Source organism: Triticum aestivum, chromosome 3A (assembly GCF_018294505.1).
Source record: "Triticum aestivum cultivar Chinese Spring chromosome 3A, IWGSC CS RefSeq v2.1, whole genome shotgun sequence".
In the NCBI taxonomy this organism is placed as follows: domain Eukaryota; kingdom Viridiplantae; phylum Streptophyta; class Magnoliopsida; order Poales; family Poaceae; genus Triticum; species Triticum aestivum.
In genome coordinates, this window is record NC_057800.1 from 307540293 (window position 1) to 307612381 (window position 72089).

The 72089-nt window shown below is 46.2% G+C and overlaps 1 protein-coding gene across 3 annotated transcripts; it reads right to left on the reverse strand.

The window, feature by feature from the left end:
* Nucleotides 1-27080: 27080 nt before the first annotated feature.
* Nucleotides 27081-32056, reverse strand: LOC123061219 (uncharacterized). 3 transcript variants are annotated; one of them, XM_044484205.1, is made up of 6 exons: nucleotides 31387-32056; nucleotides 30675-30792; nucleotides 30398-30598; nucleotides 28780-28858; nucleotides 28014-28152; nucleotides 27081-27308 (listed from the first exon to the last, which is right to left on the reverse strand). In XM_044484205.1, the coding sequence occupies exons 1-4, from the start codon at nucleotides 31605-31607 to the stop codon at nucleotides 28808-28810; spliced, it is 591 nt and encodes a 196-aa protein (XP_044340140.1). In that variant the 5' UTR covers nucleotides 31608-32056; the 3' UTR covers nucleotides 27081-27308; nucleotides 28014-28152; nucleotides 28780-28807. The 3 variants fall into 3 exon arrangements, with proteins under 3 accessions (XP_044340140.1, XP_044340139.1, XP_044340141.1); XM_044484204.1 differs by having other exon boundaries at nucleotides 28075-28152; nucleotides 31387-32055; XM_044484206.1 differs by having other exon boundaries at nucleotides 28075-28152; nucleotides 30398-30589; nucleotides 31387-32053.
* Between the last annotated feature and the right edge of the window lie 40033 nt (nucleotides 32057-72089).

Genomic DNA, 72089 nt, shown 5'->3' on the forward strand with positions numbered 1-72089 from the left:
TGGCTTGGTAACTATTGTTGTAAGAGAACTCTGCGTAAGGCAAATTATAGCCCCAACTAGATCCATAATCTAGCGCACAAGCTCTCAACATGTCCTCCAGAATCTGATTGACTCTCTCAGTCTATCCATCCATCTGCGGGTGAAAAGTTGTACTGAACTCTAGCCTGGTTCCCAAAGTTTCATGTAACTGATTCCAAAAGTTTGAGGTAAACTGGGTTCCTCTATATGATACAATTGTCCTCGTAACTCCATGCAAACATACAATCCGGGTCATGTATATCTTTGCCAACTTAGCACTAGTGTAAGTGGTCTTCACTGGGATGAAATGAGCTACTTTCGTCAAACGATCGACTACAACCCATATCGAGTCATAGCCTGAATGAGTCTTGGGTAATCCCATGGTAAAATCCATGCCTAGATTATCCCACTTCCATTTGGGTATCGGCAATGGTTGCAGCAATCATGCTGGCTTCTGATGCTCTGCCTTCACTCTCTGACATACATCACAAACTGCTACATACTCTGAAATATCCTTCTTCATTCCGGTCCACCAAAATCTATCCTTCAGATCCAGGTACATCTTGGTATTTCCTGGGTGAATCGAATATGGTGAGTCATGGGACTCCTGCAAAATCAGCTTCCTGATCTCCTGATCATTTGGTACATATACGCGGTCCTCAAACCATAGGGTATCGTGCTCATCCTCACGAAATCCCTTGGCTTTTCCTTTGCTCATCCTTTCCTTTATCTTGGCCATCTCCTTGTCCGTCTTCTGCGCTTCCCTGATCTTATCCATCAAAGTAGACTGAATCTCCAAAGCTACTACATAACCTCTCGGAACTATCTCCAAACATAGCTCGCGAAGGTATTCTGCTAACCCTTGGGTAACTCTCCTATCATGAGTGTATTGACATGACTCTTGCGGCTCAACGCATCGTCTACTACGTTAGCCTTTCTGGGATGATAGTGCAACTTCATATCATAATCCTTGATGAGTTTCAACCATCTCCTCTGCCTGAGATTCAACTCCTTCTGCGTGAAGATATACTTCAAACTCTTGTGATCCGTGTATACCTCACAATGGTTTCCGATGAGAAAATGTCTCCAAGTCTTCAACGCATGCACTACGGATGCTAACTCCAAATAATGCGTAGCATAATTTAATTCATGGGTTTTAAGCTGTCGTGAGGCATATGAAACAACTCTTCCTTCCTGCATAAGCACTGCTCCAAGTCCTCGACGAGAGGCGTCGCAATACAATTCATAATCCTTGCGTTGATCTGGCAGAATCAACACTGGTGATGTAACCAAACGTTTCTTCAATTCCTGAAAACTAGCCTCACACTCCTTGGTCCATTTGAATTTGGTGTCCTTCTTTAATAACTCCATCATAGGCTTTGAAATCTTCGAGAAATTCTCAATGAACCTCCGGTAGTATCCTACGAGTTCTAGAAAACTCCAGATCACTCCAACGAACGTGGGTGCCTCAGAATTTGTCACAGTGACGACTTTGTTGGGGTCTACTACTATTCCTTCTCTGGATATAACATGTCCAAGGAATCCAACTTCCTTCAACCAAAACTCACACTTGCTGAACTTGGCGTATAGCTGATGTTCTCTGAGCTTCCCATGTACTAAACGCAAATGCTCCTTATGCTCCTCTTCATTCTTCGAGTAGACCAGAATATCATCAATGAACACCACAACGAGCTTATCCAAAAACTCCATAAACACCTTGTTCATCATGTTCATAAAATAAGCAGGTGCGTTAGTCAGGCCAAATGACATAAACGGTATACTCATATAGCACGTACCTTGTGGTAAAAGTTGTCTTAGGTATATCATGCTCTTGAATCTTCAACTGGTGGTACCCTGATCGCAGATCAATCTTGGAAAACACCTTAGCTCCTTGAAGCTGATCAAAGAAATCATTTATCATCTACAGTGGGTACTTGTTCTTGATCGTTACTTCATTCAATCCACGATAATCAACAACCATCCTTAAGGATCCATCATTCTTCTCCACTAGAAGTACTTGTGATCCCCAAGGTGACGAACTTGGGCGAATATATCCTTTATCTAGTAACTCCTTAATCTGCTTCTTAATTTCCTCTAAATCCTGTGCGGTAATCCTATACAGTCTCTTAGATATTGGCCATGTGCCTGGCAAAAGCTCAATCAAAAATTCAATGTCTCTATCCGGTGGCATGCCTGGCAACTCTTTTGGAAATACATCCGAGAAATCCTTCACCACTGGTACTTCCTCCTGTAGAACTCCTGTTAAGGAATTTACATGAGTCCTAATCGGCACATGCCGGGATACATACTTGATCCTTCTTCCTTCTGGGTTGGTGAGCAAAATCGACTTACTAGCGCAATCGATGTTTCATCCATACATCGATGGCCAATCCATACCCAGAATGACATCCAAACCTTGCAACTCTAGAATTATCAGATCTGAGGGGAAAACATGCCTACCTATGGCCAACGGTATCGGAAAACATCCTTGGCTTGCCATATACTCTGCTCCTAGCGAGCTCACTAACATAGGTGTACTAAGAACTTTGGTGGGCAGCTTATGCTTATCCACAAATCCCCTTGATATGTATGAATGCGATGCACCAGTATCGAAAAGTAAGACTGCAGTAAAAGACTTAACAAAAAACTTACTTATTACTGCATCTGGCTGGGCTTCAATCTCCTCCACGTTAACGTGGTTCACTTGTCCCCTGTTGAAAGGGTTGGGCTTCTTCCCAGAGCTTCCATTGCCATTTCCATTCTTAGCTTCAGGACATTCATTGGCGTAATGTCTGGTCTTCTGGCACTTGTAGCAAGTAACGTGGCTTAGATCTTTCTTGGCGGGCATTGCTGGGTTGGAACGGTTCTGTTCATTGCTTCCTCCATTACCATTCTTGGAGCCACTGTGGTTGTGAGAACTTCCTCCATTGTGAGTGTGGCCTCCATGGTTATGCACAAGTCCTCCCGAGTTCGGGGTGAAACGGGGCCTCCGCTGAGCTCCAGATTTATACTTCCCTTGTCCATACTTCCTCTTGCGGTTATCAATCTGCTGCCGGTTCCTTTCAATCATGAGATCTCTATCTACCAACTGTTGGTAGTTATTAAAGGTTGCTACCATCAATTGCATGCTCAGCTCATCATTCAGTCCTTCCAAAAACTTCTCCTGCTTAGCTGCATCCGTAGCAACGTCATCTGGGGCATAACATGCTAGCTTGCTAAAGTCATCCACATACTGGCTAATGGTGCGTCCTCCTGGGCGTAAGTTGCGAAACTCACGCTTCTTTACGGCCATAGCTCCTGCTGATACATGGGCAGTGCGAAAAGCCTTCTGGAACTGGTCCATGTAACAGTGGCTATATGATAGGTGACAGTGTAATTCTCCCACCATGAGGCTGCTGGTCCATCCAATTGGTGCGCGGCAAAACGCACACTCTCAGCATCTGTGCACCCTGCAGTGGTTAACTCTCTTCCAATCCTGTGGAGCCAATCATCTGCCACTATCGGCTCGGTGCTACTGGAAAACACCGGTGGCTACAACCTCAGAAAACGGGCGAAATTGTAAACTGGGGTGGTGGTGGGTTGTTGTTGTTGTTGTTGTTGTTGTTGTTGTTGTTGTTGTTGTTGCCTTGGTTCTGAACTAACAACTGCATTAGGGTATTCTGCTGCTGGATCAACTGAGTGAGCTCTGGTGGGAAGGTAAATCTGGGGTCACGTCTCGGCGGCATCTGAGGGTTTAGAGGGAAGAGAATAGAATAGAATGAGGTCTAGTGAGAAAACACTACCCATATGCACATGAGACAAACACAATCATATCACTCAATCAATCAAGCAAGGGCATTCAATCGGTCTAGAACTATCGTTACAAAGTGCTTGGACTATAATATTTACATGGTGGAGTACTACTACTGATATGGTGGTCGACTAGAAATATTGTTTGGTCGAAGACTCCATGATATCCGCTCCAGGTTCATCAACATAGTCATAATCACTATCGTTGGGGTCCGAGTCGGTGTCGTCGATGATGATGTAGTTCTCCGGGCAAGTGGAACCGTCATCTTCTCCTCCTGGCGCTGGGTCTCCCATGAATACCCCTAGCTTCCTTGTCATGTCGTCATTCTTCTCCACTAGTACGGCGATTTCTTCCTCATAATCTTCGCGACTTGCCTTGAGTTCTTCCTCAAGCCCCGTGATCCTTGTCATTGCCTTCTTCAGATCTGTCATGCCTGTGCACATCTGATTTTCCTGGCGGCGAATATGCTAGTTTAACTCCTGGATGAAAGCGGCAATTGATCTATCCTTCATGGTGCTGATCATCTCCCATTGCTCATCTCGGCTCCCACAAATCTGGTAGATAGTATCCTTGAGATCCTTGTGGTAAACTTCTCCAATGCGTCCCATGGTGATGTGGGCTGCCATACTCTTTCCTAGACTCCGGGTTGGTGAATCAAAGGAAAACTCTATGGGCTCAGTGACTGGCGTAAATGTCCTTCCTGGAACTTGAACTTGAATCATCCAGCGCTCCTCTTCTAGTAAAGTGGCATTGTAAGTCCCGGTGAAGCTTGGTATTCCGATGTTCAGGTACTTAGTGACTTCCTTCAAGTGGCGTCCAAAAGGCGTGTCTTCATCCAGTTGTGCAAACTTGTTCCTTGTGTCCACCATCCTAAAGAGTAGAAAATGGAGAGGAGTCAGAAATGAGAAGAGAGTAGTGATCTAGGGTTTTGGCTTAGTGGTCGTGTCCTACAGTCAGTGTGTTCTCTGATACCATCTTGTAGCGACCAGACCTCAAACTGTCTGATCTCTGTGCATTAGTGTCATCCCTGGATCGGTAATGCTGACATGCACAATACTTGAGGATTTATAACAGAGTAGCAATCACACACTTATTACATCGAATGTCTCAAAGAGAACTTATTATAATAAATATGGCTTAAGGCCATCTAATACGATAACAACGGGAGGCTTGGAAGATAAAGTGAGTCCATCAACTCCAATGGCATCACTGAGTGAAAGACCACGACCTAAGGCTCCTTACTCGTTGTCTGGAAATTCTGCAACATGATACGTTGCAGCCCGAAACCGGCCAGCACATGGAATATGCTGGCAGTGTAACACAAGAGAGTAATGAATAGAAGAATGCTATCACTACATGCATATATGGCTGGTGGAGGCTGTATGGTTAATAGGTTTTGCGAAAAGTCAATTTTTCCCTATTGCAAAGGAATACATTTTATTTAACTACAAAGTTGGTTGAAAACATTGAGAATGGTAAACCCCATCTCAATCCCAATTAAAACGTAATTAATAACCCAACAAAATTAATTTAGAGTGATGGGATCGACATGATAATCCAAAAACCAGATACTCAAGATGTCCATAACTAGGGACACGGCTAACCATGATTAGTTTGTACACTCTGTAGAGGTTTGTGCACTTTTCCCCACAGGACTCGATCTCCTCCGATCTATTTCTCGCACTGCATGGTGTTTGAGAAACGGATGACCGAGACACAGTCTTTCCGAAGAGGTCCCCTTAACTAAAAGATAGGCTGGTACACCTACAATCCCCTACATCTGCTAGCCCATCATGGAAAGGTTTCCCATAACTTACTCAACTATGCCAGAGCCCATACTGGCATGTGGCTGCACACGGAAGTTTCCAGCATGAATAATCATGTGATCCCTTTGAGCCTAGGTGGCGGTCCATAGGAAAATCACACGGTACCCCGGGATTTCCAATAATACAGGCAATCACTGGATACCCCAGGTGCCTCAATCCACCCATATGTGTATTAAAGTTGCCACCTTAAGTTGAACCATTAATTAACAATCTAACATCTGTCATGAATACACTCATACCCAATCCATGTCTACGAGCATAGCATAGTAGTATAAGCAACGTAGAAGTAACTCCCAGGGTTTGATAAAAAAACAGGTGAATAGGTACTACCTCTTCTACTTCCCAACCCACAATTTAATCAGATCGTAACCATGCAATTGTTTGAGGATTGATCTAACGCAATAAAACTGGGTAGTAAAGAGGTATGATCAAAGTGTTACTTGCCTTGCTGATGATCCGTGAAACCTAGAGACTCGATGTAGCACGCTTCGCACTCCGGGTACTCTATCGCAATCAAATAAGCATATAATAAGCAATCAAGCAAGGGGCACGGGTAAAACTCAAATAAGAGATCAAACCAGAAAGTACAACTTAAGAACTCCGGTTTGCAAAAAGAATCAAATCAAATGAAGCAACAAAATTCAAACGGCGAAAGAAACAAGCTTCATTTACTAATCTGGACTAAAGTCAAATTTTACAGAAGCAAAAACTTGTTTAATTTGGTTAAACAGAAAGAGGGTTTCGAGACGAAACTCTAGGCGCTTGAATCGCCTGATTCCGATAAATGAGCGATAAGTTATACTAAAACGAAAATCGGATGAGAAATCGCGATAAAAAATAATCGCGGAAAATCCGAGAAAAAGAAAAACTGACGAACAGGCTAACGAACGAACGTTCGCTGTCTGCGGCTAACGGATGAAAACCGTTCGTTAAAACAAACGTACGAATGAACGTCCTCTATTTAACTAAAACGAAAAAACTGAACCGGATCTAAAAAAACGGATCTAGGGTTTTCGTAAAAAAACGTTCGGTTTTCTCGCGAAAACCGAGGCGGCGGCAGCTACCTCCGGCGAAGTTCGGCGAGACGGCAGCGGCGGCTACCTCTGGCGAAGTCCGGTGAGACGGTGGCGGCAGCTACCTCCGGCGAAGTCCGGTGAGGCAGCGCGGGGAGGCGGGTGGCGGCGCGGGGCGCCAACGGCGGCGGCATGCGGCCACGGCGGTGGCGCGTGCAGGCGGCGGCGACGTACGGCAACGACAGCAGCGGCGCGCGGCGGTGCGGCGGGGTTAGGGTTTGCGTCGGGGCGCGGGTGGGGTGCGGGGCGGGGCGGGGCGGCGGCTTATAAAAGGGTCGGCCCGAAGTCGGTTTGACCTTTTTTTAAAATAATTCCGACATGCAGAAAAAGAAAGAAAAGAAATACTAAACGGACTCCAAAAATCAAGAAATAAATTTTCCCCGTCCTCTAAAAATAAGCCAGACAAGGTGAACATTTATTTGGGCCTAAAATGCAATTTTGGAAAACGCATATTTTTCCTAATTCAAATAAAATAGCGATAAAACTCCGAATAAAAATCTTATTTGATTTTAATATTAGATCTTCGATATTTCTTTATTTTGAGGAAGTCATTTTATCCTCTCTATTTTATTTTTATAAAAGAAATATTCAAAGAGAAAATAATTAAAACCAAACGATCCTCTTTTCAAAATACAAGAAAACTCGAATATGAAAATAATGAAATCCCCAACTCTCTCCGCAGGTCCTTGAGTTGCGTAGAATTTCTAGGATCAAGCCAAAATGCAATAGAGTATGATATGCAATGATGATCTAATGTATAACATTCCAAATTGAAAATTTGGGATGTTACACCGCAGCTGCACTAGAAGTTATACCCGTAGCAGCTGTCGAGTCAAGAACCGGCTGTGTGCCAACCATGAAGATCGCCACCCTGTTTGGCGGCTCACGGGGTTCCGAAATGTTGTCGCCACACTTTTAGCTGATGCATTGAATTGATCTCGCCCGTGGACTCATCATCAGAGCAGATCTCCGTCTCACCGCCAGAGACAGAGCCTTCCAACTCAGCCCCATGGGTGAACCCAATGAAGATGTGCCTTACGGCTGGCTGATTCGGGGCGGGTCGCGCACGCTGAGCCGTCTCGATGATGTCGATGCAGATGTCCGTCTCAGGGCCCGGCTCACCGATCTTGCCGATGAAGACGTGGATTCCGCCGAAGGGGGCCCGGTACCCGTACTCAATTGAGCCAGCCTTGGGGCCCCGGCTTGCATCATGGATGTAGAGCTTGCCGCGATGACTCTTGGTCATCCAGCCCATAGCGTATCCCTTGAGCCATTCGAAGCTGCCCTTTAAGAACTCGAAACAACTGTGCGCTGGCCCCACGGTGGGCGCCAACTCTCGTGTAAGTGTCACGGCAGTTGTCCTCATGGAAGGACTTAGTTGTGAAGCCATTGCGATGAGGTTAGCTTAAAGGGGTTAAACGGGACAAAGGACACGGAGAGTTTATACTGGTTCGGGCTGTTGCGGTGAAGGTGAAGGCCTACTCCAGTTGAGGTGGTATTGCTAGGGTTTCGATTACCAGGGAGCAAACACGCTTTTCCTGGCTCTCGATTTGATGTTTCTTGCCATAAGCCCCTGTCGGGTCATCCCCTTATATACACGGGTTGATGCCCAGCGGCCTACAGAGTCCCGGCCGGCTCATACAACGTGTCCGGCTCGGTGACGTATCTTACAAGCCTTATATTATTTGTCTACTCATACATGGCGGTTTACACTTACGGGCCTTAAGCCGTCTCTGGGCTTGGGCCTCTTACCGGCCTATCTATGAACCACCGTCTGGTATACTCTTGGGCTTCTAGGATGAACCGTCATTGTGGTTGACCCGGCCCCTCCTTGGCGGTTCATACCTGATTGTCATATCGCCAACAATATTGCTGTGATGAGAACATTGTTCTTGGTGCCTCCTGATATTTACGGGTTATGGCAGTGTCCCGGGGAGTTGAGCTCCAATGTGTTGTCGTCACAATTTTATCGTGCAGTTCCGGTATACCTGAGCTCGCCGACATCAAAAATCTCTTTTATGTAGTTAGTGGTGAGATAACCTCGACGCCACCTAGTACTTGGGAGGGAGTTCAGGAGTATTGCCACAGCTTGTATAACGGATGCTTTTCGAAGGTCGAGGTACACGATTTCCGGAGTTTTCTTGGTTATGTGTTGACGGATGGATACAGTTGGAGCGTAGGGCTTGTTAGTTGTGTGATATATATATATATATATATATATATATATATATATATATTGTGCCTCCCTGTATCCCCAACACCAGATTGCATAACCAGAAAGTTTCGGGAGTTACTAGGTGGGAATTCAAGTAGCTCTTAGTTATTCTTTCGGCAGATAATTGGTATGGGATTGGGGGAACCTTACCATTTATTTGTTCCAGTGGTACCTTGTTGTTTCATTCTTCAACCTTTGTCTAAGTTGCTTCTCACCTTAATGGTCGTGTAATGTTAGCTTTGGAATGCATCCATTCAATCTTTGTTCGAATGTTTATTATGAAGACTTCTTTCACATATCTATCAGTTGATTCATCTTGTCTTTCATAGTTCTAACAGATGTGACCTTCTTCAGGAAGGCTCCCCCAACGCGTCTGAATCCACAACATACCGATGGAGAGCAATCCAACCCTCCACCTCCTCCTCCGCCTCCGGAGGCATGGCAAGTTGTGATGTCAGCCACCAACACCAATACCCAGATGCTTTTCCAGCTCTTGCAAGAGCGCAACCAAGGCCAAGGCTACCAAGGAAATCAAGGGCAAGGGCAATTAAATAATCAGCCTCAGTTTCCTACCCTCAACCAGTTTCTTGCAAATGAGCCAAAGTCTATCAGCGCTTGTGTCGAGGCCATGGACGCTAATGATTGGCTCGTGGACATCAACAAGCATTTTGAATGCAGCAATGTTAGGCCTGAGGACTACGTCAAGTTCGCTTGTTTTCAGCTCAAGGACCAAGCAGCAGATTGGAATCAACAGTACAAAGATACGAGAGGGGTCGAGTGATTACCTGGAGTGACTTCTGTCGGGACTTTCGAGCTCATCATATTCCAACAAGTGTTGTCAAGACCAAGCGTGAGGAATTTGGCAATCTCAAGCAAGGAAGCATGTCCGTGTATCAATACAACATCCAGTTTCAGAAGCTTGCTCGCTTCGCAAGTGTAACACCCCGGATATGACTTACCCAATTTGTACTCCAACTCTTGCCGTTTCAAGCGTTAAGTTATTTTATTTTCTCGGGTTCGGGTTTTTGTCTCTGTGTGTTGTTGTCGTTGTCATGCTTCTCATATCTTGTCATCATGTGCATTGCATTTGCATACGTGTTCGTCTCATGCATCCGAGCATTTTCCCCGTTGTCCGTTTTGCATTCTGGCGCTTCGTTCTCCTCCGGTGGTCATTTCTAGCTTTCTTTCGTGTGTGGGGATTAAACATTTCCGGATTGGACCGAGACTTGCCAAGCAGCCTTGGTTTAATACCGCTAGACCGCCTGTCAAGTTTCGTATCATTTGGACTTCGTTTGATACTCCAACGGTTAACCGAGGGACCGAAAAGGCCTCGTGTGTGTTGCAGCCCAACACCCCTCCAATTTGGCCCAAAACCCACCTAAACCTGCTCCATCATCTAGAGCGTTCGATCACGATCGCGTGGCCGAAAACCGCACCTTATTTGGACTCTCCTAGCTCCTCCTATGCCTATATAAAGACCCCTCCCGAAATTCGAGGATCTCCTCTCTCCCTAACCCTAAAAAAATTGCCCGCCGCCACCGGACACGTCCACCCCACCGCTGGACGAATCCCGCCGCCACCTTCGGCCAATCAGCGGGCGCCAAGTGGCATCGCGCCCACTTCCCCGCTGCCGGCCCGGGAGGCCCAGGTCGGGCCCCCAAGGCCCGTCGCGCCCCGCCGCCATACTCCCTCCGCGCCGCCCGAGCCAGACGGCTCCTCTAGCCCGGCGCCGCCGCCGCCATCTCAGGCTGCCCGGAGCTCGCCGCTCCGCCACGCGCCTCGCCGCCGCAAGCTCCCGCCACCACGGGCCACCGCGAGCCGCCGACCCCGCCGGCCATCCTCTACCTCGCCGGCGTCACCCCGTCATCCTCTCCGGCCTCCTCCACGCAAGTCCGGTGTCCTCCCCGACGAACTCCGGCGAAACCCCGGCGGTCCTCGGCTTCCGCTCTCCGGATCTGAGATCTGGTTTTTTAGGGTTGACTTTTTCTCCGAAACCCTAATCCATGTGCTCCTGTTCATCGCATCATAACTTTGCATCCGTAGCTCCGTTTTTGGCATATAGCATATCAAAATGTTCATCTCAGAGAGTACATCATTTCATTCCATTGCATCATTTTCATTTGAGCTCATCTTGATGCACGAAATGCTGTTAGAAGAGGGCTACTTGAGATAATTGTCAGATCTGCTACTCCATTTGCATATTTGTCATTTTTGCCATGATTATTGTGTGTATGATATGTCCATGAGCTCTACATACGTTTTGTTATGGGTTTTGTCATCTTTTTAGAGGTGCAACCCATGTATTTTTGTGATGTGTGTGGTGACTAGTGCAAGCTTGCGAAGTGAGGCACTTGGTAGTGCTGATTTCAGGGACTTAGCAATTCCACAAAGTCCTTGGGCTATTTATTTCATATGGCCATATGTTCTTGTTGTTTCCGAGTGATCCGTGCCTCTTTTGAGGATGATCAGTAAGGATGTTTTGTTAATCTTGTAGTGATCTATCCATCCATGTCTTTGTTTGCAATTATGGAGCACCCTAGCTTGAGTCAATCGAGCTCTACTTTTGCTACTTTGTAAATCTGGGCAGATTGTCTACTTGTTAGCGATTTTGCCGATGATGTTATAGTTGATCCATGCATGCTATGTTATTGTTCTTCCAAGGTCTAGCTTTCATTTTGTGTATTCTTGATGGGTGTTTGCTTAGGTTGTCATGACTTGCTCCGTAGTGAGTGCATCGAGCTCGTAAACATGCCTACTTGATATCTGTTTTCAGCATGCTCCAGTTTTCACTAAGTCTGTGATCTGATTATGTTTTTTGCCATGTTCACATGCTTGCAATTGTATTTTCTGATCCCTTTTGGCTCAAGGTCACTAAGGGACTTTTATTAAGCTCTTTCTGATCCCTATCGGGATTTGTCGGCACATTCGGGCGGTGTTGCTGGTCTTGTTTTAACCTGTCGAAGTGTCTTGAAGAACCGAGGTACCGAGTCTGATCGGAACGTCTCGGGAGGAGGTCTATTCCTTCATTGACCATGAGAGCTTGTCATGGGCTAAGTTGGGACTCCCCTGCAGGGATTTGAACTTTCGAAAGCCATGCCCGCGGTTATGGGAAGATGGGAATTTGTTAATGTCTGGTTGTAGATAACATGAACCTTAACTTAATTAAAATGAATCAACTGAGTGTGTTACCGTGATGGCCTCTTCTCGGCGGAGTCCGGGAAGTGGACACGATGTTGGAGTAATGCTTGCGCAGGTTGTTCTCTAGTTTCTCGCTCGCGCTTTGCCTCCTCTTCTCGCTCTCTTTTGCGAACAGGTTAGCCACCATATTTTGCTAGTCGCTTGTTGCAGCTCCACATATACTTTTACCTTGCCTTACCTATAAGCTTAAATAGTCTTGATCGCGAGGGTGCGAGATTGCTGAGTCCCTGTGGCTCACAGATTACTATTACACCAGATGCAGGGCCTGATGATTCCGCTCCAGGTGACGCGCTCGAGCTCAAGTGGGAGTTCGACGAGGACTCTCAACGTTACTATGTTTCCTTTCATGATGATCAGTAGTGGTGCCCAGTTGAGGGTGATCGGGACCGTGTCGCATGTTGGGTTATCTTTTATTTTGGCACCGTAGTCGGGCCATGAGTGTTTGGATGATGTAATGTTATTTATGTACCTTGATTGACGTGGCGAGTGTAAGCCAACTATGTTATCTCCCCTTTATTATTATATTACATGGGATGTGTAAAGATTACCTTACTTGCGACATATGCCTTCAATGCGATTATGTCTCTAAGTCGTGCCTCACACGTGGGAGCTATAGTCGCATCGAGGGTGTTACAAGTTGGTATCAGAGCCTTCCCCGACCTTAGGAACCCCATTGCTTGATCGTTTTTAGCGGCCGAGTTGTGTCTAGAAAAATGTTTTGAGTCATTTAGGAATTATATATCAGAGAGTTAGGAATTATTTTTACTTCCCAGTCTCCTCATCGCTCTGGTAAGGCATCCTGACGTAGAGTTTTGACTCTTCTCTTCTCAAATTTCACTAAAAAAAATTTAGGATCATGCGGGTATCTTGGAATCGTTCCGATGGTTTTATGATGAGAACATTGTCTTAGTGCCTCCTGTCAGGGGTTTTGTGGAAGTGTCTCGGGGAGTTGAGCTCTAAGGTGTTGTCGTCATAATTTTATCGTTGCAGTTCTGGAATACCTGAGTTTAGTACGCCGACATCGAAAATCACTTTTATGCAGTTCGTTGGTGAGATAACCTCGACGCCACCCAGTACTGGAGTGGGAGTTCGGGAGTATCGCCATAACTTGTATAACGGATGCTTTTCGAAGGTTGAGGTAGATGGTTTCCGAAGTTTTTTCTCGGTTATGTGTTGAAGGATGGATGCAGCTGGATGTAGGATTTGCTAGATTTGGGTGAGATATTATGCTTCCCCTGTATCCCCAACACCTGATTGCATAACCGGAAAGGTTCGGGAGTTTCATAGGTGGGAATTCTAGTAGCTCTAGTTCTTCTTCCACGGATATTGGTTTGAGATTGGGATTTCTTACCGATTATTCGTTCTTGATCCGTACCTTGTTGATTTATTTCTCTACCTTAATTCTACGTGGCTTCTCAATTTATGGATATGTGACCATTTCAAGAGGAATGCATTCGTTCATTTTGTTCGGATGTGAAGACTATATGTTGCAATTTTCATTCCATTGGATTCAGCTTCAATAATTGTCTATCAATGTGCTAATGGATGTCAACCTCTTCAGGATGGCTCCTCCAACGTGCATGACTCCGAATCCTGATCCGCCACCACCTCCACCTCCTCCGGAGGCATGGCAAGTTGTGATGGCCGCAACCAATGCAAACACACAGCTGATCATGCAAATTCTCCAAGAGCGCAATCAAGGCAACCAAGGGAACCAAGGCAACAATCAGAATCACTCTGCTACACTCAACCAGTTCCTTCCTAACGGGCCAAAGACTTTCAGCAATTGTGTTGAGGCAACCAATGCTGACGATTGGCTTGTGGATCTGTGCAAGCATTTCGAGTGCAGAAACGTCAAGCCTGAGGACTTTGTCAAGTTCGCTTCCTTCCAACTCAAAGATCAAGCTGCAGAATGGTTCCAGCAGTACAAGGACTCCAGAGGTGGACGTGTTATCACTTGGGATGATTTTCGTCGAGATTTCAGAGCTCACCATATCCCTCAGAGCATGGTTGAAAGCAAGCGTGAGGAATTCCGCAACCTGAAGCAAGGCTCTTTGTCTGTCTATGACTACAACAAGTTGTTTTAGAAGCTCGCCCGCTTTGCCAAGCAGGACGTCCCTGATGAGAAGAGCATGATGTACCAGTTCAGGGGTGGTCTCAGAGAAGAAATCCAGCTAGCTCTTGTTCTCTTTGAGCCCTTGAGGTACGATGAGTTCTACAACATGGCATTGAAGCAAGAAGCTGCTCAATTGAGGTGTGATGCTTCCAAGAAGCGAGTTAGAGATGTTACTCCTTCTTCCTCTACTCAAGTGGCCAAGCAGCAGAAGTATTGGCTTCCTCCTCCTCCGTTCCGTTAGCCGTATCAGCAGAAGAGCAAAGGTGGCAGTGGATCTTCCCACCCACCCAACCCTGGCTTTCAGAACAAGACTTTGTCTCAAGCTCCAAGATCAAGTGCTCCGTACCACCGCCCGCTTTCAGAGGTCACGTGCAACAAGTGCCAACAGAAGGGTCACTATGCCAACAAGTGTTTCAACCAGAGGCGTCTTCCTCCTCCTCCTGTCAGATCGGCAAGTACAGTTGTGGTCAAGCATAACCCCAAGCACGCCAAGGTCAATTTGATGAATGCAGCTCGGGCAGAGGATTCGTCAGATGTCATCATGGGTAACCTTCCTGTTAATGATATTCCTGTAATAGTTCTTTTTGACACTGGTGCATCGCATTGTTTCATCTCGAGACCGTTTACATCCAGGCATGAATTGGTTTCGCAAGTTTTGCCTAGTCCATTAGCAGTTGTCTCTCCCGGTAAGCGCATGCATGCTAACTCCATTGTTCTGGATGTTACTATCACCTTGGGTGACTACAAGTTTCTGGCTTCTCCAACGGTTCTTGGTGACTCAGATATTGATCTTATTCTTGGAATGGATTGGCTTTCTAAGCACAAGGCTCAGCTTGATTGTGCAGCCAGGCAGATTCAATTGACTCATTCGTCTGAGGATGTAATTGTCTTTGCCGCTCGTGATGATACTATCCGTCTGTATTCTCTCAATGAGAAGGGTGAACTCGATGCCATCTCACAAATTCCAGTCGTTTGCGAATATCAAGACGTCTTTCCAGAAGAGCTTCCAGGAATGCCTCCGCACCGGCCAGTTGAATTCGTTATTGATCTTGAGCCCGGCACGGAACCTGTGTGCAAACGTCCTTACAAGCTCGGACCTGAAGAGTTGAAGGAGCTGAAGAAGCAACTCGATATTCAAGAGAAAATGGGTCTCATCCGGCCTAGTTCTTCTCCGTGGGGTTGTGGTGTTCTTTTTGTGAAGAAGAAGGATGGAACGGACCGACTTTGTGTTGATTACCATCCATTGAACAAGAAGACCATCAAGAACAAATACCCACTTCCCAACATCAATGAGCTGTTCGAACAACTCAAAGGTGCCCAAGTATTCTCCAAGCTTGATCTCCGTATGGGTTATCATCAGATTCGAATCCGTGAGCAAGATATTCCCAAGACGGCTTTCAGGACAAGCTATGGTTCATATGAATACACTGTCATGTCTTTTGGCCTCGTCAACGCTCCTCCGACTTTCTCTCGCATGATGAACTTCATCTTCAACGCCTACACCAATGACTTCGTTTTGGTCTATCTCGACGACATTCTGGTTTTCTCGAAGAACAAGGAAGATCATGCCAAGCACTTGCGTTTGGTACTCGATAAGCTCAGAGAACATCAGTTCTATGCCAAGTTCTCCAAGTGTGAATTTTGGCTCGATGAGGTTCTTTATCTTGGTCATATCATCTCTGTCAAGGGCATTGCCGTGAATCCTGAGAAGGTGTCTGCAATTGTGAATTGGGAACCTCCTCAGAACGTGAAGCAACTCCGTAGCTTCCTCGGTCTCGCAAGCTACTGTCGAAGATTCGTTGAAAACTTTTCTAAGATCGCGAAGCCTCTCTCAAATCTTCTCCAGAAGCACGTCAAGTACGTTTGGTCTCCGGAGTGTGACATTGCTTTCAACACTTTGAAAGAGAAATTGATCACTGCTCCAGTTCTGACTCCGCCTGATGAATCCAAACCGTACGAGGTCTTTTGTGATGCCTCTCTCCAAGGTCTTGGGCAGTATTGATGCAAGAGAAGAAAGTTGTTGCTTATACCTCTCGCCACTTGAAGCCTAATGAGAAGAACTACCCCACTCATGATCTCGAGTTGGCGGCAGTTGTGCATGCTCTTTTGACTTGGAGACATCTTTATTGGGAAGAAAAGTGGACATTTTCACTGATCACAAGAGTCTCAAGTACATCTTCACTCAACCTAATCTCAACCTCAGGCAAACTCGATGGGTCGAAATGATTCAAGAGTATAATCCGAGTATCGAGTATACTCCAGGCAAGGCCAATGTGATTGCTGACGCATTGAGCAGAAAGGCTTACTGTAACAGTCTGATTCTCAAGCCTTATCAACCCGAGCTTTGTGAAGCCTTCCGCAAACTTAATCTGCAAGTTGTTCCTCAAGGTTTCCTCGCCAACCTTCAAGTCTCTCCTACCTTGGAAGACCAGATTCGCCAAGCCCAGCTTCTTGATGCTATGGTGAAAAAGGTGAAGATTGGGATTGCCAAGAGTCAACCCAAGTACAAGTGCTACCGCCTTGATGACAAGGATACTCTCTTCTTTGAGGATCGTATTGTTGTACCCAAAGGTGACCTTCGTAAAGTGATCATGAACGAGGCTCACAATTCTCTCCTCTCCATCCACCCTAGGAGTACGAAGATGTATCAGGACCTCAAGCAAGCTTATTGGTGGACTCGAATGAAGCGCGAGATTGCTCAGTTCGTGAATGAGTGTGATGTCTGCAGAAGAGTGAAGGCAGAACACCAAAGGCCAGCTGGTCTCCTCCAACCTCTTGCCATTCCAGAATGGAAGTTTGACCACATTGAAATGGACTTCGTGACTGGGTTTCCAAAGTCCAAGCGTGGCAATGATGCTATATTCGTTGTCATCGACAAACTCACCAAAGTGGCTCACTTTCTGCCTATCAAAGAGTCAATCACTGCAGCTCAATTGGCGGAACTCTATACCTCTCGGATTGTCTCTCTGCACGGTATTCCACAAGTGATCTCTTCAGACCGTGGCAGCATCTTTACCTCCAAGTTTTGGGATTCTTTTCAGAAGGCCATGGGCACCAACATCCGCTTCAGCACAGCTTTCCATCCTCAAACTAGCGGTCAAGTCGAGCGTGTCAACCAGATTCTTGAAGATATGCTCAGGGCTTGTGTGATCTCCTTCGGCATGAAGTGGGAGGATTGTCTTCCTTATGCTGAATTCTCCTACAACAACAGTTTTCAAGCAAGTTCGGGCAAGGCCCCATTTGAAATTCTGTATGGCAGGAAGTGCCGTACCCCTCTCAACTGGTCTGAAACCGGTGAACGTCAGCTTTTGGGTAATGACTTAATCACAGAGGCAGAGGAAATGTGCAAAGTCATTCGAGATAACCTCAAAGCAGCCCAATCCCGTCAGAAGAGCTACTATGATAGTAAGCACCGTGATTTGGCTTTCGAGATCGAAGATCATGTTTACCTCCGCGTCTCTCCTATGAAAGGTACTCGTCGCTTCGGTATCAAAGGGAAGCTTGCCCCTAGATACGTGGGACCTTTCAAGATTGTCAGCAAGAGAGGCGATCTCGCCTATCAACTCGAGCTTCCTTCAAACTTTGCAAATGTTCATGATGTGTTCCATGTCTCTCAGCTCCGAAAGTGCTTCAAGACTCCTGACCGCACCGTCAACTTCGAGGACATTGAGCTCCAAGAAGATCTTCCTATCGTGAGCACCCAGTTGCTATTCTTGAAGAGACTGAACGCAAGACTCGCAATAAGTCAATCAAATTCCTCAAAGTCAAGTGGTCACACCATTCCGACCGTGAAGCTACCTGGGAACGCGAGGATCACCTCCGTTCTGAGTACCCGGCGTTCTTTCAGTCCTAGATCTCGGGACGAGATCCTTTCGTAGTGGTGGAGTGTTGTAACACCCCGGATATGACTTACCCAATTTATACTCCAACTCTTGTCGTTTCCGGCGTTAAGTTATTTTATTTTCTCAGGTTCGGGTTTTTGTCTCCGTGTGTTGTTGTCGTTGTCATGCTTCTCATATCTTGTCATCATGTGCATTGCATTTGCATACGTGTTCGTCTCATGCATCCGAGCATTTTCCCCGTTGTCCGTTTTGCATTCCGGCGCTTCGTTCTCCTCCGGTGGTCATTTCTAGCTTTCTTTCGTGTGTGGGGATTAAACATTTCCGTATTGGACCGAGACTTGCCAAGCGGCCTTGGTTTACTACCGGTAGACCGCCTGTCAAGTTTCGTATCATTTGGACTTCGTTTGATACTCCAACGGTTAACCGAGGGACCGAAAAGGCCTCGTGTGTGTTGCAGCCCAACACCCCTCCAATTTGGCCCAAAACCCACCTAAACCTGCTCCATCATCTAGAGCGTTCGATCACGATCGCGTGGCCGAAAACCGCACCTTATTTGGACTCTCCTAGCTCCTCCTATGCCTATATAAAGACCCCTCCCGAAATTCGCGGATCTCCTCTCTTCCTAACCCTAAAAAAATTGCCCGCCGCCACCGGACACGTCCGCCCCACCACCGGACGAATCCCGCCGCCACCTCCGGCCAATCAGCAGGCGCCAAGTGGCATCGCGCCCACTTCCCCGCCGCCGGACCGGGAGGCCCAGGTCGGGCCCCCGAGGCCCATCGCGCCCCGCCGCCATCCTCCTTCCGCGCCGCCCGAGCCAGACGGCTCCTCTAGCCCGGCGCCGCCGCCGCCATCTCGGGCTGCCCGGAGCTCGCCGCTCCGCTGCACGCCTCGCCGCCGCAAGCTCCCGCCACCACAGGCCACCGCGAGCCGCCGACCCCGCCGGCCATCCTCTACCTCACCGGCGTCACCCCGTCGTCCTCTCCGGCCTCCTCCACGCAAGTCCGGCGTCCTCCCCGATGAACTCCGGCGAAACCCCGGCGGTCCTCGGCTTCCGCGCTCCAGATCTGAGATCTGGTTTTTTTAGGGTTGACTTTTTCTCAGAAACCCTAATCCATGTGCTCTTGTTCATCGCATCATAACTTCGCGTCCGTAGCTCCGTTTTTGGCATATAGCATATCAAAATGTTCATCTTAGAGAGTATATCATTTCATTCCATTGCATCATTTTCATTTAAGCTCATCTTGATGCCCGAAATGCTGTTAGAAGAGGGCTACTTGAGATAATTGTCAGATCTGCTACTCCATTTGCATATTTGTCATTTTTGCCATGATTATTGTGTGCATGATATGTCCATGAGCTCTACATACGTTTTGTTATGGGTTTTGTCATCTTTCCAGAGGTGCAACCCATGTATTTTTGTGATGTGTGTGGTGACTAGTGCAAGCTTGCGAAGTGAGGCACTTGGTAGTGCTGATTTCAGGGACTTAGCAATTCCACTAAGTCCTTGGGCTGTTTATTTCATATGGCCATATGTTCTTGTTTTTTCCGAGTGATCCGTGCCTCTTTTGAGGATGATCAGTAAGGATGTTTTGTTAATCTTGTAGTGCTCTATCCATCCACGTCTTTGTTTGCAATTATGGAGCACCCTAGCTTGAGTCAATCGAGCTCTACTTTTGCTACTTTGTAAATCTGGGCAGATTGTCTACTTGTTAGCGATTTTGCCGATGATGTTATAGTCGATCCGTGCATGCTATGTTATTGTTCTTGCCAGGTCTAGCTTGCATTTTGTGTATTCTTGATGCGTGTATGCTTAGGTTGTCATGACTTGCTCCGTAGTGAGTGCATTGAGCTCGTAAACATGCCTGCTTGATATATGTTTTCAGCATGCTCCAGTTTTCACTAAGTCTGTGATCTGATTATGTTTTTTGCCATGTTCACATGCTTGCAATTGTATTTTCTCATCCCTTTTGGCTCAAGGTCACTCAGGGACTTTTGTTAAGATCTTTGAGTAGCTCCATGCCATGCTTTACTTTGCCATGTTCACGTCCTGTAGCATGTAGTTTTGTTGCTCCGAAGAGAGCTACCTGATCTGAAATTCCAGACAAGTGTTAATTTCACTAAGCCTGAAATTTGTTTGCCATATGCATTTTTGCCATGCTTGTTTGAACCTGTTAATGGATGATTTGGCCGTAGCTCAGTGCTAGACTTTTGTTAAGCATCTTGAGTGCATCTCTGCCATGTATTTTGTTGTCATGTTGGAGTGTTGTAGCATGTTCATCTCATTGCATTTAGATGGCTACTTGCTGTAAATCGCAGACCGGTGTCATATTTGTATTGCTTGCCATTTCCAAACCGTAACTCCGATTCCGGCGTTCTTTATATTGTTTTCAAGCGATTTCATCTCATATTTCCAGTGGCACACTTGGTTTCTCAAGTTGAGGCCAGGGTCATGTATTCCTTGTCACATCTTGCATATGCATCCCGCATCGCGTCCCGCATAGCATACCATGTTTGCATCATATTGGTTGATCCTTGCACGTGGTTGATTGTGTCCTTGTTGCTTGTTTGTCTTGTTTGGGTAGAGCCGGGAGACGAGTTCGCTAGCGAGGAGCCCGTTGAGTTTGCTTTCGAGGATCCAGTCAACTCTGACAACTTTGCAGGCAAGATGATCATACCCTCGAAATCACTACTATCTTTGCTATACTAGATTGCTCGCTCTTTTGCTATGCCATTGCTACGATGCCTACCACTTGCTTTCAAGCCTCCCAAATTGCCATGTCAAACCTCTAACCCACCATGTCCTAGCAAACCGTTGATTGGCTATGTTACCGCTTTGCTCAGCCCCTCTTATAGCGTTGCTAGTTGCAGGTGAAGATTGGAGGCCGTTCCTTGTTGGAACATTTATTTACTTGTTGGGATATCATTATATTATCTTGTTATCTTAATGCACCTATATACTTGGTAAAGGATGGAAGGCTCGGCCTCTCGCCTAGTGTTTTGTTCCACTCTTGCCGCCCTAGTTTCCGTCATATCGGTGTTATGTTCCCGGATTTTGCGTTCCTTACGCGGTTGGGTTATAATGGGAACCCCTTGATAGTTCGCCTTGATTAAAGCTTTTCCAGCAATGCCCAACCTTGGTTTTACCATTTGCCACCTAGCCTCTTTTTCCCTTGGGTTTCCGGAGCCCGAGGGTCATCTTATTTAAACCCCCCCCCCCCCCCACGGCCAGTGCTCCTCTGAGTGTTGGTCCACCTGTCAGCTGCCGGTGGCCACCAGGGGCAACTCTGGGCTGGCCTACCCGTACCTAGGACAATCTGAGTGTGCCCTGAGAAAGAGATATGTGCAGCTCCTATCGGGATTTGTCGGCACATTCGGGCGGTGTTGCTGGTCTTGTTTTAACCTGTCGAAGTGTCTTGAAGAACCGAGGTACCGAGTCTGATCGGAACGTCTCGGGAGGAGGTCTATTCCTTCGTTGACCGTGAGAGCTTGTCATGGGCTAAGTTGGGACTCCCCTACAGGGATTTGAACTTTCGAAAGCCGTGCCCGCGGTTATGGGCAGATGGGAATTTGTTAATGTCCGGTTGTAGATAACTTGAACCTTAACTTAATTAAAATGAATCAACTGAGTGTGTTATTGTGATGGCCTGTTCTCGGCGGAGTCCGGGAAGTGGACACGGTGTTGGAGTAATGCTTGCGCAGGTTGTTCTCTAGTTTCTCGCTCGCACTTTGCCTCCTCTTCTCGCTCTCTTTTGCGAACAGGTTAGCCACCATATTTTGCTAGTCGCTTGCTGCAGCTCCACATATACGTTTACCTTGCCTTACCTATAAGCTTAAATAGTCTTGATCGCGAGGGTGCGAGATTGTTGAGTCCCTGTGGCTCACAGATTACTATTACACCAGATGCAGGGCCTGATGATTCCGCTCCAGGTGACGCGCTCGAGCTTAAGTGGGAGTTCGACGAGGACTCTCAACGTTACTATGTTTCCTTTCCTGATGATCAGTAGTGGTGCCCAGTTGGGGGTGATTGGGACCGTGTCGCATGTTGGGTTATCTTTTATTTTGGCGACGTAGTCGGGCCATGAGTGTTTGGATGATGTAATGTTATTTATGTACCTTGATTGACGTGGCGAGTGTAAGCCAACTATGTTATCTCCCCTTTATTATTATATTACATGGGATGTGTAAAGATTACCTTACTTACGACATATGCCTTCAGTGCGATTATGTCTCTAAGTCGTGCCTCGACACGTGGGAGCTATAGTCGCATCGAGGGTGTTACAGCAAGGCAGGACGTTCCTGATGAAAAGAGCATGATCTATCACTTCAGGGGGTGGCCTCATGGAGGATCTGCAGTTAGCTCTCGTTCTTGTTGAGCCTACTCAGTTCGATCTGTTCTACAACAAGGACCTCAAGAAGGAAGCTGCTCAGTTCAAGTGTGAGGCTTCAAAGAAGAGAATCAGGGATGCAGTTCACTTGTCTTCTTCCTCACTAGTGGCAGCTAAGCAACAGAAGTTCTGGCTTCCTCCACCTCCTCCGTTTCGTCAGCCTGCCAACAGAAGAACTCAGGTGGTCGTGGATCTTCCCACCCACCCAATCCAGGCTATCAACAAGTCTCAGGCTATGAGGACAGGTGGTCCTCCTCCTCCATCTTTTTGTCCGCTTTCAGAGGTCACTTGTCACAGGTGTGGTTTGAAAGGGCATTACTCAAACAAGTGCACCGAGAAGCGCCTTCCACCTCCTCCTCCGGTCAGGTCAGCAAGCAATGCAGTTGTCAAGCACAATCCCAAGTCTGCAAAGGTGAACATGATGAATGCAGCTCAAGCGGGGGATCACTACAAAAAAAGACACTTCCGTGATGATATGTGTTTGTCACAGTAGGTCACGTTTTATGTCATGCATGTACATCCATGACAATTTTATGACAGAATCAAGATAGTCATACTTGTGTTGTTGTAGAAGTGTTCCATGACATTACCAAAATTATCATCACGGAAGTATCCACTTCCATGACGATAAATCATGCGTCATAGAAGTGTTTTCGTCAAGGGTGACCGACACGTGACATCCACCGTAACAGGTCGCCGTTAAGCTATCGGGTTTTTTGATCCGATAACCCGTTAACAGCCCGGACCAATGGGGATTTTCCACGTGTAAAATTCTCATTGGCCAGAGGATACACGTGTTGGCTCACCATTGGGACAGATTTCATCCACTCATTGGACAGGAGGCGCCTATGATATGTCGACACATGGAACGACCCAACAGAGGCCCGTTCCGGTGAAAAGGCCGGCCTGTTTGACTTGGTTAAAAGGTAACAGGCCGGCCTAGGGAAAGTCTATTATCGGCATGTTCGTATATCGCCCATTTACGGCCCGCGAACTCCCGGACCGTTACAACCTATCGGAATTAAGCCAAGTAGCTTCATCTGGGCCGTCCAATATGATTCCATCCCGTTGTTACTTCCGGCCCATGTATGGCCCAAGATGTCTTTCGGCCCATGTGAGGCCCTTCGTAACTCTGGGCCCAATAAAGGCCCGAGATGAAACTGGCCCATAATGAATAATGTATCACTTTATACCCATTAACGACCCATTATTTCATCGGCCGTTTCCATCCCGTGTTAACTTTCGGCCTTCCAAGGGCACATTTATTCTTGGCGTCATTTCTAGAATTCGGTTAGTTACGGTCCGTTACTGGCATGTTCTGTATGTGGGCCAAATTCAGCCCGTGTTTTCATTGGGCCCTTTTGTGGCCCGTTAACCCGTTAGGCTGTTTTCATAGCATTATCAAGCACGACCTATTAACGGCCCATTATGGTCCACGAATAGTACGGCCCATGTTTGGCGAAATGATTATACGCTCCTTAGAAGGTCCATGGATCCTACGGCCCGTAGAAGACCAATGGACCCTATGGCCCGTAGAAGGCCCATGGATCATAAGGCCCGTAGAAAGTCCGTGGATCCTATGGCCCGTAGAAGGCCCAAGGATCCTACGGCCCGCAGGAGGCCCATGGTTACAACAGTCCATGTGTTGCCATGATTATTATGGCCTTGTTACCAAAAATAGGTTATTGTGGCCACTAGAAAAATGCAGAAAAAGAACTGCAGTGACTACAAGCAAACAACTAAACAAGACAATAAGTAAATAAATAAGCAAGCAACTAACGCTAGCCTATTACGGCTATCACACATATTACATCCAGTGGGCATCAAAGTTCGCCGCCAGTGCAAATATAGGGAACAAAGCAACATATATATACACTAGTCGTCAAAATTGGCCACCAGGGCAAATAAACGCGGCAGGAAAACAAGAGCACAACTGAAACAACTTCAGAAGAGCTCAAGAAATGTTATACTGGGTATCCACCATGCTAGCAGTAAGTTTAGCAAGCTTATTAGCTTTGTCCTGTTTGGCGCTAAAATCCTCCAATGCTTGTTGTTGCACCAGAAAGTATGCATCTGAATGCTCCAGGGACTTCCGCAGTCCTTCCGCTTCTTGTCACGGCACAGCTGATCGATGTATTTTAGCTTGTAGTTGAGACTCAAGAAACCAAACTGATTCAAACAGTGAGTTTGAATAGCTTGTGCAAGCAGTAGTGGCCAGTAACTCGAACACTAAACCAAGACAGGACTTTCGGGTTGTCTCACTGTCTTCAAGATAGTTTTCCTTAGCTATTTTATTAGTTTTGTTGGATACCAACAAGGATATCTCACTATCCTGAACCTTATCTGCATTACTTCCTTTACCATTGCTTAATAAGGCACTCTTCCCCAATATTCTGTCAGCATTCTAAAGACGAAACAAGGAGACACATAACAGGTTTAGCATGTACTAGTATATGAAACTCATTTCGGTGAACCAGTTCATTAGAAAGGTGGACATGATTAAACTACTAAGTCTTCTATTGCCAAGTACTAGTACATAATAAATGCATCAAACAAAAATATATCTATGTCCTATGGTCACTTCATTGTCTTGCCAAATCAAAATAGAGACACGGTTCAAATCATATCAGTTCAAGACAAAGTAGTAGTGAAAGAATACAAAGTGTGGGAAACTACATGGCACAACAAGATTTCAGATGGGTACGGCGGGTCTACATCTACAATAACACTATTGGCTCTGTTGTGATGCTAGTAATGTGCATGATATGAGAAGTCAACTGTATACACAATTGAAATTGAAATCAACAGAGCTATTGACAAGAGAAAACATGTTAAAGAAACATGCGTGAACATACCTGTTATGCCAATGGAGTTTCGGTTGGATCCTTCAATTTAAAAATAAGTTTGTATAAGTAAATACAGTGATACAAGAGCAAGGCGGTATGCACGATAGCAATGGAATCTTAAATTAGAATAGTTGTTCTTCAGGTTTAAGCACTTGTTCTACATGAATAGAGTACAGTAAGACACAAGAATACAATACTTAAAAATGAGCTCATAGACCTTACCACATTCTTGGTTCGGGAACAGTACAGAACAAGGCGTTCCCAGTCATCGTCCAGTAAATGTGTCTCAGGAGAACATAAGGGTTGATGAGTTTCTTTGCTAGTGAAGTACGTTTTCTTTAGGTAATTCCGATACTGCCACCAAGCATTCTTGAAGATAGCAGAGGTATTAGCAGAGGTTACCTCATCATGACTTTCTAAATCGGTCCTTCTCTATAGAGAAAAATGGGAAAATTTGTTATATTATAACCATCATGGAGGTAGAATGTATGGGAAAAAGCAAAGTAATTGCCATGAATAACATTACTTACACATAACTCCTAGAGAAACACCTGCAACTGGCATTTTCCTTCATCTTCAATATAATATTTCCAACATGGGAAGATAAGCACATAGGATTTAACAACATCAAATGCAATAGATGCTAAACTACGACTGGCTGGTTGTGCTTCCTCCACAGGAAAAGACGTACTAACTGGTGGAGTTGGGGTTCGCCGTGGTAGTACTAGCCCTTTGGGCACTGGAGCTGCCTTACTAACTGCTCTTGTTTGGGAGCTCTGTGGTGGACATGGTGTTGTGCCAATAGGAACTGGGTTACTATCTGCTGGGGTTGGGGTTAGATTGGGTGAAGTTGGTTCTCTGAACATCGCAGTAGGGGTACAATCTCCGAGAGTCTGGGTTATGTGTGGTAGGGCTGGTTCCCGTGCATGTACAACCGGGGTGCTATCTCCACCAAGCGGTAGCACTGTTTTATTTGAAGACCGTGTTTTCACTCCGCTAGATACTGCCATCAACCACTCCAATTCCAATGGCTGATAAACAGGAAACATAGTTGAATGTACAGACATTGTATGAGAGAAAGATGCAATAGATAGGGTGGGAAAAAGAGGGCATGAAATAGTTGACATGTATATTATTTAACTAAAATGGATAGCATGACATAGCACTACAAGAAATATGGCAACTTGTGACCTTGACTATTGGTCACTGAAAGGTCATTGTTTTTTATTTGCAACCTTTGTGACCAAAAACAGATGGTCAAAAGCTGGCAGTCGTAAACTGAAATTAACGACCTTCTCTGTGAGAAGGTCGTGGAATTCCATGACCAAAACAAAAGGTCATTGATTCTATGACCTTCTGTTTTGGTCGCTAGCTCTCTGTCTAGGCCACGTCGGATCCGACGTGGCAATCTGACGTGGCAAAATTGCGACCAATTGAGAAGGTCGTTGATAAGATTCAGCCCAGTCCAATTCGACGCTTTACATGGGCCGAGCCCACTAATAGAGCCTTTTTACTATATATTTTTCTGTTAATTTTCTCTAGCTACATGGGCCTGGCCCAACAATTTGGCATTTTTTATTTTGGGTCATGGCCTTTTCGCGGACCATTTCATTAAGCCTATTTTTCTGGTTTTTCAGAAATGCACAAGGTTCTGATCCACTATAGTCTGGGTCGCAGCATTTTTAGAGCCCAAATATTACTTTGTCAAGTAGAACATTTGGTGTTTTTCATTCACAGACTTCAATTTACACATTTGAACAACAAAATATCAATAAATCTGTCAATTAACTGATTAAATCCAGAGAACATCCAGTCAAATACTCACAAGAGCAAATACACGTATGCACGTCCAACTTCTACATACAATCAAAAACAGATACACAAGGGTGGCACAACGCCAGCTTAATTCCTACAAGGCCACGGTGGTGGCATCTACGATGTGCAGGAGAAACGTTCAGGACCTCCTCTTCCTCTTCTTGTCACCTGCGTTCTTGAGCTGCAAGAGGACACAACACCGTTAAGCACAGTTGGTCAGACCATATTGACACGAATCACAAATGTTGGCACCTAGTGTATACTATGTAAGTGCTGCTATATTTTCGCTAGCAAAACCATCACTACTGTGCATGCATGCTTGGTTTATAAGCTTCATCCATATGGTTGGCACCATCACTGCATATTGTTGCTACCGATGTACACAAGTGTGCACATACACAGCATGCTGCATGCATACGTGCGCATGCCAGTATAAATCTGCATCTCGATGCTTTTCATTGCTGATCAAGATATTGTAATATTTCAATAATCCACTGCATGCGCCACATAGCTACTCCTACCTAGGTAGCTATACATAGATGTACTAGCAGCCAGGCCCAAAGGCTGAGTTGACCAGCAATTCAACATACACTAGCTAGCCAGCAAGCTACTGCTATGACCTATCCTAGCAGCAGCAACGACTTTTGTTTGTCAAGCATGTAAAGAAATGCATGCATCTCTAGTAAATATAAATGTAGGCATGCTGCCATTGGCCTGGATCACACTAGAAGAACAATGCTCGCAGCGACCAGCAGATAGATCGACCTAGGTGTGCGCTTCTTTCCAGTCGCCAATTCTAACTGCGATCGACTTGCAAGCTTTACCTACGTGGTCACCATGCAGTAATGGCATGCGCACCAAAAGGAAGAGAAGAAACCAAGCATACAGTTTCATGTCGAAGGACCGACATGCCAGAAGAGGTCAGGCCACCGAGGTACAGGTACTACCTGCGCTTGGTGATGATGGCGGCGCCGGAGAAGCACCCTAAAGCGATGGCGGTTCCGACAAACCCTGTCACGAGGATGCTGGTCGCACAAGAGCAACATGCAAGTTATGTCAGCCAACATAAATAGCAAGGATGAGAAACAAATGTGAGCATTGAGCAGCAACAAACTAGAACTGTAGGTACATAAATAGCAAGCTATTGTCCAAGTAACAAAACAATCAATCGTATCAATTTTGTAGAACTGTAGGTACACAAATTCAGAACCACCAAAAAAATGAAGGCCTACCCATGAGCAGGCCAAAGTTCAATAAAAATAACCCAGACACAGGGTCCAAACCCCACCGCGAAGGGCCCAGGTACAAACTGTCAATATAGGTAGCATCAATTAAAATACTATAATGATAGCGGCCCATCCAAACAGCAGACAATGTTGGAAAAAGGAGGGTCTGAGGAGAACAATAGACTAATCCAGAAGCAGAATTTGGCACCTACACAACCTAACTAATAATGCTTGCAAGAACAACCAGACAATGATGGATAAGGACATATAATCTGCAGATATCCAATAATCCAATCACAGGCATTCACAAACAGTACATGTCACACTCCCATGACATATGGTTTTGTTACCACAGGGTTTCCTCATAAACTATTATCTACAAGACAGGGACATTTGCAGCAACAATAAAAGCAAATTCGTGTTTACCTTGGGTCAAAGTCTATGGGGAGCTCAATCAGAGGTCCAACATAAGCCCCATCCAGGAGGGCTCACATAGCTCTTTATGCTGTATCAGAATTAACACATATTTTAGATGACAGAAATAGAATCCTGAACACACCAGTAATAATCGACTTCTGACTAACAACAGCAAACAGATTCATGCACAAGCAATTTTATAGCAGGATGAAAAATCTATGTGCAGAATTCATGAATGAAATTATACTAGTAGCACAAAGGACCCTCACAGACATTTGTAATACTCCCTCCGTCCGAAAATACTTGTCCTCAAAATGGACGAAAAGGGATGTATATAAAACTAAAATACATCTAGATACATCTCCTTTTATTCATTTTGATGACAAGTATTTCCGGACGGAGGGAGTAGTACGCAAAGGTAAATAGAATTCCCAGCAGACAATGTATTCCAGTTATTAAACAGATGCTCACCAAGATAATCAGTACAGTGGTGAACCAAACACTGTAATAATCCAAAGCCGATACTAATAAGCAGCAGGAACCTCCCTACTTTTGTGATATAAGACTAATATCAGACCAATTTTGTACCAAGTTGTACATAATCAGTGACGTACAGCATGGGAATGTCCAACAGTCAGTTGTTAAAAATGTTCAACAACCTTTTAGTTAACTATAAGAGGGCTTGTAGGCTTTCCAAACTATTAATTGACACAACCCAAAATTGTATAACGAGATCACATTTTTATTATATGACAAAAAGTTAACTAAGGCCAACAAAATAGTAAGGATCAGTGAAATATTAACATTGACACGTTTACATATTGTGGATGTGGACATCGACATCATCAAGGAGCAGGGGTTAATAATGGACAGGTTTAATCTAGACATCTACTAGTTAAATCAACTTGATTAGCGTCCGAGCTCTATACTGTTTACCACTCACTCAAACTCAGCGGCACCTACTTACCAGTCCTAAATTGACAAGAGAATGCAGTTGGATTTGCTGTGGAGCATGTGTGTGTAATACGTACTAGTAACGAAATGAAGTGTCGATTGGAAAATTCCCCGTCGACGGGTGAGAGCTGAGAAGATGATTTTGCATGGGAGGGAGTGGAGTGGTGAAAAGTGTAGTGTTGGTCATATTTCTGGCTTTGGCATAGCAGAACACAAACTGAATAAAAATGACTTAGTTCGCCCACTTGAATAAGAATAGCAAGTCATGAAACTACTAGCGCCAACACACAGATAATGTGTATAGAAATGGTAGCTAGAAACTGACCCAGTACCACGTGAATGATATTTATAGATGATTCATGAAACGAATATGCCCCCCTGAATACTTATTAACAGGACTTAAAAGTGTATAAGAATTCACCTTCTATTACTCCCTCCGTCCCATAATGTAAGTCATTTTTGCAAGTAATGTTAGCTTGCACAAACGTCTTATATTGTCGGATGGAGGGAGAATGTGACAAGAAGGTAACTAACGCCAACAGAGCAACAAGGACTAGTGCAATATTAACATTGACACATTTTATATCCCATGGAGATAAACACCATCAAGAAACATGGGTTAGTTAATAATGGACAGGTTTTAACTAGTTAAATCAGCGTCCGAACTCTATACTGGGTTCCACTTGGACGGTGTTGGCACCAGCCGGCGGCGCTTGGTCCAGCAGGGGCAGCAGCAACACATGCAGAGGCACCAGCCGCTGGCATAGGCGGCGAGGATGACCTGGTTGATGAACACCAGGAACACCCCCAGGATGCCGAGATCCGTCGCCGGCGGGCTCCGGTACACGCAGTTCGTCCCGTTGTACTGCACAGACTAACATATACTTAGTTAGCACAGATCTATCGAATTGATGAAAAGAGAATTGTGATGTTCGATCTTGGATCCATGCCTTGGAGCTGTAGTTGTTGGCGACGAAGCCGAGGGTGACCGCGACGGAGCCCAGAAAGCCCAGGACCATGCACACCAGCACCGCATCTTTCTCCATGTTGCCCGTTCTCCTTTTTCTTCTGGATGAACTATCAGCAGTTAGAATCACATTGGACTGTTTTACACAGATGTATAAAAACAGGGTCTTATAAATGTGCAGAAGGTCTTATAAATGCTTGTCATGTACAGGGCACAAAATTTGTATTCCGAAAAGTTGTTGACTGAATCGTGCCTTGACGACCTCGCGCATTGAACTATAGAAGTCAAGCTTTGCCGAGCTCTATTTCTACTTTTGTACAGAATTTTTGGGCATTTGTATAGACACCTTATTCCATCAGTTAAGTGACTCACCGAACACTTGCTTGTACCCCTAACTGGACATAACTGAATTTTCCATGTCCCCCTAACAGGACATAACTGAATTTTCCATGTCCCCCTAACAGGACATAACTGAAAGAGCCCTTGCAAGATTAATGTCCACAGCATGGTGAAAGCCAGGCAAAACTACCGTACGCATAGTGATTACCTTAACAAGAAGTCATATAGCAACAAGTAAAACACAGATGAACCCCTGAACATCAAATAATCCTCAGGTGTTGTTGTTCTATACACCCAACCTACAACAGCAGTAGTTCTACCAGATGGAGTCAGTTGTCTCACCTACAGAAGCTCACCCGGAGCGAAGTTGAGGAGGGCTGGGGAAGGAGCAGCTGGATGCAGGTCGGGGACGTTGTCGAGGAAAGACGTAGGCAGAAGGAGCAGCACAACCGGCCTTGAGGTCCAGCGCGTCGACGACCTGCCTGTCGTCGGGTGCCCTTGCGGAGATGCTAGAGGAGGAGGCTGGTGAAGCAGCAAACGACCGGGATCGACTGCTAGGGTGGAGTACAACAAACATGGCCGTCCCCTCCTCCGAGGAGACGATGGACCCCTCCCTACAGCGCGAGGTGGACGGCGGCCTTCCGAGGATCCAGCTCGACGGAGCGGCGCGCAATGAAGCACGCGCGCGGTGGCGAGCCAGCCGACCGCGACGCCGAGGCTGCAGGGCGGCGGTGCATCTGTCGACAGTGAGATTCGGCAGTGCCCTGGATCTGCTGCGGGAGGTGCAGAACGATGGGCTGCGCGCGGATCTGGCGTCGTCGGGCTCGGATGAATGGGCGGCGAGATAGGAGGATAGGAGGACGATGGGCGGCACGCGCTCGGAAGGAGTGGTGCTGGTGGCGGCGCGAGGGAGAGGTGGCGGCGGCGATCTGGAAGGGGAGGAGGAGACTCTCGCTCTCTCTCTCTCCACGCGTGGCTGGGTGGGTGGGACACAACGCGTGGCTGGGTGGGTGGATGGATGGATGTGGGATGAAAAGATGGATGGATGGATGTGTCCCATGTCAACGATCCATGGCACATATGTTTCCACCAATATTAATTAAGCTTATGTAATTGGTTTTTTTTTCTTTTGTTTCTCTTACATATTTTCTCACTAATGTAAATAACCTATCCAATATTAGTTGCAAAAGGGCACCTCTTCATTTTTCAAAAACATTATACCATATTGACTAACTCGGGGAGGTTTTGTTGCAACTCCAGCGACCCCTGACAATATTACATCACAACACTGGCGGCCCGACAATGCTTCATTGCAACTCCGTCGGTCCCGACAATGTTGGATCACAACACCGGCAGTCCGCGGCGATGCTATGTTGCATCACTGGTGACTATTGCAGCACCACCTTCTGCTGCAACCCCCGGCGGCCTTGCGACACCATTGTCGTGTGCATGACCGGTGGCCACTACCCGGCAGCCTGCGGCGCCACGCATCACTGCCCCACACCATGAGCTTCGATGCCCCTCACATCAACAAATCTTCACCACCGTCGTCGAACCGCAGCCATCATAGCAGTGGCATCTTCGCCGACCGGGGGGAGAGGGCACAGACTTAGGAGAGGTTATGAAGGACAGAGGACATGAAGGTTGCAGAGGGGAATAGAGAGAGAGGAGCAAGATTATCCCCCGATTCAAAAGGACGAAGAGGACAAATAACAAACCTGGACTACGATAACTATCTTAAAAAAGTCTTCACGGCTTAAATGACTGATGTTATGGCCACATTCATGGCATGGTTTGTTCAGATGATCTCAAATTTTGCACAAGTATGCATCTTGAAATTCCGAACAATGTTTCCTAAGGGAGTTCTCATTTTCTTTGCACGGAAAATTCATTTTCCATTTTCCGAGTGCCCATAATGAGTTTTTTTTGTGAAGGACATACGATATATTTGTTGCAAAATTGAACGAAATAAATATTAGAAAATACTAGGCCATAATTAATTCACAACTGAGCAAATGGTTGGGTGTCAAAAGTTTTTATCCACCTCTCGTGAAAAAGACAAATTTCTGCCGATTCAATTGAAAGCGGGTCAAATTTGAACTGCAGCTACCTCATAGTTTGCTCTTTATTTTTTCAAAAAATCATTTCTAGGTACATAAGTATCTATTTAATCAGAGAAACATCAAAACCTTTCCAAGATTCAATCACTAGCTAGGAACGGTCAAACCTGTCATTTTGATCGCATTTCGAAATGGGCATAAAAAATTCAAAAAAAAACAAAAAAAGGAAAACCTTCGCATTGTGTCATTATATGTGACCAAGTTTCCAGGAAAAATAATAAACTTGTAATACGGCAATTATTTTTAAAAAGTGTTCTCAGAATGAGCTATCATGTGTGAAGATTCAAGGTTTTCAAAGCCAAATGATCAATCTTATGGCCACATTCATGGCATAGTTTGTTCAAATGATCTCATATTGTGCACAAGGGTGCATCTTGGAATTCCAAACAATGTTGCCTAAGGGAGTTTTCATTTTCTTTGCATGGAAATTTAATTTTCCATTTTTTGAGTGCCCGAAATGAGTTTTTTTAAAGACCTGCTATATATTTGTTGCAAAATTGTACCAAATCATTTTTCTAAAATACTAGGCCATATTTAATGCACAATTGACCAAATGGATGGGTGTAAAAAGTTTTGATCCACATCTCGTGAAAAAGACAAATTTCTGCCGATTCAGTTCGAAGCGGGTCAAATTGGAACTGCAGCTGCCTTGTAGTTTGCTCTTTATTTTTCCAAAAATAATTTCTAGGTACAAAAGTATCTATTTAATCATAGAACCATCAAAAAGATTCCAAGATTTAACCACTAGCTAGGAACGGTCAAGCCCGCTGTTTTTGACCGCATTTTGAAACGGGCATAAAAAATTCAAAAAAAATCAAAAAATTGGAAAACCTTCGCGTTGTGTCATCATATGTGACCAAGTTTCCAGGAAAAATAATAAACTTGTAATATGGCAATTATTTTAAAAAAATGTTCTCAGAAATGAGCTATCATGCGTGAAGATTCATGGCTTTCAAGCCAAATGATCAATCTTATGGCCACATTCATGGCATAGTTTGTTCAAATGATCTCATATTGTGCACAAGAGTGCATCTTGGAATTCCAAACAATGTTGCCTAAGGGAGTTTTCATTTTCGTTGCACGGAAAATTCATTTTCCATTTTCCGAGTGCCCGAAATGAAATTTTTTTTGTGAAGAATCTACCATATATTTGTTGCAAAATTGGACCAAATAAATTTTATAAAATACTAGGCCATGTTCAATGCACAATTGACAAAATGGTTGGGTGTAAAAAGTTTTTATCCACCTCTGGTGAAAAAGACAAATTGCACCCGATTCAGTAGGAAGCGGGTCAAATTTGAACTGCAGCTGCCTTATAGTTTGCTCTTTATTTTTTCCAAAAATTATTTCTAGGTACATAACTATCTATTTAAGCATAAATACATGGTTTGGTGGTGATACGTTGAGGTTTGGATGGTGGCCCAGGACCCCAACTCCAAAGCGCGTAGACTCGCATGCCCGTCGCGTGGTCACCGCGTGACCGTGGCATTGTCGTGCGTTATGGGAAGCCTAGGCATGTCTAGTAGGTTTGCCAATCCACAGGTAGATGCTTGGAAGAAAATAAAAACAGAAGAATCTCACGAGGAGATCGAACTATGCTCAAACATGAATTAGCAGCCAAGTGTTTGATTAGCGGTACGGGAAATTCACAAGGCCAATGGGCCTGAGTTTTGGGTGAGGATGATCATCTACTAGGGAGATTGTCTTGGCAATTTTTAGCTCAAATGGAGGAGTTTGTATGGCACTTGCTTTGCAAAGTACCACATCGGGTAGAAATATGGATGTTGAAGCTGGGCTCAAATGGATAAGTGGATTGAGCTGAAATTTTGTGGAGTATGGTAATTTTGGCATAGTAAATCACTGTGAAAAGTTTATACCATTTGCATAATACTAGCTTGTACCTCCTTCACAAAGCTTCTCTCTGAATAGAAACTTTAGAAATTTGTTGAGGAAGATTTAATAGGCCAATGGAGCTGAATATTGGAATGTGGCAATGATTTGTATATGTAAGATGGCACAAAAAGTTTGAGGAAAATAGGAGGTGTCTAGATAGCACTTGCTTTGCGATGTGCCAATTTGGACAGAAAATGGAAATTGAAGCTGGGCTTACATAGATGATTGGATTATGCTGAAATTTGGTGTAGGGAGTTTCTATAGTCAGGGTAATGTCCTGGTAAATATTCAACAATTATAAAGAAACATAAAATGTAGTTGCTTCACAAACTGAAAATATTACCAGAAACAAAGATTCGATGGTGAGCTCACATGTATTGTTAGATAGTGCTAAACTTTTGTGTAGAGCTATGACTTCGGCATATAGAACATGTGGCAAAATTTTAACTCATTACGATATTCCTATCTTGTACTTCCTTCACAAAGGTTCTAGGTGAATAGAAACTTTGGAAATTTGCCGAGCTAAATTTACTAGGAAAATAGAGTTGAATATTGGCATGTGGAAATGATTTTGGTATGGAAGATTGACCAAAAAGTTTGAGGGCAATAGGAGTGGTATAAATAGCACTTGCTTTGCAATGTGCTAATCTGGATAGAAAATAAAAATTGAAGCTTGGCTCACATAGATGATTTGATTGAGTTGCAATTTGGAGCAGGGTGATAATTTGGGCATATGAAGACACTGTATAAATTTCATTCCATTTGGATCTGCATACATAGTACTTCCTTCACAATGCTTCTAGGTGGACAAAAACTTTGGAAATTTGCCGAGAAAGATTTACTGGGCAAATGGAGTGGAATTTTGTCCCGAGGCAATGGTTTGGATAGGAAAGAGTGCCCAAAATTTTTGAGGGCAATCAAGAATATAAAAATAGCACTTCCTTCACAAAGTGTTGTTTTGAATAGAATAGGAAAATGAATATTGTTGAATTATATTTTAACTAGGCGAGGAAGGTTTTTGACATATTTGACAAAGATATGATCCAAAGAATTTATGAGAATTTTTTCAGAATTTTGGGACTAACAGAAATATAGGTTGCTTAACAACTTAGGGCAAAAATTGACACATGGACATGACACATAGGCAAAATTGATGAGGTGGCGCTTAGTCATAGCAATCCACCACAACTTACAAGGTTATGACCATCTATATTGGTCATGACCAGCTAGAAATAAGGCAGCGAATCAGTGCTATCTGCTTTGTGGCCATTTCGTGTAAGGAAATTACGCCCTTTCTAACCAAAATGGTCGATATAGTTTAGTGTTTGGAGTCCCCCGAACAGCTTTTGACCAATTGGTCTCAAATGTTCATAGATCTATGACCAATTCTTTCAGGGTCACAGACAGAAGGTCACTAGTTGACATATTTCTTGTAGTGTAATTTCACATATACGATGTCTATCTAAACTGGATAGCATAGCATAACATAATTCAAAGATATGATGAGTAACTAAACAGGATCGCATGGCATAATTCACATACATGTTATCTAAGTAATCAGGATCGCATGATTTAATTCACATATGTGATTTATATGCTAAACAGAGGGCATTCGATATGATGTCTGAACTAAGAACATGGTGTTGAATATTGTGTATATGATGTCTAAACTATGCAATGCAAGACGCCATATGCATGATATGAGCAGTATAACCGTGCCAAGTTAAAGCATACACCTCAATGAGGGAATAGGACTGGTCATCTGTCTCTGAATCCATCTCTAAGGAGCTATCGGGACCCAACAAGAGATCTGCTTCGACATGTAGCAATGTCTGCTCTGAAGGCCTTGGTTTCACTCCAGATTTTTCCATCTCCCACCCAAATGGCTGATTCACGGGAAGAGTGGTTTAATGTAGAAACATAGTCGACAAATGAGAATGTAATGAAGAAAAGGATGGGCAAGATATCATTCAAATATATGATGCATGGTTAAACAGGATGGCATTGCACATTTCACATATATTATGGCTGGCTAAAAGACATCAGACTACATAATTCCCATATATGATATAGAAACTAAATAGGTGGCATTACAGAACATGTCTAAACTAAGAAGATGGCATATATGATGTAAGGCCCTCGATGCGGCTATATCTCCCACGTGTCGAAGCACGACTTAGAGGAATAACCGCATTGAAAGCAACATCGCAAGTGAGGTAATCTTCACAACAACCCATGTAATACATAAGGGAAAGAGATACATAGTTGCCTTACACTCGCCACGTCACACAAATAGCATCAATAAGTCATTACATTCATCCAAATACACTCAAGGTCCGACTACGGAACCAAAATGAAGATAAACCCCAAATGCAACATAGTCCCCAATCGCCCCAACTGGGCACCACTACTGATCATCTGGGAAAGACACGTAATATCGTCCTGAGTCCTCATCGAACTCCCACTTAAGCTCAGTTGAATCTCCTGGAATGGTTTCATTGATCCCTGCATCTGGTTTTGGAAGTAATCTGTGAGTCACGGGGACTCAGCAATCTCACACCCTCGCGATCAAGACTATTTAAGCTTATAGGAAGGGTAAAAGTATGAGGTGGAGCTGCGGCAAGCGACTAGCATATATGGTGGCTACCATACGCAAATGAGAGCGAGAAGAGAAGGCAAAGGCACAGTCGAACAACTATGATCAAGAAGTGATCCTAGAACAACCTACGTCAAACATAACTCCAACACCGTGTTCACTTCCCGGACCCCGCCAAGAAGAGACCATCACGATTACATACGCGGTTGATGCATTTTCATTAAGTTAAGTTTCAGGTTTTATACAACCGGACATTAACAAATTCCCATCCGCCCATAACCACGGGCACGACTTTCGAAAGATCAAACCCCTGCAGGGGTGTCCCAACTTAGCCCATCACAAGCTCTCATGGTCAACGAAGGATATTCCTTCTCCCAAGACAATCCGATCAGACTCGGAATCCTGGTTACAAGACATCTCGACAGTGGTAAAACTAAACCAGCAAAGCCACCAAGATGTGCCGACAAATCCCGATAGGAGCTGCACATATCTCGTTCTCAGGGCACACCGGATGAGCCAGACGTCGGGTAGGCCAGCCCAGAGTTGCCCCTGGTAGCCCCGGGCATCGCTCAGTTGGACCAACACTTAGAGAAGCACTGGCCCGGGGGGGTTAAAATAAAGATGACCCTTGAGTCCGTGAAACCCCAGGGAAAAAGGCTAGGTGGCAAATGGTAAAACCAATGTTGGGCCATGTTGGAGGAGTTTTATTCAAGGCGAACTGTCAAGGGGTTCCCATTATAACCCAACCGTGTAAGGAACGCAAAATCAAGGAACATAACACCGGTATGATGGAAACTAAGGTGGCAAGAGTGGAACAAAACACCTGGCATAAGGCCGAGCCTTCCACCCTTTACCAAGTATATAGGTGCATTAAGATACACAGGATAATATGATGATATCCCAAAAATAAACATGTTCCCACAAGGAACAAATGCAATCTTCAGCTGCAACTAGCAACGCTATAAGAGGGGCTGAGCAAAGCGGTAACATAACCAAACAACGTTTTGCTAGGACAAGGTGGGTTAGAGGTTTGACATGGCAATTTGGAAGGCATGATAAGAAAGTGGTAGCTATCGTAGCATAGGCATAGCAAAAGAGCGAGCATCTAGCAAGCAAAGATGGAAGTGATTTTGAGGGTATGGTCATCTTGCCTGCAAAGTTCTCTGAGTTGACATGATCCTCATAAACATACTCAACGGGCTCCTTGATCACGTACTCGTCTCCCGGCTCTACCCAAAGCAAGAAACACAAGCAAAGGGAGAACAATCAACCACGTGCAATGCACAAACAACATGATGCAAACATGGTATGATATGCGAGATGCGATATGTGATGCATATGCATGATTTGGAAAGGAATGATTGAACCTGGCCTCAACTTGGAAAACCAAGAGTGCCACTGGAAAGAGGAGTTGATTTCGGTCGAAATCGATATATAGGTCACCGGAATCGGATTCACGGTTTGGAAATGACAAGCAAAACAAATATGGCACCGGTCTGCGATTAACAGCACGAGACCATCTAAATGCATCAAGAGCAACATGCTATAGCACTCCAACATGGTAACAAAATACATGGCAGGGATCCACTCAAGATGCTAGAAAAAATATGAACACCGAGCTATGGCTAATTCACTCATTAGTAGGTTCAAACAAGCATGGCAAAAGTGCAAAAGATATCAGGTTACAAACTTTGTGAAATTAACAGCATGTCAGGAATTTAACATCAGGAAGCAATGTTTAGAGCACGAAAAGAACATGCTACAGGAACATATCATGGCAAAGCAAGGAATGGTATGAAGCTACTCAAAGCATAAAACAGAAGTCCCTTACTGACCATAAGCCAAAAGGGATCAGAAAAAACAATGGCAACCACATGAACATAGCAATTATCGTTAACAGATTCAGACTTAGTGAAAAACTGGAACATGGCAAGACATGACAAACTAAGCATACACCCAGCAAGTAGACATGGCATAGAAGCTAAACATGGCAAGAACAACAACATAGCATGCACGGATCAACTACAACAAGCTCGGCAAAATTGCTAAACATGTTAACAATCTGCCAGGAATATTTCATAGCAAAAGTAGAGCTCGATTTACTCAAGCTAGGGTTCTCCATAAATGCAAACAAAGACATGGATGGATAGAGCACCACAATATCTACAAAACATCCTTACTGATCATGCTCAAAAGAGGCACGGATCACTCGGTAGCAACATGAACACATGGCATAAAAATAATGACAGGGCAAAGACTCAGAATATTTCTAAGTCCCTGAAATCAGCAACATTAAGTGAGCTACTTTGCATGCTTGTGCTAGTCACCACAGAGACCACAAAAATACATGGCTTACACCCCTGTAAAGATAGCATGGCATACTTCAAAACGCATGAAGAGCTCAAGATCATAGCATGCACACATTAATCATGGCAAAAATGACAAAAGTGCATATGCTGATAAGAATCTGAAACTAACATCACATAGCCCTCTTCAAATGGAGTACTCATCGAGACGAACATTTCGTTATGCTACATGCACGAATCGGAGCAACGGTTGCAGAGTTATGAGCTGATGAAGATAGCAAAAAAATTAGGGTTCGGGAAGAAAAAGTCAACCGATCCTCTCAGATCCAGATCCGCCGGGGTACTGTAGCAGTGCGCGGCGCCCGAGATTCGCCGGCCGGAGATGAGGTCGCCAAGGCCGGATCCGGGCCGGAGGTGAATGGGGGCGGCGTCGGCGGTGGTCGGGCGTGCGACAGAGGAGGTCGGGGGCGCGGTGCGGCACGGCGAGGCACCGGAGCTCGGCGTCGGGCGGGGCGGCGATGGCGCGGCGAGGTCGCCAGAGTTGGCGGCGGGGCGGCGCCGGTGGCGGAGCTCGCCGCTGCGGGAAGAGGAGACGGGCGGCGCGCCCCTGCTGCTCGGGCGGCGGCGGATGGGCCCGGGAGGGTCGCTACAGGCCTCTGCAGGCCGGCGGTAGAGAGAGCGGCGATGTGGGGCGCGGGGACACGTGTCATGCGGCGGTTGGCGGTGGGGTTTTGTCTGGCGCGGAAACGGACATGTCCGGCGCGGGCGAGAGGGAGAGGAGCTAGGTTAGGTGTGTTTGATTCGGAAATTTCGTGGAGGGTCTATTTATAGAGGTAGAGGGAGCTAGGAAGCTCCAAATGAGGTGCGGTTTTCGGCCACGCGATCATGATCGAACGATCTAGATGATGGAGGAGGTTTAGGTGGGTTTGGCCCACTTTGGAGGGGTGTTGGGCTGCAACACACTCGAGGCCTTTTCGGCCCCTCGGTTAACCGTTGGAGTATCAAACGAAGTCCAAATGGCACGAAACTTGACAGGCGGTCTACCGGGAGTAAATCAAGGCCGCATGACAAGTCTCGGTCCAATCCGAGAATGTTTAATAGCCGCACACGAAAAGAGGTAGAAAGGGACATCGGAGGACATAGGAGCGCCAGAATGCAAAATGGACAACAGGGAAAATGCTCGGATGCATGAGACAAACACGTATGCAAATGCAATGCACATGATGGCATGATATGAGATGCAAGACAAAGACAAAACAACACGAAGACAAAACCCGACAACGAGGAAATATCATAACTTAGTGCCGGAAACGACAAGAGTTGGAATACAAATAAGGTAGGTTACATCCGGGGTGTTACAACACTCCACCATTACGAAAGGATCTCGTCCCGAGATCTAGGACTGGAAAAACTCTGGGTACTCAGAACGGAGGTGATCCTCGCGTTCCAAGGTGGCTTCACGGTTGGAATGATGTGACCACTTGACTTTCAGGAATTTGATAGACTTGTTGCAAGTCTTGCGCTCAGCTTCTTCAAGAATAGCAACGGGGTGCTCACGATAAGACAAGTCTTCTTGGAGATTAATGTCTTCGAAGTTGATGGTGCGGTCAGGAGTCTTGAAACACTTGCGGAGCTGAGAGACATGAAACACGTCGTGCACATTTGCAAAGTTGGAGGGAAGCTCAAGTTGATAGGCGAGATTGCCTCTTTTGCCGATGATTTTGAAAGGACCCACGTACCTAGGGGCAAGCTTCCCTTTGATACCGAAGCGGCGAGTACCTTTCATTGGAGAGACACGGAGGTAGACATGGTCTCCGATCTCGAAAGCCAAGTTACGATGCTTGCTATCATAGTAACTCTTCTGGCGCGATTGCGTGGCTTTGAGATTTTCACGAATGGCTTTGCACATTTCTTCAGCCTCTGTGATCAAGTCATTGCCAAGGAGTTGGCGTTCACCAGTTTCTGACCAATTTAGAGGACTACGACACTTCCTGCCATAGAGAATCTCGAAAGGGGCCTTGCCCGAACTCGCTTGGAAGTTGTTGTTGTAGGAGAACTCGGCATATGGAAGAAAATCTTCCCACTTCATACCGAAATAAATGACACATGCCCTGAGCATATCTTCAAGAATTTGATTTACTCGCTCGACTTGGCCACTAGTTTGAGGATGAAAAGCTGTGCTGAAGCGAATGTTGGTGCCCATGGCCTTCTGAAAAGAATCCAAGAAATTATAAGTGAAGATGTTGCCATGATCTGAAGATATCAATTGCGGAATGCCATGCAGAGAGACAATCCTGGAGGTATATAGTTCTGCCAACTAAGCTGCTGTGATAGATTCTTTGATAGGAAGAAAATGAGCCACTTTAGTGAGCCTGTCGATGACAACGAAGATAGCATCATTGCCACGCTTAGACTTTGGAAATCCAGTCACAAAGTCCATCTCAATATGGTCAAATTTCCATTCTGGAATGGCAAGAGGTTGGAGGAGACCAGCTGGTCATTGGTGTTCTGCTTTCACTCTTCTGCAGACATCACATTCGTTCACGAACTGAGCAATCTTGTGCTTCATTCGAGTCCACCAATACGACTGCTTGAGGTCATGGTACATCTTTGTACTTCCAGGGTGGATAGAGAGGAATGAATTGTGAGCCTCATTCATAATGACTTTATGAAGGTCACCTTTAGGCACAACAATGTGATCCTCGAAGAATAGAGTATCCTTATCGTCAAGATGATAGCACTTGTACTTGGGTTGACTCTTGGCAATCCCAATCTTCACCTTCTTCACCATAGCATCAAGAAGTTGAGCCTCGCGAATCTGATCTTCCATAGTAGGAGAGATTTGGAGGTTGGCGAGGAAACCTTGAGGAACAACTTGAAGGTTGAGTTTGCGGAACGCTTCACAAAGCTCGGGTTGGTAGGGCTTGAGAATCAGACTGTTGCAGTAAGCCTTCCTGCTCAATGCGTCATCAATTAAATTGGCCTTGCCCAGAGTATATTCGATACTTGGATTATACTCTTGAATCATTTTGACCCAACGAGTCTGCATGAGGTTGAGATTTGGCTGAGTGAAGATGTACTTGAGACTCTTATGATCAGTGAAGATGTCCACTTTTCGTCCCAATAAGAGATGTCTCCATGTTAAAAGAGCATGGACAACTGCGACCAAGTCGAGGTCATGAGTGGGGTAGTTCTTTTCGTTGGGCTTCAACTGGCGAGAGGTATAGGCCACAACTTTCTTCTCTTGCATCAACAGTGCACCAAGACCTTGAAGGGAAGCATCACAGAAGACCTCGAACGGTTTGGATTCGTCAGGAGGAGTCAGAACTGGAGCAGTTACTAACTTCTCTTTCAGGGTGTTGAAAGCGATGTCACATTCAGGCAACCAGACATACTTCACATGGTTTTGGAGAAGGTTGGAAAGAGGCTTCACGATCTTTAAGAAGTTCTCAATGAACCTTCGACAATAGCTTCTGAGCCCAAGGAAGCTACATAGTTGCTTCACATTCTGAGGTGGTTCCCAATTCACAATTGCAGACACATTCTCAGGATTAACAGCTATGCCCTTGGTGGAGATCATATGTCCAAGGTAGAGAACCTCATCGAGCCAAAACTCGCACTTTGAAAACTTCGCATAGAACCGATGTTCTCTGATTTTATCCAGCACCAAACGCAAGTGCTTGGCATGATCCTCCTTGTTCTTGGAAAAGACCAAAATGTCATCGAGGTAGACCAAGACGAAGTCATTTGTGTAGGCGTTGAAGATGAAATTCATCACGCGAGAGAATGTTGGCGGAGCGTTGACAAGGCCGAAAGACATGACAGTGTATTCATATGAACCATAGCTTGTTCTGAACGCTGTCTTAGGGATATCTTCTTCATGAATGCGAATCTGATGATAGCCCATACGGAGATCAAGCTTGCGGAATACTTGAGCACCTTTGAGTTGTTCAAAAAGTTCATTGATGTTGGGAAGTGGGTACTTGTTCTTTATGGTCTTCTTGTTCAATGGACGGTAGTCGACACAAAGTCGGTCCATTCCATCCTTCTTACTCACAAAAGAACTCCACAACCCCACGGAGAAGAACTAGGTAGGATGAGACCCATACGCTCTTGAATATCGAGTTGTTTCTTCAGCTCCTTCAACTCTTCGGGTCCAAGCTTGTAAGGATGTTTGCAAATAGGTTCCGTGCCAGGCTCAAGATCGATGACGAATTCAACCGGCCGGTGTGGAGGCATTCCTGGAAGCTGTTCTGGAAAGACGTCTTGATATTCGCCAACGACTGGAATTTGAGAGATGGCATCCAGCTTGCCCTTCTCATTGAGAGAAAACAGACGGATGGTATCATCCCTTGCGGCAAAGATAATGACATCCTCAGACGAATGAGTCAATTGAATCTACTTGGCAACACAATCAAGCTGAGCCTTGTGCTTAGAAAGCCAGTCCATTCCGAGAATAAGATCAATATCCGAGTTACCAAGGACCACTGGAGAAGAAAGAAATTTATAGTCGCCCAACACGATAGTAACATCCGGGATCATAGAGCTTGCATTCATGAATTTACCCGGAGAAACAACAGATAACTGTCTAGGCAAATCTTTGAAAGGCAACTCATGCTTAGATGCAAATGGTCTCGAGATGAAACAATGCGATGCACCAGTGTCAAAAAGAACTTTTGCAGGAATATCGTTAATAGGAAGGTTGCCCATTATCACATCTGACGAGTCCTCTGCCTGAGCTGCATTCATCAAGTTGACCATTGCAGACTTGGGGTTATGCTTGACCACTACAGTGCTAGCAGATCTCACAGGAGGAGGAAGAAGCTTCTGATTGAAGCATTTGTTGGCATAGTGACCCTTCTGCTGACACTTGTTGCACGTGACCTCCGAGAGCGGACGGTGATACAGAGCACTTGATCTTGGAGCATGAGACGAAGTCTTGGTCTGAAAGCCTGGGTTGGGTGGGTGGGAAGATCCATTGCCACCTTTGCTCTTCTGCTGATAAGGCTGACGGAACAGAGGAGGAGGCAACCAATACTTTTGCTGCTTAGTCACCACTTGAGTTGAGGAAGAAGGAGGTGCATCTCTGACTCGTTTCTTGGAAGCATCGCACTTGAGTTGAGCAGTCTCTTGTTTCAGTGCCATGTTGTAAAACCCATCGTACTTCTGAGGCTCGAAAAGCACGAGAGGAAGTTGGAGATCTTCTCTGGGGCCACCCCTGAACTGGTAAATCATACTCTTCTCATCGGGGACGTCTTGCTTGGCGAAACAAGCGAGCTTCTGGAACATGATGTTATACTGGTAAACAGACAAGCTGCCTTGCTTCAGGTTGCGGAATTCCTCACGCTTGTTCTCAACAACACTCTGAGGAATGTGGTGAGCTTTGAAGTCTTGACGGAATTCATCCTAGGTAATCACATGGCCTCCTCTGGAATCTTTGTATTGCTAAAACCATTCTGCAACTTGGTCTTTGAGTTGGAACGAGGCAAACTGGACAAAGTCCTCAGGCCTGACGTTGCTGCACTCGAAATGCTTGCAGATATCCACGAGCTAATTATCAGTGTCTGTTGCCTCGACACAGTTGCTGAAGGTCTTTGGCTGGTTAGCGAGGAACTGGTTGAGTGTAGCAAACTGATTCTGATTGTTGCCATGGCCATGATTCCCTTGGTTGCGCTCTTGCAAGAGTTGCATGATCAGTTGCGTGTTTGCATTGGTAGCGGCCATCACAGCTTGCCATGCCTCCAAAGGTGGAGGTGGTGGTGGCGGATCAGGATTCGGAGTCGTGCGCGTTGGAGGAACCATCCTGAAGAGGGTGACATCCATTAGCATCTTGACAGACATATAATCAAGCTGAATCAAATGGATCGAAATTGGAACATATAGTCTTCACATCCGAACAGAATGAACGAATGCATTCCAAATGAAATTGTCACATTTCCATAAATTGAGAAGCCACTTAGATAGAGGTAGAAGAATAAAACAACAAGGTACGGACATGAACAAATACTTGGTGAGGATTACCCAATCGAAACCAAATATTCGCAGAAGAAAATACTAGAGCTACAAGAATTCCAACCTATGAAACTCCCGAACCTTTCCGGTTATGCAATTAGGTGTTGGGGATACAGCGGAAGCATAATATCTCACCCAAAGCTAGCAAATTGTAACACCCTCGATGCGACTATAGCTCCCACGTGTCGAGGCACGACTTAGAGACATAATCGCATTGAAGGCATATGTCGCAAGTTAGGCAATCTTCACAACATCCCATGTAATATAAATAATAAAGGGGAGATAACATAGTTGGCTTACACTCGCCACGTCAATCAAGTACATAAATAGCATTACAACATCCAAACACTCATGGCCCGACTACGGCGCCAAAATAAAAGATAACCCAACATGCGACACGGTCCCGATCACCCCAACAGGGCACCACTACTGATCATCAGGGAAAGACACATAGTATCGTTGAGAGTCCTCGTCGAACTCCCACTTGAGCTCAAGCGCGTCACCTGGAGCGGAATCATCAGGCCCTGCATCTGGTTTAATAGTAATCTGTGAGCCACAGGGACTCAGCAATCTCGCACCCTCGCGATCAAGACTATTTAAGCTTATAGGTAAGGCAAGGTAAATATGTGGAGCTGCAGCAAGCGACTAGCATATATAGTGGCTATCCTGATCGCACAAGAGAGCGGGAAGAGGAGGCAAAGCGCGAACAATAACTAGAGGGCAACCTGCGGCAAGCATTACTCCAACACTGTGTTCACTTTCCGGACTCCACCAAGAAGAGACCATCACGGTAACTCACACGGTTGATTCATTTTAATTAAGTTAAGGTTCAAGTTATCTACAACCGGACATTAACAAATTCCCATGTGCCCATAACCGCGAGCACGGCTTTCGAAAGTTCAAATCCCTGCAGGGGAGTCCCAACTTAGCCCATGACAAGCTTTCACGGTCAATGAAGGAATAGACCTTCTCCCGAGACGTTCCGATCAGACTCGGTATCTCGGTTCTACAAGACACTCCGAGAGGTTAAAACAAATCCAGCAACACCGCCCGAATGTGCCGAAATCCCGATAGGAGCTGCACATATCTCTTTCTTAGGGCACACTCAGGTGAACACTACACACAACTAAAACCAACCCTCGAGTTGCCCCGATGGCGCTGCAAGTGGCTCTGTTTGGACCAACACTTAGAGGAGCACTGGCCCCGGGGGGGGGGGGGGGGTTTAAATAAGATGACCCTCGGGCTCCGGAAACCCAAGGGAAAAAGAGGCTAGGTGGCAAATGGTAAAACCAAGGTTGGGCATTGCTACAAAAGCTTTAATCAAGGCGAACTATCAAGGGGTTCCCATTATCACCCAACCGCGTAAGGAACGCAAAAATCCGGGAACATAACACCGATATGACGGAAACTAGGGCGGCAAGAGTGGAACAAAACACTAGGCGAGAGGCCGAGCCTTCCACACTTTACCAAGTATATAGATGCATTAAGATAACATGGTAATATAATGATATCCCAACAAGTAAATAATGTTCCAACAAGGAACGGTCTCCAATCTTCACCTGCAACTAGCAACGCTATAAGAGGGGCTGAGCAAAGCGGTAACATAGCCAATCAACGGTTTGCTAGGACATGGTGGGTTAGAGGTTTGACATGGCAATTTGGGAGGCATGATAAGCAAGTGGTAGGCATCGTAGCATAGGCATAGCAAAAGAGCGAGCATCTAGCATAGCAAAGATAGTAGTGATTTCGAGGGTATGATCATCTTGCCTGCAAAGTTGTCAGAGTTGACTGGATCCTCGAAAGCAAACTCAATGGGTTCCTCGTTAGCGAACTCGTCTCCCGGCTCTACCCAAACAAGACAAACAAGCAAACAGAACACAATCAACCACGTGCAAAGCTCAAACAATATGATGCAAGGATGGTATGCTATGCGGGATGCGATGCGGGATGCATATGCAAGATTTGACAAGGGATGCATGAACCTAGCCTCAACTTGGAAATCCAAGTGTGCCACTGGAAAGATGAGATGAAATCGCTTGAAAATGATATAAAGAATGCCAGAATCAGAGTTATGGTTTGGAAATGGCAAGCAAATCAAATATGGCCATGTTCTGCTATTTACAGCAAGTAGCCACCTAAATGCAACAAGAGGAACATGCTACAGCACCCAAACATGGCATCAAAATACATGGAAGGAATCCATTCATGATTCTTAACAAAAGTCTAGCACTGAGCTACGGCCAAATCATCCATTAACAGGTTCAAACAAGCATGGCAAAAATGCATTTGGCAAACAGATCTCAGACTTAGTGAAATTAACACTTGTCTGGAATTTCAGATCAGATAGCACTCTTCGGAGCATGAAAACTATATGCTACAGGACCTGAACATGGCAAAGTAAAGCATGGCATGGAGCTACTCAAAGAGCTTAACAAAAGTCCCTTAGTGACCTTGAGCCAAAAGGGATCAGAAAATACAATTGCAAGCATGTGAACATGGCAAAAACATAATCAGATCACAGACTTAGTGAAAACTAGAGCATGCTGAAAACAGATATCAAGTAGGCATGTTTACGAGCTCGATGCACTCACTACAGCGCAAGTCATGACAATCTAAGCATACACCTATCAAGAATACACAAAATACAAGCTAGACATGGCAAGAACAATACCACAGCATGCACGGATCAACTACAACATCATCGGCAAAATTGCTAACAAGTAGACAATCTGCCTAGATTCACGAAGTAGCAAAAGTAGAGCTCGATTGACTCAAGCTAGGGTGCTCCATAATTGCAAACATGGACATGGATGGATAGAGCACTACAAGATTAACAAACCATCCTTACTGATCATCCTCAAAGGAGGCACGGATCACTAGGAAACAACATGAACATATGGCAATATGAGATAAACAGGTCAAGGACTTAGTGGAAATGCTAAGTCCCTGAAATCAGCATTAGCAAATGCCTCACTTTGCAAGCTTGTGCTAGTCACCACACACATCACAAAAATACATGGGTTGCACCTCTGGAAAGATGGAAAAACCCTTAACAAAACATATGTAGAGCTCAGGGGCATATCATGCACACATAAATCATGGCAAAAATGACAAATATCTAAATGGAGCAGCAGATCTGACAATTATCTCAAATAGTACTCTTCTAATAGCATTTCGGGCATCAAGATGAACTCAAATGAAAATTATGCAGTGAGATGAAATGATGCGCTCTCTGAGACGAACATTTTGATATGCTATATGCCAAAAACGGAGCTACGGATGCGGAGATATATCATGATGAAAAAGGGCATTTGAATCTGGAAAAACGGGGACTTAGAAGAAAATTTGGACCTCCAGATCTAGGGTTCGGTGGCACGCGGCCCGAGGTTCGCCGGAGAGGAGCTGTACACCGGAGCTGAGGAGGCGCATTGGCCGGAGACGACGAGGGAGGTGGCCGCGGCATGGGGCGGCGACCGCGGCGAGGAGCTTCGGGCGGCACGGGCGCGCTTGGTGAGGTGAGGCGGGGCGGCTTGCCGGAGACGCGGTCGCCGGCGATGGCGGTGCGGTGGCGCTGGGTGGCTGGAGATGAAGGAGAGGGGCGGCGCGGGCGGTGGGCAGCTCGGGCCCGGTTGGGCGACGGGAGGGCCCGGCCTGGGCCTCGCGGGTCGGCGGTGGGAGGCGGCGATGCGGTCCCGCCCGGGACAGGTGGCGGCGGCTGATTGGCGGCGGCGGATCGGGCGGACACGTCCGATCGGACGGACAATGTCCGATGCGGCGGAGACGATTTGGATCTAGGGTTTTGGAGAGGGGATCCGCGAATTTGGAGGAGGGGGTCTTTATATAGAGGTAGAGGGAGCTAGGAGAGTCCAAACGAGGTGCGGTTTTCGGCCACGCGATCATGATCGAACGCTCTAGATGATGGAGAGGGTTTTGGTGGGTTTTGGGCCAACTTGGAGGGGTGTTGGGCTGCAACACACACAAGGCCTTTTCGGTCCCTCGGTTAATCGTTGGAGCATCAAACGAAGTCCAAATGGTACGAAACTTGACAAGCGGTCTACCGGTAGTAAACCAAGGCCACTTGGCAAGTCTTGGTCCAATCCGGAAATGTTTAATCCCCACACACGAAAGAAAGGTAGAAATGACCACCGGAGGAGAACGAAGCGCTGAAATGCAAAACGGACAATGGGGAAAATGCTCGAATGCATGAGATGAACACGTATGCAAATGCAATGCACATGATGACATGATATGAGATGCATGACAACGATAACAACACACGGAGACAAAGACCCGAACCCGAGAAAATAAAATAACTTAATGCCGGAAACGGCAAGAGTTGGAGTACATATTGGGTAAGTTACACCCGGGTGTTACACAAATCCTACATCTAGCTGTATCCATCCTTCAACACATAACCAAGAAACCTTCGGAAATCATTTAACTCAACCTTCAAAAAGAATCCGTTATACAAGTTATGGCAAAACTCCCGAACTCCCGCCCCAGTACTGGGTGGCGTCGAGGTTATCTCACCAACGACTGCATAAAAGAGATTTTCGATGTCGGTGAAACTCAGGTATTCCAGAATTGCAACGATAAAATTGTGACGACAACACCTCGGAGCTCAACTTCCCGGGACACTGCCACGACCCCTAAATGTTAGGAGGCACCAAGAACAATGTTCTCGTCACAAAACCATCGGAACGATTACAAGATACCCGCGTGATCCTAAAAAAATTTAGTGAAATTTGAGAAGAGAAGAGTCAAAACTCTACGTCAGGATGCCTCACCAGAGCGACGAAGGGACTGAGGAGCAAAAAGAAGTCCTACTCTCCGATATATATAATCCTAAATGACTCAAAACATTTTTCTAGACTCAACAACGCCAATGATTTGATCAAGCAGGGGGCTCCTAAGGTCGGGGAAGGCTCTGATTACCAACTTGTAACACCCTTGATGCGGCTATATCTCCCATGTGTCAAAGCACGGCTTAGAGGCATAACCGCATTGAAAGCAATGTTGCAAGTGAGGTAATCTTCACAACAACCCATGTAATACATAAGGGAAAGAGATACATAGTTGGCTTACACTCGCCACGTCACACAAATAGCATAAATAAGTCATTACATTCATCCAAATACACTCAAGGTCCGACTACGGAACCAAAATGAAGATAAACCCCAAATGCAACATAGTCACCGATCGCCCCAACTGGGCACTACTACTGATCATCTGGGAAAGACACGTAGTATCGTCCTGAGTCCTCATCGAACTCCCACTTGAGCTTAGTTGAATCTCCTGGAATGGTTTCATCGGTCCCTGAATCTGGTTTTGGAAGTAATCTGTGAGTCACGGGGACTCAACAATCTCACACCCTCGCGATCAAGACTATTCAAGCTTATAGGAAGGGTAAAAGTATGAGGTGGAGCTGCAGCAAGGGACTAGCATATATGGTGGCTATCATATGCAAATGAGAGCGAGAAGAGAAGGCAAAGGCAAGGTAGAACAACTATGATCAAGAAGTGATCCTAGAACAACCTACGTCAAACATAACTCCAACACCATGTTCACTTTCCAGACCCCGCCGAGAAGAGACCATCACGGTTACACACGCGGTTGATGCATTTTAATTAAGTTAAGTTTCAGGTTTTCTACAACCGGACATTAACAAATTTCCATCTGCCCATAACCGCGGGCACAACTTTCGAAAGATCAAATCCCTGCAGGGGTGTCCCAACTTAGCCCATCACAAGCTCTCATGGTCAACGAAGGATATTCCTTCTCCCAAGACAATCCGATCAGACTCAGAATCCCGGTTACAAGACATCTCGACAATGGTAAAGCTAGACCAGCAAAGCCACCCAGATGTGCCGACAAATCCCGATAGGAGCTGCATATATCTCGTTCTCAGGGCACACCGGATGAGCCAGACATCGGGTAGGCCAGCCCAGAGTTGCCCCTGGTAGCCCCGGACATCGCTCAGTTGGACCAACACTTAGAGAAGCACTGGCCCAGGGGGGTTAAAATAAAGATGACCATTGAGTCCGCGAAACCCAAGGGAAAAAGGCTAGCTGGCAAATGGTAAAACCAATGTTGGGCCATGCTGGAGGAGTTTTATTCAAGGCGAACTGTCAATGGGTTCCCATTATAACCCAACCGTGTAAGGAACACAAAATCAAGGAACATAACACCGGTATGACAGAAACTAAGGCGGTAAGAGTGGAACAAAACACCAGGCATAAGGTCGAGCCTTCCACCCTTTACCAAGTATATAGGTGCATTAAGATAAACAGGATAATATGATGATATCCCAACAACAAACATGTTCCAACAAGGAACAAATCCAATCTTCACCTGCAACTAGCAACGCTATAAGAGGGGCTGAGCAAAGCGGTAACATAGCCAAACAACGGTTTGCTAGGACATGGTGGGTTAGAGGTTTGACATGGCAATTTGGGAGGCATGATAAGCAAGTGGTAGGTATCGTAGCATAGGCATAGCAAAAGAGCGAGCATCTAGCAAGCAAAGATAGAAGTGATTTCGATGGTATGGTCATCTTGCCTACAAAGTTCTCTGAGTTGACTTGATCCTTGTAAACGTATTCAACGGGCTCCTCGATCATGTACTCGTCTCCCGACTCTACCCAAAGCAAGAAACACAAGCAAAGGGAGAACAATCAACCACGTGCAATGCACAAACAACATGATCCAAACATGGTATGATATGCGGGATGCGATATGTGATGCATATGCATGATCTGGAAAGGAATGATTGAACCTGGCCTCAACTTGGAAAACCAAGAGTGCCACTGGAAAGAGGAGTTGATTTTGGTCTAAATCGATATAAAGATCACCGGAATCGGATGCACGGTTTGGAAACGAGAAGCAAAACAAATATGGCACCGGTCTTCGATTAACAGCACGAGACCATCTAAATGCATCAAGAACAACATGCTACAACACTCCAACATGGCAAAAAATACATGGCAGGGATCCACTCAAGATGCTTGACAAAAGATGAACACTGAGCTACGGCTAATTCACTCATTAGCAGGTTCAAACAAGCATGGCAAAAGTGCAAAAGATATCAGGTTACAGACTTAGTGAAATTAACAACATGTCAGGAATTTAACATCAGGAAGCAATGTTTAGAGCATGAAAAGAACATGTTACAAGAACATATCATGGCAAAGCAAGGCATGGTATGAAGCTACTCAAAGCATACAACAAAAGTCCCTTACTGACCATAAGCCAAAAGGGATCAGAAAAAACAATGGCAACAACATGAACATAGCAATTATCGTTAACAGATTCAAACTTAGTGAAAAACTGGAACATGGCAAAACAGATATGAAGTAGGCATGTTTACAAGCTTGATGCACTCACTACGAGGAAATACATGACAAACTAAGCATACACCCATCAAGTAGCATGGCATAGAAGCTAAACATGGCAAGAACAACAACATAGCATGCACGAATCAACTACAACAAGCTCGGCAAAATTGCTAAACATGTTAACAATCTGCCAGGAACATTTTATAGCAAAAGTAGAGCTCGATTTACTCAAGCTAGGGTGCTCCATAAATGCAAACAAATACATGGATGGATAGAGACAAAACATCCTTACTGATCATTCTTAAAACAGGCACGGATCACTCGGTAGCAACATGAACACATGGCATAAAAATAACGACAGGGCAGAGACTTAGAATATTTCTAAGTCCCTGAAATCAACAACATTAAGTGAGATACTTTGCATGCTTGTGCTAGTCACCACAGAGACCACAAAAATACATGACATACACCCCCTGTAAAGATGGCATGGCATACTTCGAAACTCATGAAGAGCTCAAGATCATATCATGCACACATTAATCATGGCAAAAATGACAAAAGTGCATATGCTGATAAGAATCTCAAACTAACATCACATAGCCCTCTTCCAACAGCATTTAGGGCACCAAGATGAGCTCAACTGGACATGATGCAATGAGACGAAATGGAGTAATCATCGAGACGAACATTTCGATATGCTACACGCATGAATCGGAGCAACGGTTGCAGAGTTATGAGCTAATGAAGATAGCAATAAAATTAGGGTTCGGGGAGAAAAACTCAACCGATCCTCTCAGATCCAGATCCGCCGGGGTACTGTAGCAGCGCGCGGCGCCCGAGATTCGCCGGTCGGAGATGAGGTCACCGGGGCCGGATCCGGGCCGGAGGTGAACGGGGGCGGCGTCGGCGGTGGTCGGGCGTGCGGCGGAGGAGGTCAGGGGCGCGGTGCGGCGCGGCGAGGCGCCGGAGCTCGGCGTCGGGCGGGACGGCGATGGCGCGGCGAGGTCGGCGGAGTTGGCAGCGGGGCGGCGCCGGTGGCGGAGCTCGCCGCTGCGGGAAGAGGAGACGGGCGGCGCGCCCCTGCGGCTCGGGCGGCGGCGGATGGGCCCGGGGGCCCGCTATGGGCCTCTGCGGGCCGGCGGCGGAGAGAGCGGCGATGTGGGGCGCAGGGACACATGTCATGCGGCGGTTGGCGGCGGGGTTTTGTCTGGCGCGGAAACGGACATGTCCGGCGCGGGCGAGAGGGAGAGGAGCTAGGTTAGGTGTGTTTGATCCGGAAATTTCGTGGAGGGTCTATTTATAGAGGTAGAGGGAGCTAGGAAGCTCCAAATGAGGTACGGTTTTTGGCCACGCGATCGTGATCGAACAATCTAGATGATGGAGGAGGTTTAGGTGGGTTTGGGCCACTTTGGAGGGGTGTTGGGCTTCAACACACACGAGGCCTTTTCGGTCCCTCGGTTAACCGTTGGAGTATCAAACGAAGTCCAAATGGGACGAAACTTGACAGGCGGTTTACCGGTAGTAAACCAAGGCTGCATGACAAGCCTCGCTCCAATCCGAGAACGTTTAATACCTGCAAACGAAAAGAGGTAGAAAGGGACACCGGAGGACATAGGAGCGCCGAAATGCAAAACAGACAATGGGGAAAATGCTCGGATGCATGAGACGAACATGTATGCAAATGCAATGCACATGATGACATGATATGAGATGCAAGACAAAGACAAAACAACACGAAGACAAAACCCGACAACGAGGAAATATCGTAACTTAGTGCCGGAAATGGCAAGAGTTGGAATACAGATAAGGTAGGTTACATCTGGGGTGTTACATATGATGTCAAAAGTAGGCACTTCAAGGCAACATATGCATGATCTGACTAACATCATCATGCCAAGGTAGAGCAAACACCTTGGGCGATAAATAGGAGTGGTCAGCTGCGTCTGAATCCACCTCAGAACAGATATCTTCCTCTGGATTATAATCTAGAGAGGGTGGAGGGTTTGCCATTGAACCCACCATGGAGCGATGTCTGCATGACATTGTATTGCCGCGCAAAACTCTTCTCTTTTTATCTACATGTTCAGCATGACTGTGTACAATATCTGACATGCATATGAAAAAATATGGTAAGATTATGTAAGGAGAGCATGCAGAAATCTAGAGTGATGGTAACAACCAGTGGATGGATCCAAAAATAATGATAGCAGGCTGATGATTGCTTCAATTTAATAAAAAGACAGATGATGATTTCTTTACTATTTGTTTCCCACCCAAGATAAACAACATATGTATACCCTAGGTGAACCAAATATTAGTCAGAGATACAATTCATTGCTGCCTCGATATGTGCCCCACAACTAATTTAGAACTCAAGTTTGAACATCAATAAAGTGAAACCATATGAAAGCGTGTACAGTTAGATTGTTATTCTGCCACTAATGCACTTGGTCTTGTTTCATGCATAGGATTTTGAAAAGTAAGTCCAGGTGGATGTTTTGCTCCATTCCGTTCAACAAAATGCATGAATAATTGAATAGTAGAGTGCCGTAGAAAATTTCCTATTGCTATGTTTTTTTGTTGAACCGCAATAGACCTAATGGATCGACATGAATGTAGAGTAATAAGTGATGCGACAAGTGTACAACCTCTTTGCCGTAGCCGTGTCGACCTCAACATCATTGGGTTTGTCGCTGAAGAAGTTGAGGCAGAGGTGGCTGTCGGAGGTGTGGAGAAAGATCTGAGGAATATGTAGACGGCGTCTAGGGCACTGTTCTGTTGTGATGGATCGTTCTGTCGTTGGAGCAGCTCCGGTGAGCCATAAGACGTCAAGGCTAAAGCAGCACAAGACATACATCATTAATATCAAGTGGGATTCTAATAGCATCTCCAATAGATAATGTAAAATATATGTAAAATTTACATCACCAAAAACAACCTGACTACAACAGATGAGGTAAAAACTGTTGACTCTGAAGTTAACTGTCGAAACTGAAATTTACTGTGGAACTGAATGTTATTGTCGAAAATGAACGCAATGGTAGCAGAGAGGCACTTGACATGTAGTTTAGTGAGGGCCTGCAATTCATTATCAACCTGCACCCCCTTGAGCCGCCAGCCACCACCGGCCTCACCGCCGGGCCCCACGTCGCCTCACTGCCCCGAAACAACTCCCCACTACCGGTCCGTCGCCGCCCTGCCGCCCCAAAACAACTCCCCACCGCTGGTCCGCCGCCGCCTCGCCACCCCAAAACAACTCCCCACCATCGGTCCGCCGCCGCCCCAGCCAGCCTCTAGCCCCCCTCCCCGTGCCAAGCTTTTTCTCCGGCAATCACCACGCCACCGCCCCACCATCGCGCCCCCATCATCGGCGAGCAGCACGCCACCCAGAACCCTAAGATAGATAGTGGGGTACCTCTCCGGCGAGCCCCCTTCCCCGCTGTGGCTGGTTCTTCCTTAACTCCGGTGATCCCCCCCACCCCCTGAAAATCAACTGACCCAAAAGTCGATTAAGTCGACTGAAGTGTTGCTAAATCGGAGCAGATCAGCAACACGAGCGAGGCGGAGAGCAGCAGCAGCAGCGTGAGGGAGCGAGAGTGGAGCAGCAGCAGCACGAGTGAATGAGAGCCAGAGCAGCAGCACCAGATCTGGCTGGTATGGACGCCGACATCGAAGGGGCCTTGCACTAGGGGAGAGCCACCATGGAGATGTCGCCCACGGTGCCGGCTTTGAGGTAGCCGCTCCATGGGGGCGTGGGATGGAGCACCATCGACGCCGGGAGGTCGAGTTAAGGAGAAGGTGCAATGCGATGAGTGTACAACCTCTTTGGTGGCGCCCAGTAGGCCTCGTCTTCGTCTGAGGAGTCGATGAGGATGTTGCGGTTCCGGTGGAGCAGGTTAAGGCGGTGCTATGGGGATGGATCAGCCGCGACAGACGAGGCGATCGTCGGAGTAGCTCCTTGGAGGTGGAGGACAGGGCGGTTGAACCGGAGGGACGACGGGATGGACAAGGGATCCTCATCCGGGGAGGTGGATGAGGGAAGTCGAGCTGTTGCGGTGGACAACGTCGTCGGGGTAGAGGCTCCGGCTGGGCAGTGGTGAGGTGGCCGGCGGAGGAGGGTGGGGTTTCGCGGCTGGAGTAGAGAGGTTATGGCGGCCTTGGATTTCGAATGGCAAAAAGGAGGCAATGGGATGGGGGAACCATGACTTAGGGACGCGCTTGTCAAAAATGTAGGGTGTGTTACAAAAGTATCCCCACCGATTTGAACTAGTGGCCCTTTCGGCTCATGGTTAGAAGGGGGATTTCATGTGTCGGGTTTTGGCAGCTGGAGGGAGTTTTCGTGCACGTTGTAATTTTGGGATAGTAAGGAGCGGGTTGTGAAGGCACCAGTTTTGGGAACACGATATCTGAATTTTCAGGATATAACAAGGCGCGGGTTGAATTTTAGGGACAAGCGTAACATGTAATATTGTACTTTGACGTACCAAATCAATTCACACTTCCCTCAAAAGCCACACATTAGCCCAAATTATAATCAATGTTCTATATATTATATGTAGTACTAGCAAGATGCCCATGCGTTCCACAGAACATCAACATGATCAAGGGGCTGCCTTATTTGCAAATATGGAGAGGGGTGTGGGTATCTTTTCTCAAAATTGCCATAGTTTCCTTCCTATCCGTCAGATATAAATCGGACGGACTATATTGCAGGATGGCAGGGACACCATCATCAACAACTCTGTTTTTTTGTAAGAGTGGAGATACAATATATTATATGTAGTATAACATGTTCATAACCACACCATGTGTATCATCGTTACTCATATTCACGCATGCGTCGGTTTAAAACACTATGATAAATACTTCAAATATCCAAATTCGCTTTTTGTAATGAATCATGATCCTTATCCGTCTTTTACACCCACGCAATCCTCTTATCTTTGTAGCTAGCACTAACTTTCTCTCATGCATGCACACGCCCGCATCCCTCTCACCCTCCTTCAGCATTCTCTAGCTCCATCGTGCAAATTCGTCTTTTCACTTTAGGTCGTTCACCCACGGTGTGTGTTGGCCCCCCAGCACCTTCTTTACGGCACACATCGATCGATATGCCTCTCTAGCCAGGTGTGCCTACCACAAACACAAGCTTCCCCTCTTCTCTTCTCACCGTCCATGCCTCACTCCACCACTCTTTTCATTGATCTCGTACTCACACACTCATTCCCCCTTGATATAGTATGCCTCTCGCACCACCTTGTAGATGCATCCCTCTCTCTCTCTATCCTTCTCCCCAGGCCTTATTTGCTTCTAACACATACATGCATGTATAACAATCGATCTCCCTACATATACCTAGGTCGACTTTAACTATTTTCCCCCAGCCATTGATCGACGTACCTCACAAGTTATGTCTCTCCTTTCTTTGACAAAGGACGATTGATCTTCCTATGCAGTTACATCTGCTTACCACAAACATATCGCCCCCCTCATCATTCGTGCATGCCTCCTGACCCGTCTCTCGCATGCACGTGCACAGATAGGGCAGCCATCCCCTCTCTTATTGATATTGCAGGCGTGCCCTCCGTTTGTCTAGCAAGCCTCTCCCAGACTCCCACCATTTGTTAGAAGCAAGTCCACTACCACCCCCTCTGACATGCTAGCTCTCTCTCTCCCAACCTTATTCCTCTCCTACACATATGCATGGATGTCGATCGATCTCCCTTAATACATAAGTTAGGCCTCTCTCCTCCACCACACATATGCCAACCATTGTACCTCTATAATTAATTAGGCCTCCCCCCACCACATAACGATAGTCGAGCACTGCAAGTACGTATTCATGCCACAGAGACAAACTACACATGTCCCCTCTCACATTCCAGTAGGCCAGCCACTCTATATCTTTGACGTGGGCACACACAAATTGGATGGCACTCTTTATCGGCCGCGCGCACACACAGACACACATCATCCCTCTCTTCGATTATATGGATACCTCAAGCCGATGATACCTCCACTCTCTTCTCGTGGATAGGCCCCTCTATATATATGATATATCCAAGACTCTATTTCACACACATTGCATATGTTACATTTTTTGATTGACCCTCCCCCCCCCCAAAAAAAACACTCACGAACCCACACACTATATCTCTCTCACACAACCGCATGTAGGTGGTGTACATACACGAAGAGAATAGGTGCACGTACTCACGCTTCGTGCCCAGCCATACCCGCACGGGTACACGGTGGAGCTCATTTCTATACGAAAAATGGCAGCCCATGTGCTAATTAGAATGGGTGTAGCGGTTGTTTACCTACAGAGGTTGTGTACCACGCGTGCGCGAAACAAAGTTCAACTTGATGCGTTGGCACGTTATTTTTAAATAAAGTTATATCGCTCAATGACACGTACACAGAATATAAAATGATTTTTATGGAGAAAAATGTAGTCCGCTCCACTATATACAATCGAGCCTGCCTGCCTGGGTGTCTCTCTCTTCAGAGTATCTCACACAAGGCGGCGGTGTCCTCTCTCTCTCCCACCGTTGGTCACTAATCTGGCCGCATACCGTCCGCCAGCGGAAAGGGAGGATGTGCATCATTTCTCCGTTCGACGGCGCCGAGGCAGCACGTCCTGATCTGCGGTACCCGCCATTCTCTCTGACCAAGCTTCGGCGTGGTAGGGCCTATGTCAGCTGCTCGCTGCCGTAGTATGGGCAGACCCCGCCCGCTGCCGCTCACCTAGTTACATCCCAACGACCCCCAGGTATCCTCTCCGGCCTTGCTCCACTGCCCATCTTTCGACGTCGCTGCATGTGGAAAATCTTGCATGTGGATCTTCCATAGTTCTTTGCCCAAAATGTAGCTCGTCCGGCGTACTTTCCATATTGCAATCTCGTCCTCACACCGTTTTAGACAAACACAACCGTGTTGTTATCTTCCCTTAGGACAAGGAATATGCTTCTTTTTGTCATCGTATGTGTCATCAACTGTTATTAGCCAGTAATTGTTTCCTTTCTACCTCTTTTTTTGCAAACAGGGATATCCATTTCACCTTGTTGCTATTGCGACCTTTTGGTGAACTACACAAATCACTTTTTTCTTAAGAGTGTTTTGTGCAGTTGTACTAAAATGTCACATGGGCAACGTCTCTACATTTTAGTGCGACTGCACAAAGGGAGATTGGTTTTGCTCTATCCTCCTCATCTAACTCCGAGCCTAATCTTCTCCAACTATTTGCTTAATCTTCTCCAACTAGTTACTCTAAAGATAGACTACAAAGGTGACCGACTTCTATTTGTGTGTTTATTGTTTCATCAGCAGTCCTCTATTATCATAATCACCCTTAATATCTTTGGAACAGGGACGCTCAGCTCTATTTTAGTGGAACTGCACAAAATGATCGGAATGTTGCATGCTCCAGACAGCTACTTTTTTCCCAACATGCCTTGTTGATTTAGACAGAGCTGGCGGGACGTTGCTCCCAATGAAAGCATGGATCAATTTTAATTTAACACCTTCTTACAACTTTGTCTTCATTTGTGATGTAAATATTAGCTCTGATTTGCTAATCATTTGGATGCATTAGCAAGGAAGTTAGTTTTTTATTGTTTCCGAAAGAGCATCGATGGCAAGACACACGAAAGAAAAGTTGAAAGCTTAGAGCATTGTACAATTTCATGTCGCTGGAAAATTATTTGTATAGTATGTCAATTATGTAAACAAAATGCTGGAAGCTTGATTGCATTGCCAGAAGCCTCTTCGGCATCTAGGTCCATGTGCCATGCACAAAATTATACTCCTCCATTCCTAAATATTTGTCTTTTTAAAAATTTCAAATGGGCATATTTTAGAGTGTAGATTCACTCATTTTGCTTCGTATGTAGTCACTTGTTGAAATATCTAGAAAGACAAATACTCCGGACTATATTTAAGAACCGAGGGAGTAGTGCATGCATGGGAGACTCAGCCCGGTCGTTGCGCCGCATTAATAGTGAGTAATGAGCAGTGAAATCATAAGCCCCACCTTTACCACTGTAAGTTGCTCGGAAGAAGCAACCATCAATACGCTCTTCTTTGAATCCGCTCATACTACTCCATCTGTCACTGTTTATAGAGCGCTTTTCAAAAAAATCTCTCGGACCAAGGCGACTAGCGATTGGCCTGAAAAATAGCATTGGTAGTTATAGCACGACGTCTATTACTAGAGGAAATAATGCGTACACACATGCATGCAGTGCTTCCACCCCGGGTACACACATGCATGCACTTACTCAACTCCATAGTACATCGAGAGAAAATTGTGACTTGATTGTGGTTATCACGCCCTAATTAATTGAGCATGAAACTAAACACGTCTAAAATCTCTCTGGTGGTGGAGAAATAAATCAACATCTTCGAGAAGGGAAAATGGGATCATGAAGATCGTGTTGGCCTTGTGCCCCCTCTGTCTTCTTACCTCACGTCTTGAATCACGGGATGAGATTCTTGTTTTAGTAGGGGTGAGTTGTCACATCCCTAGTTCTGGTATGCTCTGAGCTAGCTAGTCATGTGTTGCATCATGTTTAAATTCTTTTGAATCTGAAATGGGGATTGATCAAACCCTAGCACCAGATCAAATCAAATAGGTTCAACATAAAATCATTTTCAAAGAACCCAAAATGCCCTTTGAAAATGTTCATGATTCCCGATAAAGGTGAAAACCTTTGCCAAAAATGATGAACATATTTTTAGGCCATTCTGGATTTTTTGAAGTAATTCATACTGTATTTGAATTGGAGCATTTAAATACTATTAATATTTCTAAATGCCCCAACAATTCTGGAATTAGTTGAGGGCCTCTGGAATAGCTATTTTAGTGCCCATAACTATTTTCAGAATTTTTAAAAGTGATTTGGTTTGAAAAACCAAATTAAAACAAATCTGCAAAATAGAAAAAACAGAACAAAATTAGAAAACAGAGAGGGAGGGATGCTTACCTGGGCCTCACCTGTGCTGGCCCAGCCCACCTGGCTCGGTGCCAGTCATCCCAAACCTTTGCCAGTAGGCAGAGGAGGGAGAGCGCACGGCGCGCGCGCGGGCACCACGCCACCAGACTGCCTGCCTGCATCACCTGGCCACTGTGACGCCTCGCGTCCTCTCCTCGGCGCCGCCTCGACCCCCTCGTTCGTTCCCCTCTCCCTCTGGATGCGCTTCCCCCCTCCTCTGCTCTCTCCCCGAGCGGAGCTCGCTGACGCCGCCACCATGACCACAGCTACCCCCTCACCCCTCTGTTGTGCCCAAGAGCCCCGCGTCATCTCCCTCATCATCTCCACCGAGTCAAGTGAGCTGGGACGCGCCGTAGCATCGTCATCGGCACGGTCTTCCATCTTGGGAGCCGATCACCATCACCGTCGATTCACCGTCGTCCCTGCCTCCCCGAGCTCGACGCCTGTCTCATTCAAACCGCGGTGAGCTACTGATCGTTACCCCTCTGCCCACGTGCTTGCTCCCGCCCTCTAGCCATAGCCCCGAGGTCACCCGAGGCCGCCGTCCGCCATTGCCGGCGAGCCTGCGCTCCCGAGCGTCTCCTGCTTGCTCCAGTGGCACCGACACGCACCTAGCACCTCTAGGAGGCTGACTAGCCACTCTGTTTGCTCGCACGAGCACTGCAGACCCGGACCCGCTCGAGCCGAACTCTAGCCACCGCACAAGTGCCCCACTGCCGTCGATTTAGGCCGCTTGAGCCGCTGCTGCGTGCACCAAAACACGCGGACGAGCTCGAGCATCACATAGAACCTCTCTGCCGTCGTTTTGGTCGCCGGAGGAGCATTTCCGAGCCGCCCCGCCGTCTCTGTTGTCGCCGGCCATGAGCCGTGGGCCAAGCCCGCGGGTTTGACCCTGGTTGACCGGGATTTGACTTCCCCTGCGCCACTGACAGGTGGGTCCAGCCCCTGTTAATCTCTGGTTTAGTTTAAAGTTAAACCCAATTAGACCTGAGACACTGACTTGCGGGGCCCAGTGGTCAAGTTTGACCTGGGCTGACCATGTTGACCTGCTGACGCAGAAATGATGTCATGCTGACTCAGTTAATAATTTTCTGGTTTAAAAATAATTCAGAAATTCCAGAAAATATCCAAAACTTCAAAAATTCATAGTAATTCAACCGCAACTCCAAATCAAACAAATTATATATGAAAAATTATCAGAAAAATCCAATCTATCCATTTATGCTACTTTAATGCATGTTCAACCAACTTATACCCCCTCTATAAGTGAAAACATGATAATGACATTTTAAATACCCCTTATGGAGTTTGCATATGAACCCTTGGTTCATATGGACTTCATTTAAATTGTTGCTAGATGCATTAGTACAAATCATAGAATATTTCCATGTCATGATCATGCATCATATTGTCGCATTTGCATTGATTGTGTTCTTCTCTATTGCCGGTGCTTGTCCCCTCTCGGTAGGCATATCCCGACGATGAGTTCGATGACACCGATGAAGAGCTATAATATCTTCAGAAGTGGTGCACCGGATTTGCCTTCTAATGGCGCACTACCGGTGCGCCACTGGCATCACGCCATTAGAATTAAATTCTAATGGCGCACCACCGGTGCGCCATTAGTATCTGGTGTTCTAATGGCGCACCACGTAGTGCACCATTAGTATAGCCTGTAGTGCGCCATTAGAATGCCTCCCAGGGGGCCATATGTACCCATGTGCTTTGGCATTCTAATGGCGCACCAACAGTTAATGCGCCATTAGTGTGATGATCACAGTGCGCCATTAGTGTCTTGTGTGGTGCGCCATTAGTATGAATATTAGTTTTTTTTTGCTTTTCTGATTTTTGCACAGGTTACAAAATATATTATTGGATAGAATATAGACAGCAACACGCAGCAACATCAGATTCATCGAATACAATAGAAGATTAGTCTCCGAATATAGTTTATCATATTAGTCTCCGAATTCAAAAGACCGAACAAAGATAAAACATTACAAGTCTCAAGACCGTGAGTATAGAGTTTGCCTTCACATTACAAGTCGATATCGATCATCTAAACTACCATCACATAGAAGAGAGCTGTGGTCATCACGATGAGCATCATCACGATCAAACTGGTCTTCATCCGGTTCCTCCAACGCTCCCTCCTCTCTCCCTCTAGATAGCGGGCGTATCTACATTCGGCCTCCGCCCTAGTGGTGTACCCTTTGTAACTGTTACCGCTGAAACGGTGAACCTGTCTCCGACACTCCTCCCAGTCGTCGTAGACTCCGGGAACCTTACCCTTGTACACGACATACGATGGCATCTCTATGCACAAGCCAAACAACAGACAATACATAAGCAATGTGTAAGTATGCAACAAAAGGATCGGAAGAGAAAAGCAAGACATTAATAGCACGATTCATGGTCCTACTAATAAATAGCATCGATTACATCTAAGTTGAACGACTGTCCAAACCAAAGAGACATACGAATTCATTAAAGTATAATTACAACATGAGCCAATCAATGTTTCAGAACTACACATCACTACTTTCGACTCGACTCATCGGACAGGAACGTGGATGAAGCTGCCGTCTGTCGTGATGGTCATGAAATCGCGGTCGTTGTCACCCTGCATTTGTAGCATTTCATCTATCTCACTGTTGGACGGTTGATATCTGAGGAAGAACTGCCCCGAGGTATGAAGGACATCTTGATGGATGATGTCCACAAACTCCGACTGGATGCGAAAGAATTCTTGTCTGAGGTCCGCGTCCTGGACTGCCGACAAGCTCGCGGCCCAATCTTTGAGATTATCTGGTAGCAGAAGTTGATGATGGTCCCTTACGATCGCCCGCATGTGATGGAGGGCGTAGTAGGCATCCTTCTGACTGCCACGCGGCTGCTTGACGCAGCAGAACTTCGTATTGTGTGAGAACATGTGCTTGCCGTACTTACGAACTGCCCTGGTGAAGGTGCCTCCAGATTTGGCGTAGGCGGGGAGAACATCATCAAGAACTTTCTTGACATTTGTGTAGTCTATCTTGGAGTTACAGTTCGGGTCTAAATACGTGGCCATGGAATATTTCGGGCTTAAGAGGATGAGTGTGCAATGTGTGTTACTACACAGAACACGGAATGTTAGAAAAAAAGAACGATCGAAATCTAAGAAATCATATGTTACGGGGCGGTTAAGGGATGACTTACTCGGGAAAGTAAGCCACAAGGAAGTTATCCTTATCTGGGTTTGCCAGAATGACGCCTTCGAGGTGTGAACTCGCAACTTGGCGGTCCCCAGCGCTGCTCAAGTGCTTGGCACGCATTTAGAAGGGGTCGACTATCACGATGTCCGGGGTCTTGTCTCTAATGATCCGCATCTCCATACTCAGCGAAAACAGCCGAACGAAGGTGTAGTGCAGCGGATGAAGGTTAAACATAGCAAAGATGTCATCAAACCACAGGACGATCGTACCCCCGATGTCGCCATCCACAAAGCCCTTGCCCTCTGGCACCTTGGCCACGAAAACCGGGTATGCCACATCCTTCTCTCTGAGACGCCGCTTCTCCAAAGAAAGAACACTGTCGTGCAGACTCCGCATAGCACCAGTTGCAGCATTCAGCATATTTGGCGGTAGCATCGCCCTACCTGCCACATGCACCCTCCTAGAGATATCCTTAGGTGAAGGTGGCCCGTCCTGAGCACGGATCGAACTCGGTGTTGGCTGGCTTGCACCGACGCCCTTGTTAGTCTTTCATTTCCGTCCCTTCTTCTTGATCTCCTGTAATGGGACCGAGTTCTTCTCACAGACCGCCTTCTTAAGCGTGTTGGGGCTGATAATATTTTGCACCTCATCTATCTGAGCCTCGGTGAAGGCGGGAGCTGGAGGCGTGTCCTGAGAACTGAACGCCAGACGACGCCTGTTGCAATTGGATTTCTCCGCCGTACCAGCTAGATCGCGGTCGTCTTGGTTGGGTTCTTGAGAAAGAGGCCCACAGAACTCGTCAGCGTACCCATGTTCGGCAAAGTACTTATCAACTTTGGTAAATGTACCGTCGTCATTGTCGTCGTCGTCCGGATCCTGTGCCATAGGGCTGTCCGGATCCTGTGCCATAGGGATGTCCGACAGGTCCGGTAGCATTGCAGCGTTCTTGCCATGGCTTGGCGCCGGCACGACTGGCGGTCTTGTCTGTGGGGTAGTGTCCCCCGCCCCCAAACGAATCTGGCTCTTCGGCCAAAGCAGGGGCCAGTTTACGCAGGTGCTGAGGGTCATCTCATCTTCTTCATCGGCCCCAGCGGGTCGAATCGGAGGTAACAGCTCATCGCAGCCTGGCAGCACCCGAACCACTTCAACCCTATACATTGTGGGTGGCATCGGATTATCGTGGAACATGGGGTTGCCCAGTTGAACGATTCTACCCTTGGCGACATCGACCAACTCGGCGCCCACGAAGTGCAGAAGAGTGCAAGGAACGTCGGCGGTGCCCTGCGAAAACATGTATAGGGCGTCAGGGATGCGCAGTCAAAGGAAAGGAGATGAAGTCATAGGTCGAGAGGCTTAGTTACCGTGATGCCGTCGAGCTCGGCTAATGTCGAGGCACCGCCAACGGCGGGCGTGCAACTGACGGAGGGGGCGCTTGCTGGCGAGGTGCCGGCCGGCGTACACCCGGGTGCATTAAGCTCCAATGCCCGTGCCGGCGCCGGAGACACGAATACCGCCTCCGCCGGAGAAACCAATGGCGCCGCCGGAGACACCAATGGAGCCGCTTGCGCGCTGTGCGAGTTGCTGGCCGTGAAGCTGGGAACCGGGGGAGGCCCCTGTTGGCCGCCCGCAATCCACGTCGTCAGCCCATGAATCAACGTAGGCACCATGGCGTTGAGCGTCGTTCCAAGTTGTTGTTGCACTTGCTCTTGGACAAGCTCTGAAATTCGTGCCACTTGTGCCTTGAGTTCTTCAACCTCGCGCGTCTGGCTTTCCGAGCTGGTCTTTTTCTCCTTCCGCACACCAGCGGTATAGTATGACCCCCATTTTGTGGACAAGCCTTTGCTGGCCACACGACCAGCTGACGTCGGCTTAGTGAGCTTATCCTTGTTTTTCATTACATTCAATGCCCTAATTAAAGGGGTGTCGAAAGGGGAGCTCTTAGGCGACCCGGCGCTACTGCTTTCAGTGTCCTGCGAAAGGAACGTGAACCATTTAGAAATATTGGGGATTAATTAGAGTGCAACCATATGGAGCTAATTACGCGGGGGTGTATTCCTTACCAGAAGAAGCTCAAGCGCCCTGGTCTTCGGATCCGTGGTAAGCTCCTTTGTTATCGGGTCCTCCTTGTACCGGGCCCTGACATAGTTCCTGGTCTGCTTGTCACTGCTATATTTCTCGAAGCGGGGCGGTAGGCCTTGCTCGGCACGCTCCGCGTCCTCCTTGTCCCATATAGGCTCCGCCACTCTGTAACCGCCGGGACCAAGTTTGTGTTCCCCTAAGTTCAACTCTCGCATTTCTTTCCCCCACTGACTTGATTCAGAGGTTGCACTGCTCTCGCACTTGATCTTGAACTCCTTGTACTCATCTTCGCTCATCAAAGGATATTTCGCCTTGATCTTCTCATAACTATCACCTTTATCAATCATTCTCTTCACTGCGCTTTTCCAAGTAGACAGGGCCGTGCTCATCTTTGTGAGGGCGGCACTGTTCACTTTATTCCCTAAGAGGCGTGTGTTTTCAAATTTGGTGGGGAACTTGTATCATTCGTGTAGCTTCGTGAAGAGGAGGTTGCGCAAATTCCCTCAGTCCTTATGCCTAAGGTTCTCGGTGTTGATCGAGACGGTGCTCTGGAGAATGCACCCGAGCTGAACCGAGTACCCCTTGACTATATGTTTGGGCTCCGTTGGATTCCCGTCGGAGTCCACTTGAGTGAATTCCTCCTTGACGGTGCGGAGCGCATTCGGGCGCCGGTCCTTCCTTTGCTTCTTCGGTTGGCTGCCATCTGTGTGTGTGCCGCCATCATCAGTGGTGGCATCCTCGGCGGCACCATCAGTGGTGTGATCCCCGACGCCACTAGGGGTTGTGTAATCAGGATAGGTGTCTTCCGTGACGTCCTCATAGCGGTGAGGTTGTTCCTCCATCTCCTGGGACAGCTCCCAGAATTGCTTGCCGCCCGAACCACCGGCCTCATCGTTGTGGGCCATGTTTCGCTCTAAATAGGAAAAAAGTTTGGTCAAAAAGTTGGTTACTGTCAAGGAACAAGATCATGGTCTCATCATTTAGGGTTTGTCGACACCGAGGCACCCTAAAAGCCTAAGCTTTCATCATTTAGGGTTTGTCGACGCCGAGGCACCCTAAAAGCCTAAGCGTACATCATTTAGGTTCTCATCGACACCGAGGCATCCGGGGCAGCCAAGTTAAGTTTTCATCATTTAGGGTTTATCGATGCCGAGGCACCCTAGGTTGGGCCTAATCACTTGGCACTAATCACTTGGCTCTATTGCCACCTATGTTGGGTTTATCATCTAGGGTTTATCGATGCTAAGGAGAATTCTAAGTTGGGCCTAATAACTTGGCTCTATTGCCACCTATGGTTTAATGCAGCAAGAATGGCAGGGCAGTTGATCCTACTTAACTAAGTACTAAGATACCCCGGCCCATGCATTAGTCGCAAGTACCCCATATGTCCTATTTTTAGCAAAGTCATGCTAAAATTCACGGAAAATTTTAGCATGACCTTTGCTGAAAATAGGACATATGGAGTACCCGAATTTGCCGGAACGGAAGTTAATCGACATTCCGGCAAACTCAAGGGCAACTCGAGGTACCTGAAAATTTATCACGACACAATGGTCGGAGACAAAACCCAGCAAACTAGCAAGATGATCATCATCTTTGCAAGACAGTAGCTCAAGTTTTTGACAGTAGCCTCTGAAGAAAACAACATTGCAACATTCAAGTTCACAGGATAAAAAAATCATCCACATTCACCAACCCACATGATGTTAAAACCCACATGAGCTGTAAACAGACTTAAAAAACCCACATGATGTTATAACTGTATACACTGAACATGATGATACCAAATGGGAAGGAAAATTGTATCACTCTAGATTAGTGTAGCCACTATCTAACAAAACCAGAATGTTAACAAAATTACACCATGATGATACAAAATTCTTGTAGCAGTACAATGAGTTCACAGGATAAAAAATCATCCACATTCACCAACCCAAACTAGTGGAGATACAACAAATCAGCTAAGTTTTTAGTTTTTAGTTGAGCAATGCAGCAACAGTGTGATAGGCAAGTTTCAGCTGGCAAAGTGTCACGATTCAGACAACAGAGTAGCTAAGCATAGCAAGTGGATAGTTTAGTCAGTATACTAGTACTCTTTAGAAAGCATGAGACATATATTACCTGGAGGAGACTTCGTCGGAGAGTTGCATGTGAATTGAAAATACAACGAGATCAGCAAAGGACAGTAAGATATATACTGAAATTATCATAACAAAATGCCAGCTACTGCCATGGTCAAAGAATAGATTATGATAGCTGGACAAGTACAGGTCAAACTAGATAATTTTCAGAACCTGTTTAACCACCGCAGGATAAAACAATGCATCCAAGACTGGGCTTAGACTAATATCCTCATAGCATAATCTGACATCAAGCAAATATTATAAGAACAGTGAAAATGTATGTTCACTGCAAATGAATATGGACCAAGTGTTCTCATTAACTACTTAAAGAATTAGTTCCATATTGTTGCATGAGAATTGTAGAGAGAAAAGATACATGGTTCTACTTCTGGGATTGGTTACATCTCTTATTGTTCACATTCTTGTCAAAGGACTTTAACCATTAATTATCAGAAGAACTAATGCACATTTAAACACCCTGAATCCGGAAGAAGTAATACAACGCTACATAGTACCTCTGTAGTTTCCATGCCAAACTTTGGGTGATATCGAACCATTAGAAAGCATGATCATGAGAACAACATCAGTTTGAAAGATATTGTAACCCCTCCTGGTAACAAATATTCATCTACTCATTTGTAGATACCTAGGAGTAACAAGACTACACTTGCCAATAATGTTTTATTTATGCTTCCCAAGGACCAACTCCTAAACCGAACACAAAAAACTGTGTGCACATCGGCAAGTTGTAGAAGGAAAAGGTGCAACACTAAAAAAACTATCAAACTAACAGATCCGTTAATCAATTATGGACTTCTTACATGTTACATCTATCATTAGTGGCCAGAAAGAATAGTAATTAATGTTTCATATTGTTACATGAATCCAAACTCACTGGAAAATTCACTAATTGAGCCTAGCTACTTAAAGAAAGAATCTCTAGGCGGATGCTTAGTTGAGACTAGTATCCTCTAAAATGCATCTAAATGCAAGCTCAGAGATTTGAACATTTGGAAAACCCTAGCTACTTAATTCTCCAACCCCCTTTCCTTGTCCAAATTTCTCCAAGCCCCAATTCTAGAACACATCAAAAGGAAATAAAGAGGGAGAAGAGGGGGAAGCGGCTCGGATGCTCACTTGGGAGGTCGAGGGCGACTCGGGGCAGCCGGAGCTAGTCGAGGCGGCGTGAATTCGGCGTCGAGCGGTGGCGGTCCTCCTGGGCAGGCCGCGCGGTCGAGGGCGTCGAGCGGTGGCGGTCCTCCTGGGCGTCCGAGCTCGTCCGGGTCCTCGTAGTCAAAGAGGAAGACAGCGGCGGTCCTCCTGGGCAGGCCGCACGGTGTTGGACGGCGAGCACGTCGAGGGCGCAGGCGGGGCCGCGGGGGGAGGGGGCGCTTGGGAGGGAGGACGTCGAGGGCACTCGGCTCGGGGACGGCGAGGGAGGCGGCGCTCAGCTCGGGGACGGCGAGGGAGGTGGCGCTCGGCTCGGGGACGGCGAAGGAGGCAAGGTGGGCAGCGAGGGGCACGGTGAACACGGGGGGCAGCGGGTGAGATCGATGAGGCAGGGGAGAGATTAGAGAGATTGGGGATTTAGTGTGGGGGGAAGCTTTCTAATGGCGCACCACCCCCTCGTGCGCCATAAGTACAACTATTCTAATGGCGCACCACCCCTCGGTGCGCCATTAGAATTTTGTTTTAATCTAGCCCACTAGCCCTATCTACAACCTAACCCTATCTACAACAGAACCCACCCACTAGCCCGACTGGTCAGCACGTAGCACACACACCAAGAGGTCCTGGGTTCGATTCCGAGGCTCCCCAATATTTTTTATGCATTTTAAATGCTGTTTTTATATTTATTTGTGTTTAAATATGTTCAAACTTGTTTAAATCATAACAGTAATATTTTTTTATAAAAACAGTAATAATTTTTTTAAAAATATGTTCAAATTTGTTACTTGAAAATATCATCGGCGGCGGTGGTGGAGCGGGGAGGGTGCGGGGGGTGCCCGTTGGCGGCGGTGGAGCGGGGGAGGGTGCGGGGGGCCGGGTGCTCGTCGGCGGCGGTGGAGCGGGGGAGGGTTGCGGTGGGTCGTCGGCGGCGGTGGAGCTAGCGGGGGAGGGTGCGGGTGGGATCGAGATGGAGGGGGATCGAGATCGAGATGGAGGGGGAATCGAGATCGAGATGGAGGGGGATCGAGATCAAGTGTCCTCATGAATTCAAAAAGTGCCCATGAAATTTAAAAATATTCATGATATCAAAAAGTGCCCATGAAATACAATCGAGAAATGAAGACTACGATTTAAATACAATCGATCTTAGCTAGCTATCTATTCACAATCTTCTTGCCCTTCTTTTTCGCAAATGGAGTTCTTCTGTGGAACGGACGTCCTTTAGGTAGGGTGGTCCTGC

Bases quoted from the DNA above. Each gene is read 5' to 3' on its own strand.
- LOC123061219 (XM_044484205.1), bottom strand. From the start codon at position 31,607: ATGTTTGTTGTACTCCACCCTAGCAGTCGATCCCGGTCGTTTGCTGCT. The intron at 30,793-31,386 runs GTGAGCTTCTGT...TAGTTCATCCAG, and splicing joins CCTCCTCAACTTCGCTCCGG to AAGAAAAAGGAGAACGGGCA. The intron at 28,859-30,397 runs GTATAGAGTTCG...ATTCTGATACAG, and splicing joins CACCGTCCAAGTGGAACCCA to CATAAAGAGCTATGTGAGCC.